Source organism: Saccopteryx leptura, chromosome 5, assembly GCF_036850995.1.
Source record: "Saccopteryx leptura isolate mSacLep1 chromosome 5, mSacLep1_pri_phased_curated, whole genome shotgun sequence".
Classification (NCBI taxonomy): domain Eukaryota; kingdom Metazoa; phylum Chordata; class Mammalia; order Chiroptera; family Emballonuridae; genus Saccopteryx; species Saccopteryx leptura.
Window position 1 is genome coordinate 49,671,757 of NC_089507.1, and position 72,089 is coordinate 49,743,845.

The 72,089-nt window shown below is 37.0% G+C and overlaps 1 pseudogene; it reads left to right on the plus strand.

Annotated features, from left to right (window-relative positions):
* Positions 1-28,705: 28,705 nt before the first annotated feature.
* LOC136406474 (protein farnesyltransferase/geranylgeranyltransferase type-1 subunit alpha pseudogene) lies at positions 28,706-39,910 on the plus strand (annotated as a pseudogene).
* The last annotated feature ends 32,179 nt before the right edge of the window (positions 39,911-72,089 follow it).

A 72,089-nucleotide genomic window follows, 5' to 3' on the forward strand; every position in this document is an offset into this window, starting at 1 on the left:
TGTTCCGTTAATTCTGACTTCTCTTTACATATATTTATATTTAGTTTAATATAAAATTACTTGTAATATAAAAGAAATGAGTTAACAGAGAAATTATTATTTTAGAGAACCTAAGGTTTTTTGAAGGAATTTAAAAATGTGAAGCCTAATTTTCATCAGCTTCAGCAGGGATTGCCAAACATTTTTCTGTAAAGAACCAGATAACAAATATTGGACTTTATATACTGTATGGTCTCTGTTGCAGCTACTCAATTCTTCTGTTACTACATGGAATCAGCTGTAGATAGCAGATAAATGAATGAGTATAGTTGTTTACCAAAAAGACTTTATTCATGGAAATTTTCATTTTATATAATTTTAAAATGTCATGAAATTTTCTCCCCCCCCCCCCAAACATTTAAACTGTAAAAACCATTCTGAACCCACTGGATTAAAAAAAGAAATCTGTCCATGCAAAGCCTATATCTGGCTAGCGAGCCAAATATATGAGATTTGCCATATTATTAAAAGGCACAATCATGATGACTGTGCAATCATTTGGCACTAAATATAGCAATAAGAAATTCAACTTGCAGGGGAAAAAAAGGTTACTCTGCTCTATTTAAATCTGGCCAGACATTTCATAAAGTTGTGTTCAGTTACTGGCATGGTGTTCTAAGAATAATATAGACACTGGACCATAATTGGATCAGCACAAAGCAAAACAGTTTTTGAGGATAGGGACATAAAGCCATAATTTAGGTCAATAAGGGAAATGGAAATGGTTATTTAAAAAAAAAAAAGACTTCAATGAAATAGGATAACCATCCAAACAGAGAACTCTCCTGTGCAATTGTCCTATTTAATCTGATTATCAAAAGATAGAGGAAGAGTCCAATGTAGAGACTGGATGCTACATGGAGATTGATTTCTGAACAACACAAGGAACAGTGATGACTAGACCTACTGAAATATGCACGTCTGCCTTTCTGCAACTGTATGATTTGGAATTGGAATGGATGACTGCTTGGAGGAAATGTCGGGGAGATTCAAATATCACTTTGATGATTGGAACAAAATACTTAAAAGAATTAGTCTAGCTTTAGTAGTCTATATTTTCATTTCTAAAAAGACCTTAAGATGGTCACTGTCTATGCTGTTGGTTTGTGAACTATTTTTACTCCTCAGATAATTCTCCAACCTAGGAATAGGAGCTTTGCAGGATCTAAAAAGTGAATTATAATATTTGATCAGCCTGAATAAAAATATAGAGATGAGTGAATTCCCCAAAATCAAAAATTTCAGTGACCATAATACAATAAATGTAGCACAAAATTTTAATACAGGGTCTTCCTAATCTGTGTCACATTATTTTTAACTTTTCTTTTTTTCCTGAAAAGAGAAGTCTTTTGCTGTGATACAGCTTGCTGATGAAGGTACTAGTTAATCTCTGAGTGGTATCTTTTGAAGCCATCTGTAAATGTGTAGGGAAATAAACACAACTCTTTCTAAGAGAACTACAACGGAGGAAGGCTATTGTGTGGTGTGTAACCCATTTCCAGTTTAGCCTCCAAGAGGACCTTCAACAGTCATAATTCATGAAGTGTTTAATATGAAGAATACATGTGAAACTGGAGTTCCTACACAGAAAAAAGCGAGTTGTCCCTAGTTAGAACAAGATGCTGACGTTCTGGGAACTTTAAACAATTAGTTCCTATTTCTCCACTGAGTAATTAATGGGTTGTGTTTGTAGTCATTGGCTTGTGGAGAAAAAAAGTTACCACAGATGCTGAATGTAAAACTGTGAGGAAGGGGTGGCATACTTTCTCTCCACTGTGTAGCAGATGAATCAGATTTTGCTAAATTTGGACACTACTGAGTATAAAATCTCTGCCGTAACAAGGATACTGGGATACTTTCTACTATTCCCAACTTTTTGCATCAAGTATTCTAATGTACACATTAAATTTTCAAGAGACAAGAAAAATGCAACTTAAGTGGCCTTATGCCTACAGCTTATCCCTCCTGGGCAGCATCCAACTACCTGCTATAATGTAATGTCTGCCTTTACTCACAAGACTCTAAAACCCTTGAAAGAAATAATCAGGCATCTTTGATCTTGGACAAAGCACTGTGCACAGCAGGTGTCCCAAACTGAAATTTAGAATGAATAAATAAATATAAAAACTCATAAATTTAAAAATACCTTAGATGGCAGAAACCATCTTTTTTATCTTTTCACACATTTAATCCATGCACATTGCCTTGAAACCATAAGGTTCTTTCCTGCACTGCTAATATAAAGGAAAAATTCCTCTTCCTAACAGGCAAATACCTTTGTATGGCTTTTTCCATTCACAAATGAGAGAAAATTATTTTGAACCTTCTGGCAAGAAGATATTTATTTTTTGAAAAATATTTACATTTGTACAATACAGAGAACTTTTTAGAAGAATGGGGCAAAATCATTAAATTAGAGAAAGGACTTATTGCCCCATTGTGTTTGGAACCCACACTCTGACAGCCAGTTCAGGCATTCCAGCTGTAACTCACTGTTGGGCATATAGTATCCCAGAACTTGCTAAGCCTTTCTGATTATGCTAAAGTCATGAGACAATCAAATGTCTAAATTTCCAGGTATAGATTTAATTGTATGCTAGACTGGTTGTGAATACTTTCCCTCCTCTACCTTTCAAAACAATGTGTTAACTTTGATAGAAACAATGAATGTTCAACCCTGGAACAATGTCCACTTTCTACTCCTTTCATGAGAGTTACTGGAATGAAAGAAAAGAGCGAGCCCAGGAGCCTTTGAGGCATCCTTATATTTCTCTGTCACATCATTAAAGGTTCAATGAATCTCCAATTAAGTCTCCCTGGCTGCTGTCATCAATGTGATTGATAGATGTCCTTGGCTCACCTTCCATAGGACATGCCAGTGCACCAGACCCCCACCTGCTACCATCAATTATCACTCTCTTGTCATCGGTGCCCTCGCTTGTCAATTTATTTGCCACAAATCCAGTGAAGTCCTTTAATCAGGGAGGAAAAAGAAAAGCCATTCTTCTTCACTTGTAATGGTGGGATAAAAAAAAAAAAAGTCTTAACAAACCACATCCTGTTCAATCTTAGTGGAAACTTTGCTTTAGGCTTTTCCATTTAATTTCTCCCACCATTCACCAAAGTGGCTCAGACAGTGGTGTCAGTGGGGCTGACTTGTGAATGTGTTAGCTAAAAGTAAGGGGAGATATTTTTAAAAATATACTTAGAACTTACATAAATACAGACTTCTGACCCTTTGTGTCCCAAGCCTTTGCTGAGGAGAAAAAAAAAAGAAATCTCTAAATTTTTTTTTAAACTAATAGTAGGAAACACAGATTAGAACTGATTAAAAAGAATAAATCAATTCTTTGTTGTTTGCAAACCTAGTAAACACAATAAATTTTTACTTGTCTCCTGCCCCACCTGTGTAATGTTTAAACGGGAACTGATTGTGGTGCTTGGTAATGGATCACCCGTCTAGGACACGGCAGTCTTCTATTGACAGAAAATAACCTCCCCTAGAGTGCCAATATCCGTCCCTGCCTCTGACCATGAACCACTCCACACAGACCCCAGGAGGCTCACGTGCACTTGGCAAGATCTATGAAGGAGTGATTGATTCCATTGGGATGCCTGTTAGATAATGACCTTTGACCTCTATACCCAAAGTGAAAACAAAAAATGCCAACTTTTATTAATCTTATGTCCCAGGAAAAACAATTTATTTTCCTAAAAACAGTTCAGAGAATTTTGTGTGTGTGCTTGTTTTTTTGTTTTGTTTTGTTTTGTTTTGTTTTTTTTACTTTTTATTGAAGAAGGAGAAGTAGAGGAGAGAAAAAAAGAGAGAGGACATTTCATGGGATGAGGAAAGATGCTGCTTCTTCATACAGAGGACACAGGAAGTCAGTTTCCTGGTTAAAGATCTCCTGGGGATGACTAGAGCAGTGATGGGCAATCTTTTGAGCTTGGTGTGTCAAAATTCTCCAAAAAACCGAGCATAATTTGGGTGGTGTGTCACTTCGAGAAAAAAACCATAATTTCATGATATTTATAGTTTAAATAACAAAAATGTATAATTGTAATATATATATCTGTATTTAATAAACCAAAAACTAATTATTTAACTTACCTGCTTAGTGACTTCTTTGATCATCTGTCAGTCAGTTTCTTTTGTTGGTCTTGATATTATTTAACTTGTGTGGGGTGCCGTGAACTAAGATAAGTGAGGGAGAGGGGGAATTCTTTAACTAACCTGCCTATTAGTGACTTTTTTGTTGCTGAATTTTATTGGCTAAATCTTCAATCGAAGGTTGGTATTTTGTACACTTCAAGCCCAAGCAAGCGCTACTAACTTCATCTGTCAATCTGTTTCTTTTGTTGGTTTTAATATTATTTAATGCTGAGAATAAGGTCTCACAAAAGTATGTAGAGGGAAAAATTGTGAGTAAAGCCATTGCTATATTTTTCAGGGTGCTAAAAGTATCTGGTAATCGGTTTGAGGCACTCCAAATTTCCTGTTCGTAGTGGCACTCCTCTTGATTCTCCAAGCAGCACCTTTCTAGATTCTCAAGCTTTGACCTCAAGTCGACAAACACCTGAGCCCAGATGCTGTCTTGAAATTCTGCAAGTTGCATCTTATGTAAATTAAGATGGCTGCCACTATTTCTAATGGCGGGAAACGGCACCCATAGCACAGGCCCTCGCCTCTCCCAGTCTTCCCCTCACTTATCTCAGTAATGATGGTCAATTAGAAATCCATGACACCCCAGAACAGTAGATTGGATGATGGTTGCGGTGGTTATGTGGTTGCTGGTAATGGTGATAACAGGGCCCCCAGAGATGTATCCCCCACGGCATTCCGCTGCTCCCTGCTCCACCAGCCGGAAGTGAGGTCAAAGATCCCCTAACAGCCTAACCAGAAGTCCCAGAACAAGACGTTCTGTGCCAGAGTTCTGTTGTTTTGGCCTACAGACCTCTGGCACAGAGTGTGTACACTACAGCAAATGTTTTATCCTCGGCTCCTGCACGTGGCCTTGCAGGAGCCGAGGATGAAACATCCTTCTCAGCTTGCGGCCCCATAATTCTCTGATTAAGTACATATTCTATCATTAAGTATATATTCTGAAAAGATGGATTTTTATTCTCTTAAAAAGGCATGAACTGAGCAAGGGAAGGGGGATTATCTCTTTATTCTCTAGTCTATATTTAAAATTGTTTCCTTCTGATGTGATCAAATCATAAAATACGAAGCAAGAATCTTATACTGTCTCAGTATTTGTGTTGTAGTGCTAAGCGCCTGCGTGAGTATATCGATACTGAACCAGTATTTATGGGCCTGTTGTCTGCCACTATTTGATAAACGAACCGTGCAGTGTCACAATCAGTTCTTCTAGGGTCAATCTTTCCCCCAAAAAGTGACAATGGCTAATTAGTTTTAATATTTGTTGCTTTTGTTCTTAATCTGCATTTTGTTTTACTTACTAATGACCTGTCTGTCTAGAGACTTACTTTTTAATGTTTTAAAACATTTGTCTTCTTAATGGCCCCTGTTAAAATGGCCTACTTTTAAGAAAAGGAATTCACTAAAAGGCAAAATTACCTGTACATAAAACCATATTAGAAGTTATTCTTAGATACTTATTGCTAAACTGTGCACAGTAGCCAATATTCCAATCCTACTTTTGAAGTCATGAAATTAGGTTGAGGACAGACGACCATGAAGTTGTTTGGGCTTCGTGATTACAGGCCTGATTTATAAAGCCATACTTCACTCAACCCATAGGCATATCTAGCACAATAGAGAGCAAATGATTAGTAATTCAGTCAAAGCCTAGTCCAGGTAATTTGGCTGCATGGTCACCAATAATGGCACTGCCCAGTTTAAACAACCTAAGCAGTTTGAAATTGAATAAAATTTCCATAATATGATACATTTAGTTTACTCCCAAATCGAAAGCCACTGATTTTCCAGTTCATATTTGAGTAATTCTAAGGAGTTCTACTTACCTTGGGGGACTCTGACACTTGATTTGTTCTTAGATCTGAATGCTAGCAGAGATATTTGTCTTCGGTGACAGAAATACTCTAAACAACATTATTCATTCTCATTATATATTATATTTCAAAACTTTTGTTTACTATTTGCCTACAAAGTCCTTTCTTTATAATAACAGGCAAAAAATATATATTTTAGCTCTCTTTTTATCAACATAAATTTAGTAATTCCATTACATATTTATTCTTTTCTTTGTACCAAGTTTTTAACCACACAGACACACTTATCATCTGTGACTTTATTTCATATTTAACCTGTATTACCTTCTGTACAGTCCATAGTAGTAAAGAAAATCTTTTATAAAAATTAAAAAATAATCATTTGAATGACTGTCCTTGTGATTCTGGGGAATCATTGTTGATTCCACTCAGGTATGTTTCTAATATAGAGTGAACGCTGCAATTTTAAACATCAACCATCTTAACATTCAAGGGTTTATTGTTTGTCCCTTAGTTTTTGCAAGGACCATCCACTTCTGATAAGCGCACTTTTCAATTTTTTTAACGAAAAGAGAAATCATCCTGTGTAAACAAAGAGTTCTGAGCTTATATTTAAGCTTCACTTTCTAGGAACTAGTTGTTTCTTAAAGCAAAGCTTCTGGAAATTAATGTGCACATCAATCACCAGGACATCTTGTTAAAATGCAGATTCTAATCCAGTAAATTGAAGGTGGGACTGAGACTCTATTTCTAATAAGCTCCCAGGTAATAGTGATGCTACTGGTCCATGGACCACACTATGAGATGCAAAATATTAGAACATGCCCAGTACACTTTTCTCACTGTTTTTCAAGATAACCAACACCCCCTACCTTATGTGATTGGTTTGTTAAATTTTCTCGATTAACCTAATCTCAACATTGAATACTCAGATCTCAGATACTTTTTTTTATTAATTTTAATTTATTGTGTTAACATGGATTCAAGTGTCCCACTTGAATATAACACCCTCACCCCCACCCCCATGTCCCCCATTACATCCCCTTTACCCCCTCCCCCTCACACCCCCTTCCCTGTGGGATTTGCTGTCCTGTTTTCTATATCTATGTGTTATTTATATATAATTCACTAATCCCTTCACCTTCTCTGATCCCATCCCCTCATCCCCCTTCCCTCTGACAGTTGTCCTTCTGGTCCCTGTGACCCCGCCTCTGCCTCTGTTCCGTTCCTCAGTTCACTTTGTTCATTAGATTCTACGTATAAGTGAGATCATATGATATTTGTCTTTTTCTGCCTGGCTTATTTCACTTAGCATAATAATCTTTAAGAATACCAAATCAGATACATTTTAACTCTAAACAACAAATAGTAAAATTACTTTTAATGAAGCATCTCAGGTTTACATTTTTAAACCAAATATTTATACTTTGAAATATTGTGTAAGTATCATAGTAGTTGTTAAATCACTGTAGACAAAATAAGTTTATTATCTTTTTTTCTTCCCCATAAAAGTACTTCTCAAATATCAGTATACATTAGACTCTCTTGAGAAATTTATTAACGGTGCCGATTACAGAGCCCTGATCTCTAAGACTGATGTGGTATGATGAGGGAGAGCCTGGGAACCTGGATTTTTTTTGTTGTTGTATTTTTCTGAAGCTGGAAACGGGGAGAGACAGTCAGACTCCCACATATGCCCGACCGGGATCCACCCGGCACGCCCACCAGGGGCGACGCTCTGCCCACCAGGGGGCGATGCTCTGCCCCTCTGGGGCGTCGCTCTGTTGTGACCAGAGCCACTCTAGCACCTGAGGCAGAGGCCAAGGAGCCATCCCCAGCGCTCAGGCCATCTTTGCTCCAATGGAGCCTTGGCTGCGGGAGGGGAAGAGAGAGACAGAGAGGAAGGAGAGGGGGAGGGGTGGAGAAGAAGATGGGCACTTCCCCTGTGTGCCCTGGCCGCGAATCGAACCCCGGACTTCTACACGCCAGGCCGACGCTCTACCACTGAGCCAACCGGCCAGGACCGGAACCTGGATTTTTAACAAGCACTTCCGTTTACTTGATCCTTGCACAGGTGGTGAGCAGACCACTCAGAAAAACTACCATCTCCTAATAAAACACATTTTGATCATCTCAAAGACATTTTAATTTGGGGTTTAAAAAAGAGTGTTATTTCATTTACTTTCAAGATTTGGGACTAAAACATCGTAAATATCCACTAAGTTAAGAAGAATCCTTTTGCTAGCATGGATGAAAGAAGCTATTCATGTGCATGTTACTATTGCAGACTGGAAATATATAATGCTCCTTTTTAAAGACAGCAGGGCTTCTTGAGGGTAGAATAAATACTTCATATGACCTTGTCACTAAATCTTAAATTTTAGTTATTCAACCTTAGATTTTGTTAAGGTATTACATTATAAAAGAAGCCCATAGAGCCAATGAGCTGAAGGCCTCATAGGACTTTTCTGGTAGTCTTGTCTTAATCAGAAAATGGCAGTCAAATATTTATATTATGCTAAAGGATAAATAGCATTTCCAGACTATTTTCAACTTGCAATTTCTTTTCATTTGATTTCAGGAAGCAGACACATATAAAAGAGAAACCATACACAGAATATAACACAATACCAGGGAAAAATATAGGGCATTCTTCACTTTGTTAGTTGAGCCTGGGAATAGGACAAATGAAGCCAATGACTATTTATTGTGCATGATAATCTAATAAAGGAACAAAAGAAAACACATATTTAGACTACACTTAAATCCTGGGGAAAATCTCAGAAATAAAGCCAGAAAAATTGTATGACAATTATATACTTCAAATATATGACATACAGCCAGGAACCCAGGCAAAATAAAATGAGGCCTTTGAGAAGTCAAAATAATTGGTAAAGGCTACAGAGTATTGTTCATACCTTGTATGTTGGAGTGGGGACCTTATATCCTCACTCAAAGCTTCTTTACTTGTATTTTGGAGAAAATCCTAACATCCTGCCTATCAGGTTTTCTCAAAGTCATAAATTAACATTTATCCATTGAAAATATGGTAATGTCTAATAAATTGAACATTCTAATATACCTAACTTACAATCACAAACCAAGAAAGAAAGATGCTTACTTAACAGAGATATGCATAGATAATGATATACACATACATGGTTATATATATATAATATTAAACTTGAGATCTTTTATCATTTGCATATTCTGAAAGAGTATGAGAATTAAGTAAATTAGAGATTTTAAAGAGCTAAGAATGTGGCATATGATCATCATCATTATTCTTATTACCTGATAATAAAGAGTTGGAGGTTTTGCTCATCGTCAACCAGGTTCACTTCCAGATTTCATGACTTACTAAATAAATATTTGACCTTGGACTTACTAAATAAATGTTTGACCTTGGGCCAGTTGCTTAACTCCCTAAATTCTTAGTTTTCTCCTCTTTGGAATTATAGCATTCATTTAAAAGGTTTGTGACAAGGATTAAGTATCATAATGCAAAGTTCTTAGCCCTGTGACTGGCACATAAGAAGTAATAGCTGATATTGTTGTTGGATTTGTGGTTGAAAGGAAGATATTAAAGTCTTATTTTACAGATGAAAAAACCAAAGCTCAAAGATATTAGTTGATATGCCCAAATTTACACAGATATTAAAAGAATAAATCACGAGTCAAAGGCAGATCTATCAGAGGTCAAAATTCACATTATTTTCACTCTAACAGGCTCCCTCTCATCAGTCCAAATTGCATTTCAAATGTGCATATTCATCAATTACCAGGTTTTTTTTCATCAATTACCAGCTTTTAATGTGTAGAATGCACTGAATAAATATTTGTGATTTGGTTTAAGTATGATCTATCAAATCATACTTAGAAGTCAGCAATAGAATGGTCTAATTTCCAAGCCCCAAAATTTCCTTTCTCCACAGATAAAATCAAAATTTAGCCCTGACCAGCTAGCTTGGTTGGGTAAAGCATTGTACCAATACTCATAGGTTGCTGATTCGATCCCCGGTCATGGCACATACAAAAAATAGATTGATGTTTCTGTCTCTCTCTTTCTCTCCCTTTCTCCCTCTGAAAAAATCAATAAAATTAAAATTTTTAAAAATCAAAATTCACCCTTCACCTGTACATTATTGCCTGACATTCCATAATTATTGATACTTTCCTTTGTATCTATAAAAATAGAAATATCCTCTATGAATCATTTGTACTTTAGTGTATAATGAGCTTATCATATTTGGTTTTTGCTCTGTTTGTGGCTATTATTGTTGTTGTTGAGTCATTGATATTTGTTGAATCTGACAGCAGATTTTAAGTAAAACACTTAGGATCTATTAGAAAGTGGAGAAAAGAGTAGCAGATTGAGCCTGACTCCTTAATATAATTTCCAAGACTTTACATAACCTAGCTCCTGCTTATTTCCAAAGCTTCATCTCTTGCTATTTCTTTCCTTTCACTCGTACAAGGTAGAATATATGATTGTTCCTAACTAGTCTCTGCACTGTTCTCCTTTTAAAAAAAAAAATTTAACAATCTGGCCCATTGCCATGTGACTTACAGTGCCCCAAAAGGGAGGGGAGGGAGGAGGAATACTTCCCTGCTCCATTCATTACCAGCTTGGCCATTTGCTTGCTTAACCAATGGAAAATGAGCCAAGGGGATTGTGATTCAATCATTCATATCTTTTCCCTTTGTCATGAGAATGTCATGTCCCAATTAGGAGTTGTTCCTCCAGGCTTGATACTGAATGGAGACTCAGTGAGTAGCACCACAACTCAATAGCCGATTACCTGCAACATTCATGAGAAATAAACCTTTGTTGTAATAGTCAACTGTGATTTTGGGGCTGTTTACCACAACAGTGAAAGCTAACTAATTCAATACTCTATCCACACTAAGCTATTTTTAATTCCCTAATTGTCTCTCTCTTTCCCCCACTTTTGGCATTTGTACTAACATTTCCTTTTGCTTAGATCATACTTGTTCTCCATTTTTGATGGTGTAACTTTTATTCAGCCTTTATGCCTCAGCTTGTAAACCTTCCCCAATCCCCCTAGACTGTGTTAAGTGCCTTCCTATATGCTCCCATAGCAACCAGGCCTTTCCTATCATAACACACACCATGCTGAATTGCAAATGCCTGTTTATTGGTCTATGTCCCTCTTGAGACTGCTAGCTTCATGAGAGAAGGGACAGCATCTGTTGTGTCTCTATTGTTCCCTCACTGCCAAGCCTAGTAGCTGGTCCATAATAAACTCATGGTATAATTCCCAGAATGAATAAAAGAATAAATAAGTAAGTAAAAAACTAATAATAATAATAATAATAATAATAATAATGAAACACAGTGAAAACATTAACATAGTCTTAATGTTTTTGAGTCTTTAGATGACCTGGAGTCAAACCCAGACTCTTTCACTTCTTAGCAGAACCAGCTACATAATTTGTGGGGCCCAATGCAAATGAAAATGTGAGATGCCTCGTTCAAAAGTGAGTAAGAATTTGAATATGGCAACAGCAGGCCATTAAGGCAAGCATCAGGCCCTTCTAAACAGGAACCCCGTACAACTGCATAGGTCACATGCCCATGAAGCACCCGTGAACTACTCTCTGTAGTTCTGTTTTCTTATGTGAGAAAATGAGATTAAAATTGGATTTCTGTGAGAATGAAGTAATTTAATATACAGAAAGCCTCTTCTAATGGTGAGTCCTATGTAAGCATGGATAGGAAAAATTATGACTATTAAAGAAAATTTTAATTATTTCACATTTTGCCTAAGGTTTCCTATAGGTTACAGGAGTTTGTCCACGCTCACCAATCTAGATCAGGGGTTCTTTAATGGAGGCAAATTTGCCCTCCAGGGAACATATTTCAACATACAGAGAGATTTTGGTTGCCACAACAGGGAGGTGCTCTGGCTTCTAGTAACTAGAGACAGGATGCGACTAAAATCCTACAAAGTATGGGACAGCCCCACAAGAAAGAATTATCTGGTCAAAAATGTCAAGAGGGCCACGGTTGAGAAACCCTGATCTAAAGATTGATTTCTGGGCTTCCAAGGAAAAATTGCTAAATTTTTCAGGCTCTCAGTTTCTCCATCCATAAACAATGGCCAATAACACCTAAGCCTACCCATGTTACAAGGATGTTATAAAGATAAATTTAAAAGCAGAGTCAAGTCCTCAGAAGGGAAAGGGTACTATTACAGCCCGAGGTGTTATTATCAAGCTGTGCAGCCACTTTCATTTTCAGGAAACCAAATGTTCTACTTGGAAATGATAATTTCCCTCCACTAAATGAGCATTTTACTTCCCAGAGGGAGTGATTTCATTCACCTTTTGCCATCATTGCCCATTACAGCTGTTTTTCTTCCCTTATTTGAAATTTCATAACACATAGAACAACAGAACCTCTCCTGAAGGAATGTACAGACCTGCAGTAACAAGCCACACGCATGTGTAAACAATCTGCTAACCAACCAGCCATGCATGTTTATAAACACTATCCTCATACGTAAATGTTTTCAATGAGACTATTCAGCAGAGAAAAGAAAAATAATGTTCTTTGGAATCATTATTCACACTAGCCACTCTCCCAAATCCCAATGTGAGTTAACAGATAAGTGGGATAGCACAATTCTGATTTTCTATTTATAATGTGAATGCTTTAGAGATGAATTGGAATGGCAATTGGTGGTAGGGAAGTAAAAGAACAAGAAAAAATTCAGACACAGAGAATAAAGGAAAAAATCCTTGGGAACCACAATTGCATTCTACCAATACTCTCCAATGCCTTCAATGTGTAATTAATCACTAGTTTGTGCATGAAGATTGCACTGTTTGCATGAAATCAGAATCACATTACACATTATAGCAATTAGAAGGTGTTAATGTTGGTGCATGAGCCCCCAGATGTTCAGATCAATCGTTTTCTAACAAAATCTGTGCTCACAAAACAATCCCAGGATAGAAAGTACTAGCTGGGGAAAGATTTATCTAATGTGAGTATTGGGTGAGCATCCCGCTTTATTCTCCCTTTTTGTCTGACAGCAGATTAGCAGAGCTGCCAAAGGCATGCTGTGGAGGATGTTGAAAGTGAAAACTGAGAGGGAGAGAGCTACTTGCTATAAAGAGAACTACAGAGCATGAATCAACTTATCAACTCCTGTCAGTGTCTGCACAGGGCAACCCATGGATATGAGAATATCTCTCTACGCTTCCTCTGTGAGCAGCAGAGGCAGAGTCGGCCAGCAGTAGCAGCGATGGCAGCAAGCACTACGGAAGGCACTGGGTACTCTGGAGTCAAGAAAAAGTCTTCCTTTCCACTTCTCAGGCTTCCTTTTATATGTTACGAGAAATGGCTACCGTGTAGTGAAATGAAAGTGGAAAGGGGGTGGGACTACAAGGTCCAATATCTAGCCTCCAAATTCTATCCCCTCTAGCTATTTGATCTAGACACTGAATATCTGAGCCTCAATTTCCTGCTTTATAAAATGAGGTTAGTAAGTTTTATATGACAGGACTATTGCAAAAATGAGAAGAGCTGGTAAATAGAACAACTTATATCATTTAACATGTAGTTGTCACTTGATGAAACTTATTCATTTATTGGAAAATTATTTTTTTCTACTTAGTATTGCCAGCCTTCCTATAAAACACTGTTTAAAATGTACTCCTTTCCCCAAACTATCCTTGACTGGATGGGCAGTATTCACAGCTCTCTTCTATGTAGCATTCCTTGACACTGTAGGTACTCAACTGGAGTCACTGTACTTCATTCCAGTTGGCGATATATCTGTGAAGTCCATCAGTTCTGTCATGGCATGTGTTCCATCTATACCACAGCCAATGCTGACTTTCTGTTGACTGTAACTGACCTTTACCTATCTGGAAATTGTAAATAGGAGAACATAAAGAAATGCTGTTACCTGGGTCAGCTTTTGCATGACCACAGTACTTGGTTTGGTCAAGGAACACCAAGGACTGAGTTGATTCTATCTCAGCTCAGGCCTCTCTCATGTAAACTGAATCTAGAGCCTGAGGCCATATTGGAGTAAGATTAGTATGAGGAGTGAAGAAATTGAGGGATTCTACCTGTGGAGGAGAGACTGTCCCATGATGTGGCTGCTGCCAGACTAGGCCCTAATCAGAACAAGAAGATTGCTCTCCTCAATCTAACCCAGGCACCGTTTGATAATAAGTAGATGTTTTCTTCTGGCATCAATCAACACCTCTTTACTACCTCACATCACATGCTGGTTCCTGGGACAAGCTTTAGTCCTGACCTGCTCAAGCTTGTAAAGTAATTTGCTAACCTGGTAGCATTCACGTATTAGTACTGGAACTGAACAACACAAATGTAGGTTTGGCTGCCTGCCACAACAAAAGTAAAAATCACAAGTGAGATGCTGGCGCAAAAGGGAAGGGACTTACCCAGGGGCCATTAGCTGGGAGAATGATAGTCTTGTCTCAAAGATCATCTCACTTTTTCTCTCAGGCAGATGGTTCTATTTTTATATATATATATTTCAGAGATAAGGAGGGAGGAGCAGGAAGCATCAACTCCCATATGTGCTTGACCAGGCAAGCCCAGGGTTTCAAACCAGTGACCTCAGCATTCCAGGTCAATGCTTTATCCACTATGCCACCACAAGTCACATGGGTTGTTCTTATAAGGATAGGGAAGGGAGGGTTTTCTCCCTATCCATTTATCTTCCTAGCTTTTTACAGTCACTGGGGCCTTGTCTATTCATATTCTAGCTTGTAGCACACTTGGTGTAACAACCCCCCCTGTGCCATCTTGGTCAAAAGCTGCTCCCTAACTGCTATTGATTATTCCCTCCTCCTCTTCATATCTGTATATAAAGCCAGTAGACACGGCCACCATCACAGCAGCCTGGCCCATGCAGGTTTTCATTGGATTCGGACAGACGGTAATGAAACAACAGAGCCACGAACTGGTGGGCCATTAGCTTTAATCCTAGCTTGCACCCAGCGGGCAAGTAAAAACACACACTGGGCTCCAAAACCCACTCATTCAGTGCTCACAAAGCTACTGACTTATCTGAGTTTCCTACAAAGGTTTCTAGCTCACCAGACTTATTTACCTCTGTTCCCCATCTCCTTCTCTCTGCACAAACTCTGCACAAACTGGCTTCTCCTTTAGCACTCCGCTATCTGGCTGCTTCTCCTCTCCTCCACGTGGTCTTTATCTGCTCTCCTTTCTAATGATAATCTCAGGAACCAAGAGAGAGCAAGCTCCTGGTCTGCCCCACTTTATAGTGTAGAAATCAAAACCTTTTAATCCAATATACAAAATAGGGAAGTCTCTAATACAAAGTCACTTTCTGAGGCATGATAGGATTGTACCATCCCACATCAAAAAAGGTGGGAAAGGCTTAGTCCTAAAACCAAGCCCCAGGCTACAAGGATCCTGCCTGCCCACAGCCCGCCCCCAACACACATTAATATCACCTGGGCAACAGGTTTCCACATGGGCAGTGCCATCTTTAAAAAAGTGAGCATAATAGTATATTTTATCTGCCCAACACTGTATAATTCTTTTGCACCTGTAAAATGGGAGGAAAGGATATCTACTTCATCTTGAAGCTACCAAAGGTGCACCTCATATGTAAGTTTCCCTTAATGAACTCTGTTACTTGCCCAACTAGAGTACCTTACTTCTTTCTCAGGTCTTTTCCTGCCCTCTGCTTGCCCTCTGCTTATGGAGCTAGATTTCAGTCCCTGGATCTGTGTGTATCAACACTATTGTATATCCTTTTTTACTACTTTTATTATAAATTAATGTTTTTAAAATCGACAGTGCCTTTTAGGTGCATTACCCTGAACACTGATTCAATTACAGTGATTCACTAATTAATGGCACTTTAATTTTGCATAAATTTTATTTCTCCTGCTCTTGATATACAAAGTCAAGTAAATAAATATACAATCCAAATGAGTGGAAACATTATTATTTTCCCAGATAACTAAGACTTATTACATCTGTCAAATTAAGTGAAACTACCAAGTGGCATTCAAAATTTAAATTGCTCATCACATGATACTGAATCCCCTACTTGTCAATGTGGCCTTTTTAAACACTAATGAGAACCAATTGCAGGGCCCTACTCTAGCCTTACTATCGTTTCCTTATAGTTCATATTTTCAGTGATTAGACTCATTTTTTATTAGCTTCAGGAATAATACTTAAATATTCCACCCAAAAGTGGCTATATCAACCTCCCTCACATGTTGACAACTGATTGTTGCTATTACTTTTACTATCTGATTCCATTTGGTAATTAAACCAGAATATTTAAAAATATATATAAAAGTAAAAGAACAAAAATTTTAGTCTTATATGTGCATCATGACAGCTGTTTTGTTGGAGTCTTACTTTTTTCTGGAGCCTCCCTATGTCTTTCTTCCCCTGTGTTCAGATGTAGCACTGGATATAACTGCACCAAAAGCAGCTCTATAATTAGCAGCAATTAACCCTGAGTGGAATTCAACAAAGGCAACACAATACTCAATTTTGCCCCCTATTCCCAACAATGTAGTCAGAAGTCTAACTCATTAATGCCGAGAGAGCTAAAACAAGGACTACCATCAAAACTGACATACAAAACATTAACAGAGCAAACTCAGATTTGATTCAAGGCATAAGCTGATTGTTATTTGGAAAATGCTTTTTCCATTGCTAATAAAAGCACTGCTTCAGTGACTTTCCTCGATCGGCTAATGACGGGATTAAAGTCAAAAACTGCAGAGTTATAAAAAGAATTGTTTTTGCTTTGTTTCTTTAATCTCTCCACAATGCCATTTTGGTCATAAATGACCAAGTCATCTGTGACTAATGCTGGACAACAATCGGTGCCAGGCATGTCCTGCTCTCAGCCAGCATCAGACGGAGTTCACCTGGCTCCCCCAAGAGATAAGGGCAGCCACAGATCTTCCAGCTGCTCCTTCCAGTTTCTACCTCTCTCACACTCACCACCAAAACAGTGAGGGTGCTAGAGCAGCGCCCATCCAAGCAACAGAGAGTCCAGGCCAGATGGTGAGTTTTGCTTCAGATGAAACTATTGGCCTCATGTGAGAGTGAGATCATCGTTCTGCCTTTCAGGTAGAGGAGACAATGCTATTGAATTAGCTTTGCAAAGGATCCTCTTTTAGCTTAATCAACATTTGTGGAAGGAGGAATTAGATTGTACAGTCTGTGAATGCAGCCGTCCACCTTCTGCAGTCAGATGTTGCTGCTTCTGATCACTACAGAGAATGTACTTTATTTGCATAACCAGGTCAGGTCTGAGTGCATGCTTATCAGCAGTAATGATGGATCATTTCAAACTCTTAGCATGTTCGCTTTGAGAAAAACAAGACAGGTAAAAAAAAAAAAATACCCAAAATTAAAACATGGCATTGCCTCCTAAGGGTCAACTCAGATAACTAGCTATAAGATTAATACAGTTCTTCCCTGGTTGACCTTGAAAATCTTGGTTGTTGAAATCTGTAAAATCTGTTAAAATTTGTGAAATGTGTTGCATTTGCTCCTTCCAGTCAAAACATCTTTTTAAAGTCTGAGATTGTTTAGCTCAGTTGGCTATAACACAGTATTAGTACCAGTCCTACAGAAACAAATGCCTTTGTTCCAGCTATTCCATGGTCATGAATTCCACTCCTGTACCTACACAGGGAAATTCCCACTGCTGTTCTTAAGTAGTTTAGATAAAACAGCTCAAACCTGTGGATACCTCTGGGAGAGAGAAAAAGAAAAGAAAAAGGCAATGCTAAATAACTGCTCTGCCATGGGTAGCCCCTTTGTGTGTTATGTAGAATGAAGCAAAGCATCTTACCAGACTAAAAAGAAAGCGCTGGATCCATTTGAGAACTCTGAAAGATTGATTTTTAAGTTGTCCTAAGTGAATTCTGATTTCCTCATGCAAATACCTGCACACAGTAAGTGTTTAATAAATGTGTACTGAGTAAATGAGTGGAAGAATTTATCAGCTTTGTTCAAAATAATGCAGAAAAAAAATAGAGGAGGCCTGTTTTGTTTAAATCTACCTACCATATAAATATAGCATGGTTGAAGCATATGGTATTAACTCCAGATATTTGCAACTATTTTGAGGGCACTCAGTCTTAAAAAGAAGTATAACAGTCTTCTCCACAGCAGAATTTATCTCCTTATAAAGCAGGATAATCAGTGATTGCTAACAGAAATGTTAAATCTGAGTCAAAATCACACTTTTATTTTCTCATTCCAATAGTTCTTCTCCACAAATTGCAGCCTAGGAAGCAGGAAAGGCTGCATCCCTGACCACATGGGGACCCAGTGAGCAGCATTCAGAACATTTCTTGTTCATCATCCTTCCTTCAGCTCTGTCCTACTCTGTTCTTCTACAACTTGTCTCAATGAATGGAGGGAAGTAGGCACTAATTCTTAAGCACATGTTGAAAAAATTAGAGAACAGGGATTCACTGGAATAGAGACTTAGAAAATTCCAAATCTGCCTGACCAATAGTAGCTAGAGTATTGACCTGGGACACTGAAGTCCCAGGTTCAAAACCCCAAGGTTGCTGGCCTGAGTTCAGGCTCACCCAACTTGAGTAAAGGCTTGCCAGCCTCGTCAAGGCACATATATATTACTAGAAAGCCCAGCGGTCATACGAAATGACCGCTGTTCTAGATATTATAAATTGTAATTAAAATGATTTGTGCAAAGGTGTCTGCTAATTCAAACTGAATTACCCAGGGCAGGCGGTGAGGATGCCCCTTTGCTTACTGCCCCACGGGGTTTCCCCCTTCTACTTGCTTAATTGCTTAAAGTAGAGGCAATGAAGGAAACCACTGGCGGTACATTTCTTAAGAGCCACCGCTAGCTCAATAAAAAAAGGTGATTTAAATAATAAAATGTTAATTCACATGTCAAAGATCTCTTTGTACACAACATTTCTTGTGTAGATCTTTCCATCATTTTTAAGCTTGCCTTGTAGAGGACCATCAATATATAACTAATTATTTTTAATTTTATGTCTGTTCTTTCACGAACTCTTGAACAGGCAACATAAAGTTGACCGTGTCCAAATGCAAGCTCAGGTAAAAAAATGCGCTTAAGCGTTTGGCCCTGAGACTTATTGATGGTCATAGCAAAGGCAAGTTTTACAGGAAATTGTCTACGTCTCAATTGAAAAGGTAACCCTGTTTGAGATGGAGCCAAATCAATTCTTGAAATGACATGTATTTCACCTTTACAGGAGCCAGTCAAAGACTTAACTATTATGACATTACTTTTCAATTGGAGAACCTCTAGTCTTGTACCATTGCAAAGACCCCTTCTGGTGTTAAGATTTCTTAACAGCATAATAATTGCTCCAATCTTTAACCTCAATTTGTGAGGTGGCATGCCAGAAGGCGGGACTATTTGAATGCCGTGGCAACTTCACCCCATTGGCTAGTACAGTTATGCAAGCAACCAATAAGCTATCGGTGACAAACAGACACTTAAGCCGCATATAATAAAGATGAGAAGCAATCAATGAACAACTAAAATGATGCAACTATGAGTTGATACTTCTCATCTCTCTCTTTCTCCCTCTCCCTGTCACAAAAAAAAGAGAGAGAGAAAATGAAAAAGAAAATTCCAAATCCCAGAAAGCATGAATTGTGTTAAATAGCAGTTAAAAGCCTTTTAACATGATGATAGAGTAAAATCTGTGGTTCCTAATTCCTTCTTAATCTCAGCAATATATAACTATAAATATTAGCAAGATATAATTTAGAAAATATTTGAACAAATTCACAAAGAATTCAAAACTAAGACTGAAACATAATTCACATTTTTAATAAAGAGTTATCTATTGAATGAAATGAAAATTAAAATAGAATGAGAATACTTTTCACATATAAGCACCTTTACTCAAATCAAAAGACTTCTTAAAAACATATTGTCTTATTTAAAAATTAAATTAGTACAAATTATAAAGTAGTTTAAATCATGATAGCATTAGAACCAAATTATTCACTTCGGGCTCTTATTTCAGATAAAACGATTATACAATTTTATTGAATAGATATATTTCTGATACTTTATTCATTAGTTAATCATCTTTCCTTATCATCTTTTATTATAATTGCAGGTACAGGAAAAATAGAAGTGTATCCTCATCATCATTGTCAACTTTATCATCATAAACATTAACCATTATCATCATAAAAGTCAATATTTATTGACAACTTTTAAGTGCTGAACACTATGCTTATAAAATCCTTATAAATTAGAGATTAGTTTTATTGTAAATGACCCAAAGTCACAGAGCTTGAATTTAAGCCACAGAATGAGAATTTAATGCAAGTCGCTTACTCCAAAGCTTATTCTTATGCTGATAATTAAAACATACAACATACTATAAATGCATGAAAATATGTTTGCATAAAATGCAGAGGGGAAATATATTCTTTATTTAAAACAGTAACAGAATAATAAAGCCAGCTATTCAGTGGGATACAATTGATTGTTTTCCCTATTTGTATGATACTAAAGAAGGACAAATGGAAATACTTTCTGTCATTTATTTCTAAATAAGTGAACTCCATTCCCCCTTAAGTGTTGATAATATTCAAAGAGTCTCTGATATGGTTCTTGTATTTTAAAAATATTCAAAATAACTGATTAGGGTTCCTGAGGGTTGGGGGTAGACTTGAGGGGTTACCACTTCCTTCCCATAGCCCAACATAGGTATGCCACATATATGAAAGAAAAGCATGAAATCTGAAAACCCAAAGATCCTGAAGAAAACTCTGGGAAGATAGAAAGGTGTTGTGACATGTGTGGACAGGAAAATGAGCCTGAGGCAGATGGGGGCTGGATGTCCCAGGGGAGGGATAGTTGCAATGATAGAAGAACAATAAACTGACCATACTCAACTGCGATCAAAGTAAATGTAAATGTAACACAAATATAAAAAATATAAAATAAGGACATTTTAAAAGAACTAAAAAAGAATAAGATCAACCTGAAGTAGGAGAAAACAAGTGTCCACCAGTGGATGAATGGATCAAGATGAGACACACACACATACGATGAAATACACTGCTCACAAAAATTAGGGGACATTGTATTGCTTCATATTCATTTTTAAATATCCCCTAATTTTTGTGAGCAATATATTATTCAGCTATGAGAAAGAAGGAAATCTTGCCATTTGTGAAAACAAGGTGGCCCTTAAGGGCATTATGATAAGTGAAATAAGCCAGCTAGAATGAGACAGAAACTACATGGTATCACTTATATGTTAAATATTTAAAACATAAAATAAAAATAAGGCCAAACTTTTAGAAACAGTGAAAAAGTGGTTGCCAGGGTCTGGAGGGTAAGACAAATAGAGATTTGATAAAAAGATTCAAACTTTAAGCTATGAGTAAGTTCTGAGAATCTACTGTAAAACATAGTGACTATAGTTGATAACACTATATTATGTCATTGAAATTGGCTGAGAGTAGAACTTAAATTTTCTTACCAAACAAACAAATAAAATGTGAGATGATGGATCTGTTAATTAACTAGATGGTAGGGATCCTTTCACAATCTATATACATATATCAAATCACAATGAGGTACACTTTAAATAGCTTCCTTTTTTTGTCAGTTAACCCTCAATAAACTCACAAAAAATGTTAATGTAGACAGCATTAAGATGACACACACAAAAAAAACTCACAGCAGAGCAAGGTACAATAACACCTGAAATTTCTGAAGTAATATTGTCAGAGTATTTCCAATTCAATTATTTCCCTTATTAAAAAGTTGTTGTTGCCTGACCAGGCGGTGGCGTAGTGGATAGAGCACTGGACTGGGATGCAGCGGACCCAGGTTCAAGACCCCGAGGTCACCAGATTGAGCGCAGGCTCATCTGGTTTGAGCAAAAAGCCCACCAGCTTGAACCCAAGGTTGCTGGCTCCAGCAAGGGGTTACTCTGTCTGCTGAGGGCCCGCGGTCAAGGCACATATGAGAGAGCAGTCAATGAACAACTAAGGTGTTGCAACACACAATGAAAAACTGATGATTGATGCTTCTCATCTCTCTCCGCTCCTGTCTGTCTGTCCCTGTCTATCACTCTCTCTCTCTCTGAAAGAAAAAAAAAAGTTGTTGTTAAGGGAGACAGACCATATGTAAACCCTTCAGGGATTGATATTTTTAAAAAGATCTTAAACTAGAGAAGAGTGAAAGAAACACCTTGTATTAAAATTTCTAAACCCTAACATCTACCACATCAGCAGAAAATCTGCTCATGCATTCAGTAGCATTTGTTGAGTACCTTTTGTGTGTTAAGTAATGAAGCTCAGGGGCCATGGCAGAGACAATTGTGATTCAGGGTGGTAAGTGTTAGGAGAGCAAAAAGCACAGAGCTCTTTGAAAACACCAAGGAGAGCACCTAATGTTGCCTGGCATTGATGGTTAAACTGCAGAAATAAGAATAGTCTTGAAAACAAGTGCAAGAAGGTTGTTCCAGGCAGATGAAATTGTAATTTCAAAGGCATGGAAATGAGAGGCAACATGGAATATTCAGAAAAGAAACAGTAGCTAAGTATGGCCTGGAAGTGAGTATGGTATGTGCACCTCTGATGTGAGGCAAGAAGCCACTTTTATTTAGAAGTCAGCATCGCTGAAAACAATTTTTTCACTACTTATAGTGCAACTGTACAACTGCTTGGTTTGATCTGTCTGCCCTAAAGCTCTAATTACCAAAGAAATAGAGATACTGAAGTGGGACTGGAGGCCAATTGAATGCACACAAATCACGCCTGCCTTTGGCTCCATACTTTTAGGCATTGCCAAATCATTCCTTGGAATGGTTGAGAACCAGGGATGAAATTTTAATGGCTTAATGAGTGGATTCAGCTCTAATACATATTGAAATTTCAGCAGCAAGATGGTAAAATAACTACTGAATATATGCTTTAGAATTGTGACTCTGCTAGGCATACTAAGTCTCACCCAAATAATTTTCAAGTACCTTCCCAAAGATGGGAAGGGGAAGAAAGTTACAAATAAATGAGGCTAAAATAAAACAATTGATATGCATGAAGACTTGGATTTTAAATGAAGCCCATTTTATAGTGTCCAAATTGTATAGTGAACTCAAGTTCAATATCTGCAAGAGTCTATACAATTCAGGGAATCCAATATAGTGGGTAGAAAACAGAGATGATTTTCAAGAAATGGCAATAGTTAGGCAGGTAATTCTTAATAGTATCTTCAGATGCTATTAAGAGATGGTGATAGATAAGAGGACCCAGGCATCATGGAAAGGGAAGAAGCAGTGGCAAGGGATATTGATACAGTGTCAGAGCCCCAAACTAGAGTAATGAAGTCCCACCAAGAAAGCCGAAGGAAATATAAGGAAATCTAATCAGAAACCTACTTGTATGAATTTGGAAAATAAATGGTCAGGAGGGGTTAAAAGCCTGCCGCTGAGGGATCATAGAGGCCCAGAGTTAACTGTAAACATCAGGCTTATGACAACATGGCAAATAAGAGCCCCTACCTGTGGCTGGCCATCGGTTTCCTAAAATACTGACTGCCATCCATGGTGGAGAGCCAACTAGGGAACTTGCAACACTAGTTCTATAGTCCAGAAACATTTGGAACTGCAAAGGCTAGGGAAGACAGAGCTAGACACCACTGGAAAACCATACCAATTGTACTCCTGAAAAGTTTTTGACTATCCAGATATTTCTTCTACCTGAATAAACTGGTAATGTTCAAGTCAAATGTTTCTAAATATGCATGGCATAAAGTTGACCAACAGCAGATGGTCTGAGTCTTCACTGTTGGTCTAGCCCAGAGGTTCTCAAACTTTTTGAAGTTGAGACACATTTAAAATCCTGCAAATAATTGTAGGCGCACTATATACAAATTTCTGAGGAATAGGTTATAATAATTAAGTCAAATATTAAAGAAAAAATATAAAGTACAAGCGTGCTTTTATGATTATTAAACAAAATTAATACGACAAAATTAAATTTATTCTGACATTAAAAAACATCTTTATGTTACATTTTTTGAGTTATGCTTTTTAGAATTTGTAAAAAAGAGGGTTTAAAAAATTTATAAAATGACAAAAAGTTATATATATATATATATATATATATATATATATATATATATATACATACACATACATATACATTCTTAGTAAGATTTAGTAAATTTGGCAAGTCCCAGTGCAAATGTGTTAAGTTTTTTCATTCTTGTGTTTATGAGAAATATGAGCCTCATGTGTCCTAGTGATTTCTTCAATGTTTGGGAAAACTCTCATTTCCTCATCAATACATTGAAGAATTCCTCTCTTTTTACTCTTAATTGTGTTAAGGGTAGAAAATCCTAATTCACATAAATAGGATGTTGAAAATTGTAGTAAAATGTTCAAAGCTTTTTTAGATACTGCCACATATTCTTCTTTTATAGAAATCAAAAAGGCTTCAAGAGACAATTCCTTATGTTTAATCATCAATCCAAAACCCCTACCATACATATCATCTTAACTTGACACCAAACAAAGGATAGAAGAAACTTCCCTCCAGTCTTTCCGGGGAACATGGAGGGCAGTGTAAACAATCCAGCACCACAGCTTAACAGCCTTTTGCAACCTAATCAGGCAAGTGAGGTGGGGGGTTGGGCAGACTGTCAGTTTACAATTCCCTACACCTCTGTCCCCAAAAATCTAAACTTCAAAAACTCTGTTGGTCTTTTGGTCCCCAACAGGCACATATTTCTCTAGAATATCATAGGGAACACCTGGAAATCTTCTAGGGCGCACCAGTGCACCCTGATGCACACTTTGAGAACCACTGGTCTAGACACTTTATACTATGGCAAAATAACTGCTGACTACGTGCCACACAATTGTGATTCTTCTACACATACTGTGTCACACCAAAATAACTTGCAACTGCCTTCACAAAGATGAATAACACTGTACGAAGGAAAGAATAAAACTGACTCACCATATTCATGTAAATTCATTTTCAATTATCTTATATTGTGTTAAAACATTATTTTTCTATTAATTTTCTAAAACTCAGAGTGAGCAAGTGAGCAACGGGATTATTTTTAAAGGTAAATATACAACCTATCAAAAGTCATTCTCATGTAAAAAACTTTGACTTTCTAGGAAAATGTTTTACCCATTTAAAATTTCTGATTCAAGTCTCATTTCCAACTCTCAACTCTACAGCAGGATATACACGATTTGGAAATGACAAAACCACCCAACAGAAACCTCTTTGAATACTTGTTCCACGGGTTGCTGTGGAACATTTCTTGCTCATTGAGCAAGAAAAGGGAAGCCCAGGACTATAATTACCTTGCCTTATAAAGAAGGCAATCCTGAGGACTTTGATCATGTACTAAGTTAGTTCATTGAATATAAGTGAATCTGTTTCTCTTTATCTTATCTTTTCAACAAAGAGACATTACTATTGTAAAAATAGGAATCATAGAAAAAATTTTGTGAGTGAGATAGGAAGAACACTATCTATTTTTTTCATAAATACAGTTTGGAAAACTATTTTTAAAACTTCAGCCACAAAGGAAATGAAATATGTGAATTGTATGTATTTCTGTCATCTCCTCATCCATCCATCCTATAATAGCCCTATGGCAACTAGTCATGGGGTGATGAATGCAGAAATGTCTGACAAAAAGGAACATAAAAGACTAGAGGGTTAAAAAAAAAACCCACACACACACCTAAAGAAGTGACTGCATGGTACTTTTGTTATTGTTTTGTTTCCAAAAGATGCCTAAGTGCAAGTTAATAGCCAGAATTCTATAAAGATAAAAGCAATCTACAAAAGGACCCTGATGTTTTCAGGGGCATTATAATACAGAAAAATAATGAATAAAGCTGTCACTGAAAGGTTCTCTCTCAAATAAAGCGCAAAATCCACACACTGAACACCTTTTATTTAAGAATCTCAGGTAATTATCCTACCATTTCCTATTATCAGTTCAAGGCTTAGAAAACTTGAGAGTTAAGTTAAGCAGGAACTTTCAAGACCTATTATGCAGAAATAGAGAGTCTAAGTTACTTAGTTGAGAGCCACAACCATAAATGAGAGAACCATTGTTGCTTCCTTCTGCTTTAACCATTCTCTCTTCTTCCCAAAGACTACCTACTGAAATGTGCCAGAGATAAGGAAACACTTCCTAAAGAGTCCCTTCTGTCACCAAATATGCATCATCTCCTCTACTATAAAATGTACTACTTAAACCAAATTGTATATAGAAGAATTTCTCACTGTTAAAAATAAAAGTCCTAAAAACCATTGTCAGTTTGTTTGTAAGGACTCTGCTTCTTCCAAATTTCTATTGATCTGTGATACAAATATTTAAATAGATTTTCTTCCCCAACTGTCCGCCTTATCATCACACATAAAAATTATCTTATGTAATAAAAATGAGACTATTTCATTATTTTCCGAGATGGCACCACAGTTCCTCTTAATATTAATATTTTCTCTTCACTGAGAGAGTGAGACACGGAAAGGGAGAGGGGAAAAGCAGAAATAAAATAGGCTAGTGACCACAGTATGTGGATGATAAACTGTCCATTCCAACAATCTCACTCCGCAAAATAACTCCACTCAAGTTGATTAAATTGTCTATTCTAGAATGCAAATTAAGGCACTTGTCATAAATCCCCTCCTCAGCACCCAGCTCTCCAGATGAAGAATCTGTGAAGAAGGGACATCCTGGGCAGAGGGAAGGAGGGAGGAAGAGGAGGAGATGGATTTAAAAAATGAAAGTGAGGTGATGTTTTCTTTTTATTGATAGGAAAAATATGTGAGACTATGGGTCTTAATTACTGGTAGAAAATAGGCAAATATAAAATATACCCTTTCCAATATAGGAGCCATAAAATAAATAAATAAAATTTTACTTCCACTTGAAAGTGAGAAAGGAAAAAAATCATAGAAAGTAGGAATACAAAATAAAGTGTTAGAAATAAGTCCTTAAATAATTACAATAAATGAATTGAGTTAAACTCACCCTTGATGAGACATAAACTCTCAAAATAATTTTTTTTAAATAAATCCAATAATACGTTATTTTAGAGGCCTAAATAACAAGAAATATACACAAAAAGCTAAAAAAAACAAAGGGATTAAAGTATGTGTTAAACAGTATGTATCAGCCAAAACCATAATTTAACATAAAAACACCTATAAAAGATGAGAATTGCACCCTGGAAAGAAAATAACATTGAAATAACATATAACAATCATCCCAATAATAGGATCTCAAAATACATGTCTAGTAAACATAGAATGTATATTCTTTTCACATACACAGAATATACTTAGAAACCCATTATAAATCAGATTAAAAAGATAATCTGTTAAGGCAGGATTACCCTAATACCAAAATCAGACAGACATTACAAGAAAACTACAGATCAATATTTCTTATAAGAAGAGATGCAAAAATTCTAGTTAATTGAATCCAAAATATGTAAAAAGAATTATACAATGCAACAAAGTGAGATATATCCCAAGTATGCAAAGGTGGTTTAATAGTTAAAATCAATTAATATAGCCTGACCAGCTGGTGGTGCAGTGAATAGAGCATCAACCTGGGATGCTGAAGACCCACATTTGAAACCCTGAGGTCGCCGGCTTGAGTGTGGGCTCATCTGGCTTGAGTGCAGGCTCACCGGCTTGAGTATGGGGTCACTGGCTTGAGTTGAGATCATAAACATCATCCCATGATCTCTAGCTTGAGCCCAAAGTTCAATGGCTCAAAACCCAAGGTTGCTGGCTTGAGCCCAAGGTCATTGGCTTGAGCCCAAGGTTGCTGGCTGACAACTAAAGTGCCACAACTACGAGTTGATACTTCTCATCTCTTTCCCTTTCTGTCCCACTCCTCACTTCTCCCTCTTTTTCTCTCTCTTTCTCTCTCTCTCTCTCTCTCTCTCTCTAAAAAACTAATGAAAAATAAAAAATAAAGTCAATTGATATAATCCATCATATCAACAGGTTAAAAAATATAGCATGATCCTATCAATAAATACATTAAAAACATTTGATAAAATTCAACACCTATTTATCATAAATACCTCAGTAAACTAGGAAGAGAGGGGAAATTTCCTCAACTTTAATACATTACAGCTAACATTATACTTAGTGGTGAGAAACTTGGAGCTTTTTCACTAAGGTCAGGAACAAGGAAGGAATGTCCTCTCTCCCCACTCCTATTCAACATCATACTGGAAGTACTAGTTAATAAGATAACAAAAAATGAAAAGTATACATATTAGAAAGAAAGAAATAAAACTGTCTTTGTTTGCATATGACATGATCATCCATGTAGAAAATCTGAAAGAATCAACAAAATACTGAGACTAATAAGTCATTATAGCAAGGATAAAAGATATAAAGATAGAAGGTATACAAATAGTAAATGCTCATATGAAAAGAAGCTCCACATCATATGTTATCAGAAAAATGCAAAATAAAATAAGATACTATTACACACATAATGGCCAAAATGTGCAATATGGACACCACCAAGTGCTGAAGAGAATGTAGAACAGACAGAATTCTCTTTCATTGCTGGTGGGAAGACAAAATGGTATAGTCACTGTATGGCCAGTAGTCGTGGCCCTCGCCATGGCCATGCAGGTGCAGGTTCCCATTAAATTCGGGCAGACGGTAAAGAAACTGTGGAGCCAAAAACTAGTGGACCATTCCTTTATCCTAGCCTTGCAACCAAGGGACAAGAAACACACAGTGAGAAAACACTTCCCTTTCCATTCAGGGCTCTGAAAGCCACTGGCTTTCTCCTGGTTTTCTTAGAATCAAAGGCCCCACAAATCTCAGTCACCTCTGGTTCCCCATCTGCTAACTTGGCTTCTCACTCTGCAAAACTGGCTTCTCCTTTAGCAACTTGCAATCTTGGCTTCTTTCTCTCCAGCACTCTTCCTCCTTGCTCTCACTCTCCAAAAAATGGCCTCTGTCTTTCTCTTTCTCTTTCTCTTCTTTTCTCTTAAAACTTTTTGGCACAAAAACCCTCCTCCAGTACACATTGGCATAACAATGGTCCTTCCCAAGCAGGAAGGCAGCCAGCAATCTCACAGACAAGCGCCATTTTTAACAATAAAAGTGAGCAAACCCAGAAAATACAGATTTTACTAACTTATTTGCCCAACAGTCACTTTGGAAGGCTATTTCTTACAAAACTAAATATATTCTTACCATATGATCTAGCAATTGTACTCCTTGGTATTTACCCAAAGGAGATGAAAATTTATGTCCGCACAGAAAACTGCTCAGGAATGCTTGTAGCAGTTTTATTCATAATTGCCAAAACTTAGAAATAATCAAGATGTTCTTCAGTAGAAGAATGAATAACTAAACTGTGATATATCCAGACAATGGAATATTATTTACTGCTAAAGGGAAATGAGCTATAAAACAATAAAAGCACATGGAGGAAACTTAAATATATATTACTAAGTGGGGAAAAAAAGCCAATATGAACAGGGTATATAATTTATGAATCCAACTATATGACATTTTCAGAAAAGGCAGAACCATGGACACTGTATAAAGATCAGTGGTTGCCCAGGGCTGAGGTCAGAAGACCAAATAGATGCAGCATGGAGGATTTGTAGGGTTGTGAAAATACTCTGTATGATTCTATAATGATAGACACCTGTACTATATATTTATATATTTGTCCAAACCCACAGAGTGTACAACACCAAGAGTGAACCTGAGTGTAAACTATTGGGATAAGGAGGTATCAATGTAGGTTCCTCAGTCGTAACACATGGATCGCTCTGGTGAACCCTGAGGACCCAGTCCCACATCACCAAGGTCCAAGGTGGCAACAACCTGAACACATGGCAGTTCCATTCTGAAATCAAAAAATAAGGTTTCTGAGGCTAGCAGAGGACAGGAATGGGAGCTCACCTGGGAACACCCAGTGCTGTCAGCTTTGGCCACCTTCCACTGCCAGTCTAGCCATGCTCCTCTTCCTCTTCCTGAAGACTTCAATAGTGCGCTCCAAACACCCATTTTGTCTACATTCACGCACTTCACAGATTTTAGAAGGAGGTACAGCTAGCAGAGGCCTTGGTTAGGTGGGTAGAGAGTGGAATTTCCCCCAAAGGCAAACAAACAGGAAGCAGTTGGAGCCTGCAGGCTGTGTTTTGTGATTCCAGGTGTATGAGGTGGAGTATAACAGTTCAGTTCCAGATAGGACAGCAGGGAGTAGGCCAGAATGTGCCCAAATATCACTGGCAGCTCTGAGAACAATGGAATTGCACCCAAGAAACTGCTGCTGTAATCACTCTCCCAGAAGGCAGCCCACTTTAGTGAGATTTACAGGAACAGCAAGGGAGGCCTAAATGAGAAACACCTGGATGCCACAGGTGCTGGAGACTTTCATCCAAGACCCATCCTTAAGAAATCTGACACCTGGCACCTACCAATCAAACCCCAATCCCCACTATCATCTTCCCTGACTCCCCAGTCAGAGTCACAGTAGAGCTGCACCTCACCCCAGAGTCCCAGCTTGACAGGGGACCACGCTCTGGCCCAAAAGCTGCACAGGGTCCAGACCAGCCAAGGTCAGGCAAGGAGTAAACTGTGTGTGCATGCTTGGGTTGCAAATCCGCTCTCCTTTCTGGAAGCTAAAGGCCACGGGGTAGGAACCGTTTCTGGCACAGGGCAGGAATCAGTGAAATAGAAAAAGTAACGAAGTATGGGCAAAACTAAATCTATTTCTAAAGGACAACTAACATAAGTAATCTCTAGTAAAATTCATTAAGAAATAAATAAAATAAGCAAAATTGAGAGTGAGAGATGGAAACCCACTACTCATCTAGCAGGTGTTTTGTTTTGTTTTTGTTTGTTTTTTGTTTTTTTATTGGAAATACATCTTTTGATTGCAAAAACTGGCCAGTAAGAAATAGAAACTGCAATATCTCAACAATCATTAAAAATAATAGAATGATAAAAACTTTTTTCCAAAAGAATTTACCACCCAGACAGTTTATTGAGGCAGTTTTTACCAACCATCCAAGGAGCACACAATAAACCACAGCTTCTATAATTTTCCCTAGAGAACGAAAATAAAGACAAATTTTATAATTTTTATAAGATCAGCATAATATATATGACAAAATTAAATAGACATTCAAAAAATTAACATTATAAATTATCCCCAATTGTGACCATATTTACAAAAATTCTATGTAAAAAATTCTATGTAAATGACTCTAACAGTATTTTGTAGAAAAACATCATGTTATATATATCAGTCACAATTGAGTATCTAGAAATTAACAAAAGCTTTACAAAGCCATTCTAGGAAACTTGCAAACATCATTAAATGACTTTTAGTAGGCATTCAAATAGTTGGAGAGATATCATACACATAAATGAATGAACAGGTAAGTAGAAAACTATTTATTCATTCAGCAAATTTTCATTGAGTTCCTGTTATGTAAGACTCTCATCTAGGTTATATTGTTATATCAGTGAAGAAAAGAAATAAAATTTGAACCTTATAGGGTATATATAAGTGTATAGTTACATAAGCCTATAATAGGATTATAAATATGTCAGTATTTGCCAAATTAGCCCGCACATTCAATGGCTAAAGCAGTCAAATATTTTAAGAGTTTAAGAGAATTTATCACAAAACCACTTTGCTACAGTTTATATTTTACATGAATGGTGCCGTTAGGACTTGTGCAATATGGCATCCCTACTTTGCAAATTTTAAAATTAATATATAATAAAATTCTAAAAGTAGCTACCTGAAAAATACCCTCACTTTAAAGATATAGAATCTAAAAAACAAAATAAACAAACTCATAGATACAGAGAACAAATTGATGGTTGTTGGATGGGAGGGGATTGGGGTGGGTGAAAAAGGTGAGGGGGGTAAAGAAGTATAAATTTCAAGTTATAAAATAGTCACAGAAATATAAAGTACAGCAGAAGGAATATAGTCAATAATATTGTAATAACTATGTATGATGTCAGGTGAATATTAGATTTATCAGCATGTTCAGTCTACAACTCATAGAAATGGCTAGTCACTATATACACCTGAATCTAATATATCAAATGTAATTGAAAAAAATTTTTTTAATTTAAGAGACCAAGCCTGACCAAGCGGTGGTACAGCGGTTAGAGCATTGAACTAGGATGCTGAGGACCCAGCTTCAAAACCCTGAGGCCCCCAGCTTGAGCACAGGCTCACCAGCTTGTGCGTGGGGTCACTGGCTTGAGCGTGGGATCATAGATGTGACTCCATGGTCACTGACTTGAGCCAAAGGTCACTGGCTTGAACAAGAAAAGAGTCACTCACTCTGCTTTACCACCCCACCCCCTGGTCAAGGCACACATGAGAGAGCAATCACTGAACAACTAAGGAGCCACAACAAAGACTTGATGCTTCTCATCTGTCCCCCTTCTTGTCTGTCCCTACCTTTCCCTCTCTCCGTCTCTGTCACACACACACACACACACAAAAAATTAAGAGACCAAAAGTTAAAACAAAAGATACTCTCAGTACCTTTGCCACTTAGGAAACCACACAGATTTTAGGAACTCTGGCCAGGAGCTGAATTAAAGACTAAATATGTTTCTTATTATAAATCACAAATTATAACTGGCATTAGACCATGACACTTACTTTGTTCCTTATCATGGCTTTGTAAAAATATTTGAGATGTGTAGGTACACCTAGTTCAGTGTTTCTAATTGTGTGATTTGCCATACTATGATCCACCACTGTACTTATTCACTCTCCTACTGACAGAATCCTACTTTGCCTTCATCTCCCCAGTACCACAAATATACCCCTAAACATGTTTCTTCTTAATGACCTGTGAACAAAGTTCCTGGCATAGATCTATGGGTTGGACAGGTCATAAGGCAGACATAGTCTTAATTTCACTAAGGACTGGCAATTTGCTTCCCAGAGGGAAAAAATATAACATTACCACTAGCAAAGCAAAATTTATAGTTTTTCCCATCCTAAAACCTTCCTGGTATGTCCTTTTCTAATTATGACTAATCTGATATCTGTAAAATAGTATTTCAGTGTGTTAATCTTCATGTGTTGTACTATTATTTTATATACTAACTGGCAAATCACACTTTCCTTTATCTATAATGTCAACTTATATCCTTTGCTTATTTTTTCATTTGGTTTTCTGCCTTTACCTTGTTCTTAAAGAATTCACTTTAGATTTTAGAAATTAATCCTTTATTGATTTTACAAAATTCAAATACTGTATCCCAAGGAGTCCTTCTTCAGGGCATCTGTTATTAGGCAAAAATGTTTCATTTCAGTGTAACCATATCTATACCATCTTAGAAAGTATGCTTTTGGAATCTCATGGGTTTTATTTTTAATTTTTATTGAACTGAATGTGGTGACATTAGTTCATAAAATTATATAGATTTCAGGTGTACAATTCTATAATACATCAGCTATATATTGTATTGTGTGTTCACCACCCCACGTCATCTCCTTCTATCACCATCTAGCTCCCCCACCCATTTTTCCCTCTGGTAATCACCATACTGTCATCTGTGTCCATGAGTTTTGCTTTGTTTATTACTTAATCCCTTCACCTTTTTCACCCAGCTCCCCAACACCCCTCCTTTCTGACAACTGGTACTCTGTTCTCTGTATCTAGGAGTCTGTTTCCATTTTGTTTGTTAATTTATTTTGATCATTAGATTCCATTTGTAAGTAAAGTCATATGGTACCTTTCTTTCTCTAACTGAATTATTTCACTTAGCATAATAGTCTACAGATTCATCCATGCTGTTGCAAAAAGTAAGACTTTCTTTTTTATGGTTGAGTAGCATTCCACTGTGTAAATGTATCAGAGCTAAGTTAACCACTCAGTTTCTGATGGGCATTTGGGTTTCTTCCAAATCTTGGCTATTATAAATAACACTGAAATGAACATCGGCATACATATATTCTTTTCAATTAGTGTTTTGGGTTTCTTCTAATATATCCTCAGAAGTTGAATCTTTGGGTCATACGGCAGTTCCATTTTTAATTTTTTAAGGAAACTCCATAATGTTTTTCACAGTGGTTGCACCAGTCTGCATTCCCACCAGCAGTGCACAAGGGTTCCCTTTCCTGTACATCCTCTCCAATATTTGTTGATTGCTGATTTATTGATGATAGCCATTCTGACAGGTGTGAAGTCATATCTCATTGCGATTTTGATTTGCAAGCACTCTATAGATTCAGTGAATGCCTATAAAGATACTAATACTGTATTTCACAAAACTAGAACAAATATTCCAAAAATTTATAGAGAACAGTGAACTCAAACAACCACAGCAATCTTGAGAAAGAACAAATTTGAAGGAATCATGCTACTTGATATCAAACTATATTACAAGGTCATAGTAATCAAATCAGCATGGTACTGGCATAAAAAAATGATATATAGATCAATGGAACAGAATAGAGAACCCTGAAATAAACCTATGCCTATATGGTCAATTAATATTTGATAAAGGAGGCAAACACATATGGGGTCAGGATAGTCTAATCTATTCTATAAACAGTGTTGAGAAAATTGAACAGATACATGCAAAAAGAAATGAAACTACACCACCTCCTTACACCATATATAAGTATAAACTCAAAATGAATTAAAGATTTAAATTTTATATTTGAAACCATAAAAATCCTAGAGGAAAACATAGGCAGTAAAATCTCAGACATTTCTCAGGGCAATATTTTTTCTGCTATATCACCTTGGGCAAGAAAAATAAAAGAAAAAGTAAATAAATGGGACTACATCAAACTAAAAAGTCTTTGCACATCAAAAGAAATCATCAACAAAATGAAAAGCACTGAGTGGAAGAGCATATTTACCAATGATACATCTGAAAGCATATATTGTATGTGTGTGTTTGTGTGTGTGTGAGAGAGAGAGAGACAGAGAGACAGAGAGATGGACAGATAGAAACAGAAACAGGAAGGGACAGAAATGAGAAGCATCAATTGTTTGTTGTGGCACCTTAGTTGTTCATTGATTGCTTTCTCTTATGTGCCTTTACCCAGGTGCTATAGCAGACTGAGTGATCCCTTGCTCAAACCAGCAACCTTAGGTCCAAGCTGGTGAACCTTGCTCAAACCAGATGAGCCTGCGCTCAAGCTGGAGACCTCGGGGTCTTGACCTGAGTCCTACTTATCCCAGTCTGATGCTCTATCCACTGCGCCACCGCCTGGTCACCAATGATACATCTGATAAGGGATTGATATCCAAAATCTTTAAGGAACTTATAAAAGTCACCACCAAAAAACAAACAATGTAATTAAAAAATGAGCAAAGGATCTAAACAGAAGCTTATACAAAGAGGACACATAAATGTTCAATAGACATATGAAACAATACTCCATATCATTTATCATATTAAAGTCTTTCTTCTCTCCTAAGTTATAAACTATTCCCTATCTTTCTTTAATTGGTGATATTTAACTTTTTATACCAAGGTCTTTAATGCATTGAGTGAACTGTTAGATTGATTAAAACGGAGATCAGCTTTATTACTGTACATATAGTAAGCCAAATTTTTCTAGTGCCATGCACTAACCTATCCTTTCCCCTTGCTTACTGGTCATTTTTATGCATCATATTCTGAGATCACAAACAGATTTCATGGGAGAGCATCATACTGGTAAAAGATATTCACCCAGATTCTAGCTCTGGTTTTTGAATCATATATATAGAAAATAATTTATCCTGTGTTCTCCTTTCATTGTTTGGGGCTCAAATTCTGCTTAAGTTTAAGAACTACATTTTATCATGTAATATTTAATCAGTAGCTACATGCTCCACTCTTCAAACTCACTTACCTTTTCAAACCTCCCAATGTCTTCTTTGTAAGTGTTTTCCCTTAAAAAAATCACTGGTCAGATGGAGCAAAGAGGGACAAATATATGGTGACAGAAAATGATTTGATTTTGGGTGATGGGTACACAACATAATCAACAGTTCAAATGCTATAGAAATGTTTACCTGAAACCTAAAAAAGATGTGGTACATATATACAAGGGAATACTACTCAGCCATAAGAAATGTCACAGTGCCATTCACGACAACATGGATGGACCTTGAGGACATTATATTGAGTGAAATAAGTATAAAACAGACTGATGGACACAGATAAAAGTGAAATGTTTATTGCCAGGGGAAAAGGGATGTGGTGGAGGGGGTGAGGGGAAGGGAGTAAGGGGGGACAAATATATGGTGATGGAAAATGATTTGACTTTGGGAGATGGGCACACAACATAATCAATAGTTCAAATGCTATAAAAATGTTTACATGTTTACCTGGAACCTATATTCTCCTATTAATCAATGTCACACTGTTAAATTTAATTTTCTAAATAAAATTTTTAAAAAAGAAGCCTATGTACTCTTTTTGATCAATGTCACCTCATTAAGTTTAATTTTCTAAATATAATTAAAACAAACAAACAAAAAACACTGGTCTGCCTAGTCTCTATTTCAGGGCTTCCTAAAACCCTATACATTTCGTGGCAGAGGTTGCCACTCATTTGCTCTGCCTATGCAAAACATTGGTCTTCCTGAGCTCAACAGTGAGACTCCTTTTTTAGAAGAGCTGCATGAAATAATAGTCAAAACTATTATGCATCATGCATAATAATATATGAGTAATCAAATCTTATGCTTCAAAAACTAAAGTAATTACTGCTGGATTTAGGAAGCAAAGCCTGCCTTTTCCATAAATAGTGTTGTCCAAATCACTGGAGGCTTTGTGTATAAATGTGTGTGTGTTTAAGTCTGAGTGTTTATGTGTGTTTGTGTGAGGCAGAGACAAATCATGTATATTAATAGAGTCCTTGGAGTGAGACCCTCTTATACTTCTGGTACCAGTAGAAGAAATCAGAGCCTAGAATATGAAGGACTATAGTCTATGTGGCATAATAAATCCCAGATTTTCACTGTTCATCTATGCCCTATCACTCGATAGAGAATAATCTCCTCTGAAGCAGTGCCCAGGTCAGAAATGTCAACCAGCATTCATAAAGGAGATTGCATCCGAAATACTTTTACAAAGCAGGTGTTTCTCCCTCTTGTGGTTTGGATACATTTGACAGGTTGGGAGCAAATCTAACATTTTCTACTATATCACCATTGAATAGAAAGTAAACCAAAACAAAAGTTTTTGCCGGGTTCTCCCCATAATGCAAACCTACTTCATATAATGCTAATTCAGCTATATACAAAAATCACAGAAGTACTCAACCTTTCTGGTTGAGTTATTATTTGAACTCAAATCCTAACACTGCCATTTACCATCACAACTTGGGATAGCAATAACCCACTCAGAAACAGAAATAAAAATTTTTACTTAATTTCAAAGTTTAACAAAGATCATATTTATCTAATAAAAGGCTATAGCACAACTTAAAATTTAAATGGGTTTTTTTTTGCTTTGGGATTATATTATATGAATATTAATGTACATCTTCCCACTGGACTATAAACTCCTTGAAGGCATTCACAATTTCAATGCCTGACATGCTCAGATAATCAATAAATAAAACTGTTATTCAGTTCTACTATTAATATTGATCAGGAGCTCTGGTTGGCAGGTTGATAAAATAATATGAGACTATAAATTAATGATTACTTTATAAAGACAATCTTTCTTTAGATAGAGTCAACAGAAGAGGAGGATTAATTGTTTTCAACTTGGAAACCATGCATTTATAGTAATCACTGTGTCTCCCTAACTTTGGATTTCTCTAACGTGAAAGATTATTGTTGAATGCCTCAAGAATGTAAAATGAATTTAAGAGTAAAATTTTAACAAACATAATTCCTTAAATATGTGGCCGTGTTTTTTGGACAATTCTCTTTTAATGTACTTATGAGTACTTGCATAGAAGTTGTGAGATAATAATGTAATAAGAAAATAATATGCAATCCTGAGGAGAACTAATTGCACACAGAAATATGTCACCAGGAATAAGACCTGTTTTCTATCATGGTCAATATGCTGCTAGACTTTCAAGTTGCTATTGAAGAGCCAGAGATATTCAGGGAAACATGAATGCACATGGCAACCCAGGCAAGATTGCAACAGGAAAGGAAGATGTTAGGGTCCATTTACAAATAAACTAATCCAGAAAGAAACACAGTATAGTATGTAATAGAAAAATCACTCCATTTCATGAGAGACAATCTTATAGATAGCAATCCAGGCTATGTAATAGCTAGCTAGCTAGTGTGAACTCATGCTCTATCTATCTATCTATCTGATTACATATATGTATATTATATATGTGATTGCATATATAAACACACATATATAATATATACATTATAAAACACATTCTTGAATCTTTTTTCTTATTCTCGATCTAAACTTCCAGCTCTGTCAAGGTTAAGAGAGCAGAATTCGTATGGAGGGAAAAATCAATATTAATTTGCTGATCTCAGCTGCCAGGCATTAAAAAATGTAAAAAAGCAACAATCAAATGTATAGAACATCTTATTTTGGAAGTAGTCCTTTTCACAAATTCTCCAAAAACAAGACACAGTAATTAACATATGTAACTAGGTCAAGAAAAGTTTATTAAAGATATAAGATCAAAGATGGCAAACTTCTCATCTGTTAGCAGTGTGTCCTCCTGTTACCTGGATTTGTGAAAATAACAACATACTGTTTGCCGCCACCTCCACTGTGGACCAATGCAAGATGACGACACTGACGGGGTCGGGAGGCTATACAGGGCAACAAGCCAGGTCAGCTGGAACCACCACAGCCCCAGCCATACCCCAGCTGCACCAGCAGAAACAAGAAGTGATGGCAGCCAAGGCTGGAGAAGCAGTGGCATACCCTTTGGACGACAGGTTCCTGAGCCTGGACTCACCTATCTATGTTCTGTACAGAGGCGGTGCAGAATAGGCTGATATAGATCCAGTGCCGCAGAAAGATTGCCCCAATCCAGTGGTCCACATCATTTATAATAAAAAATTTAGAGATGTTTATGATTATTTCTGGGCCATCTGCAGCTTGATCAAAGAACTGAATGAGCTTTTAAAGTAACCAGAGATGCTGTTGAGTTAAATGCAGCCAATTATGCAGTGTGGCATGTCTGTAGAGAAAATAAACTACATCTCTGCAATAATTGAAGAATAGCCCCAAACTATAAAGTTTGGCTCATAGGCCAGTGTTAGTGGAATGGCAAAAAGATGCATCTGAGGAGCTTGAATTTATTGTTGATATTATTAATTAGGATGCAAAGAATTATAACGCCTGGCAACATCAATATTGGGTTATTTGGGAATTTAAACTTCGGGATTCTGTAGATCAATTTCTTAAAGAGGACATGAGAAATAATTCTGTTTGGAACAAAACACTTCATAATTTCGAACGCCACTGGCTACAATGATCATGCTGTACTGGAAAGAGAAATCCAGTACACTGTGGAAATGATCAAACTAGTTTCACATAACAAAAGTGCATGGAATTATTTGAAAGGGATTTTTCAGGATCATGTTGTTTCCAAATACCCCAATCTATTAAATCAACTTCTTGAATTGCAACCAAGTCACATTTTCCCCTACCTAATTGCCTTTCTTGTGAATATTCATAAAGATAGGCTGGAAAACCAATGTGACAACAAGGAAGACACTCTTAATAAAGCATTAGAGTTAATATGAAATCCTAGCTAAAGAAAAAGACACAAGAAGGAAGAAATATTAGAGCTACATTGGAAGATCCCTACAAAGTAAACATTGCACAGAAAGTCACCCACCAACAAATGTACAACAATAACACCATCTATGTCATGCTTACAATCTTTATAGTTAAGGTATTATTAAAGTGTACTCAGCAAACATTTTAAGGTCAATATAAAAAAAAAATTAAAAGAGAGTAGTCACATCCTGGAACTCCTACGGGTCTACCATATCATGCTTTTTACTTAAAAAAAATTTTACATTTCTTTTGAATGCTGATGAACAGGAGACACCAAATCTTTTTTGCCTGCAAACTACTACCTTCTTTATTAGATCCAGCTAATAACACTGTTTTGTCTTTTTCCAAATAGCTCCAGATATATGGAAAAGATTTATATAGGCAGATGGGGATCCTCAAACCCCTCAGCGAGATCTTCTGAGCATGGCTTTTAAGATACCTAGAGGCAGAAAAAGCCCAATAGAGATCAGGGGAACTACCAGCTTTTAGGATACACCCTTAAAGGCTCCAACTCCCCAAAGGGGGATCATAGGATGCCATCTGGGGCCTGCTTCAATAGTGGAAAGGAAGGTCATTGAGCTAAAGCCTGCCAGGCTTACATGCCTCTGCTGTGAGGAAACAGGGACACTGGAAGGTAGGCTTCCCTCTCGCTCCTCTAAGGGAGGGTTCAGTCTCTTCCAGCCCTGTTCCAGCCACCTATGACCTAACCTTGCCCAGAATGCTGGGGCTTGCCACTGAAGGCTGAAGGTGCCCAGGGCCATCGGCCCCATCTACGACACTGTGGATGAGCCTAGGGTATTTCTTCCAAGAAGCAGGTAAACTGATCTCATTTGCACAAGGGCCACTTAACTGTTTTGCCTGAATAGTCAGGTTTTTTATTCTTCCCTCAAAGATCTCTGTTGTGGGTGTTGATAGTCCTATTTTCTGCTGCTTTGCTTAATATATAGTGTTTCCTTTATCCCTCCTACCTCAATGCCCCACTCATATTTCAGGCTGGGACCTACTCCTAATTTAGAGCTCTCTTTCCCTCTTTTGCCAACTTCTATTATGAATCTACCTGGATACAGCTTAGTGTATCCCAAGGTTCTCTCTACCATGCCACAGTCGCAGAGCTCCAGGGAAGAGCAACCTGGTCTCATCTCTCCAGGCAGAGGAGAACAGAAGCTCCATATCCACGCATGCTGCAAATGGCTTTTCCAGTCTACCTGAATCATTACCAGCTAGAAGCAGCAGTCATTGGGACTTGGACATGAGCTGCAAAGTATAGAATGGTGACAACAATTCCAGTGCCATGAGGACTTTTCCTGGATGTGGGCTTTTCTGGACTCCTGCTCCCTGTGACAGCTCCTAACAGACTGAACTGTGGTTGGGTTGCATTTTTCAGAGATTTGGCATGGTGATGGGGCCAACTTGGACTTGGTGAACATGTTAAGGACACTACTCTTTTATGGATTCTTGCTGTATTGGCCAAGAGTTTGCTTAAAGGCTTTTAATCACTGTAAAAAAAAATAGAAGACTGGATAAAGAAGATGGGGCACATATATACCATGGTATACTATTCAGCTAGAAGAAATGATGACATCGGATCACTTACAGCAGAATGGTGGAATCTTGATAACAGTATGCAGAGTGAAATAAGTGAATCAGGAAAAAACAAGAACTGCAGGATTCCATATATTGGTGGGACATAAAAACGAGACTAAGAGACATGGACAGGAGTGGGGTGGTTACGGGGGAGTGGGGGGAGGAAAGGAGGGAGAGGGGGAGGGGGAGGGGGAGGGGTACAAAGAAAACTGGATAGAGGGTGACGGAGGACGATCTCTCTTTGGGTGATGGGTATGCAACAGAACTAAATGACAAGATAACCTGGAAATGTTTTCTTTGAATATATGTACCCTGATTTATTGATGTCACCCCATTATAATAAAAATTTATTTATAAAAATAAATAAATAAATAACACCATCTAGAAGAACTTGATAAAATGCTTTTATTTTTTTAAAGACTCTAATGCAGGAGTTGAAAACGAGAGCTATCATTCCCTTTGCCTGTGGTGTAAAACACGCAATGCACGGGTATTGCCTTTTAACAAGAAGCGAGTATGCTGTCCCTTGGGTGCCACTGCTATTCAGACTAGCGCGAAGTAATCTGATTCTTTGAAAGCAAAGTAATGGGGGGGGGACATAGTCCCCAAAAGAAACTTTTGCAGTCTTATCAACATTTACTCTAACCCCTTAGCATCAACTCCTCCCTAAATGGTATATGCATTAGGATTTGCAGCATTAATGTTTGAGATAATTTGTAGGTAATGGATATGAGGTAACAAATTTTGGTGCAGGAAGTAAGAAATGCAATTGTTACATTAAAGCTGCTATGCCACACTCACAATAGCTTGCTATAACTGTAACTAACTAATGCCAAAAGGATGGTTTTATAATAAAATTATATATAATATTATATATTACTTATATATAATAAAAACAAAATAAAAATAATATATTGTATGCCAAGTAGAGAACTAAATGAGGTGGAAGACATATATGAGTAAGAGAATTGAGGTCTTTGTCCCCAAACCATGACTGATCTCTATCTATGCTCTCCTACCTTCGCTCAGCAAATGCCTTCTAGAAAAAAATTTCCTCTAGGCGCAGACTTCCTGATAATTAGACATTATCAGATAAATAATTTTCTCTCTCTAGGTGTCAGATTTAAAATCTGATCAAATGAGGAGTAATGAATATGATTATTTATTACTAGACTTTGCATACAAAAATACAGGAAAACGCTATATATGCATTTTTAAATTCTTTACACTTTGTAAAAAAATATATAACTATAATAGCATTCAAGCTCCCTTACAATTTTCTTACTAGTATTTTTTTAAAATCATCTTTGAGGTGACTGTGTTAAGATATAGAGAGTTAAGATACGGACTATTCAGCTCACATCTTGATCTTTTTAGTCTAGGAACTCAAGTCTGACTCCATGACCAAGAAAGGAAAAAGAGTCTTCACAGATATTCAGTATTTACAGAGTTAACTATTAGAAAGGTAGAAAATTAGGTCAAACCAGCATGCAGCAATTTAAAGGTGTAATGGAAGATAGTGCTATGAAAAACTTATTCTTATGCTGATGAAAACATACTAGCTAAAATAAAGCTTTCACAACTGACAAGTGTGTGGATTTACGTAAGTTTGCAAACACATGACTTACACAGGCATAGAGACCATATTTTTCTTATAAACCAGAATAAACCTGACTCAGGAATTTTGTAGTTTCCTGATGGGACAGGCAGTACAGCAAATGCTATTTGGATACATAGGACATTTCAATGACTTGTAAAACTGCACACAGAAATTGGGACAGTTCTTGAAAGTCTGGGATATATGATCTCTATCACTATGGAAATTACAAAATTATAATGCAAGGAGAAGCAAAAGAAAAAATTTAGGAGTCACACTACCTAGGAAAATGATATTGTCTTAAACAGAAAGCTTTAGAATATCAAGATTTTGATAGAAAGTCTTATAATGTACTACACATATGTTACCTATGAAACCTGCAATTACCAATTACTGAAATATCACCTGTGCCACAAATGGGCAGAGGGACTTTCATCTGGGAACACTAACATAGTTTTATGGGTGAAGCGTTTGCCTAACTAATCCACTAAAGCAAGGCTGTGTCACCTGGAGAAGAAAAGGAGAAATGACAGTAAAAAAGAAAAGCTAATGACAAACCTAAGTGACCTAAAATGAGGCTTAAAATGGAATTTGCACATTCCCAAACCAAATACAACTTTTCTCCTGGCTCTTTCTTCCTTGCAAAAATAAATAAATAAAAATAAACAAATAGAAAAATAAATTATTTAAGAAAGCATCCTAGCAGGCTTGCTTGTATACGAGCAGCCTGAGAGCTATTGACATCAAAGTCATTTCAATCATTTCTCCAATATATGCTTTCCCTACCTCACACTGATTGGGAGGGTTTTCTAATTTCAGTAGCTGGTTAGTCTGCTCATTCAGGCATCCTCCTTCTATAGCAAATTCTTCCTTACTACAAGGTCACTTTCACCTTACATCTCTGCCTTCTATTTAGACGTGAAATTTCCAGGTGTTCTGGATTATTAAAACACACACACAGCTTACCCTACTTGAGAAAGATTATATTCATTTTTCATGGGATTTTACATCTCATAATAAACTACTTGTGTGATGAACCATTTTCATTTCTAATTATGATGTCCTTTGAATTCCCTTTCTGTTCCCACAGACAAAAAAAAAATAATCAGGAAATATCTTTGTGAGTTCAGAAACAATTAAAATGCAATTCTTGCAGGGGTGTTATCGAATCAAGAGAATCTGGAATTAGTTGCATGGTGTTATCGTAATCAAAGCCAAACTCTCATTCTAAATGTAAAGCATGTCTGATAAGCCTTATTACATAAAGTTAAAAACTTGTGGTTTTAGGGGGAAAAAATGCATCCAGAAATCTGGTTACGGGTATCTGGTATCAACTTAACAGGGTGTCTATTATTGAGGAGTGATTAGGATAAGTGCTATCTTGGAAGGGAGCAAATCCTGAGAAGTAATTGGATTTGCTAAATTCAGACTTGCTTTGGCTTTGGTTCTGGCACCTGCAATGAAAAAGGACAGCTGTTCCGGGCACCCACCAAGTAAATACTACTAAGCTCATTAACACAAACCTTGGCTGTGATCAAGTGAAATATCAGTTTAATCCATTAGGTGTCTTCTGTCAAGGGACTTACCAGGTCTTGCCCTGCTACTTAGAGAGGTTGTAGGGTAGGATTTGGCAAGCCAATCAAATCTTTTTTTGTTTTTATCAGGTATGAGTTTTATTTATGATCCAAGTGACATGGCATGATAATGGTAATGATAATAATATCTCGGATGGATAAACACCTCAATACTAAGGAGCTCAGAGGGCTCTGCTGATATTTATCTAATTAATCTACACCACATGCTTTGTGAGTAGGCTTGTGGCATTGTCTCTGGTTAACAAATGAGAAAAATGGGGCAAAAGTGACTAGCTTGGGATCACTAAGTACGGTACTTTGGAGAAAGTAATATAGCCAAGTCTTATCTCTCAGTGCAATCCAGTGATTAAAATAGCAATTGTTAAAAATGTTAAGATTTCTGGTAAGAACCATATAGTGTGCAACTGTGAAATATTACTACTTGGTAATTGCATGAGATTGCTCAGGGAGCATTAATCAAGTGGAGTCAATTAATAGACACAATAATGGGAAATGTGAATGAATTATATACTTTATCCATATAGGTGGGCCATTGTTTTTAGACCTAATTCCAACTGCTTTTTAAGGGAGAAATGGTCAATAATTTAGACTATCTTTTGAGAATTATTTCAAAAGAATTGAGAGATAACAAATCTATCCATTCTTTATTTGTTTCATGGAGGGTTTTGTTTTTTTTAAGCCACAGGATTTTACCACTTTAAACTACATGGAGTAAAACAAGAATTTTTGTCCATATTACTAAAACATTATCATAAATAAAACAACCTGGCAGATGCTGTGTCTAAGATTGTTCTTTAAATCTCAAAGAAAAGTGACCATATAGAGTGAGCTCTGAAAATCAGACACATAAAATATCAAGGCATCCATTCAATGAACTAACCTTTCCTCATCCTTATAAGGTCAACTGAGCAGTTGGTAACAGCCATTGGAGCTAATCAACTGAACACTCAACATGATGCTGACAGCCTTGTCAACAACTGAAATTTGACCAAGAAACCTATGCACATTATTCTGCAGCTGTTTGTTCTTTCATTTTTGCAGCAATGAGTCTATTTCAGTTTTGATCTTCTTACAGCCAGCATATCTAACAATACCATAAAATGAGCAGAAACAGCAGAATTGGATTGAAGTTCAGAAAGAAGGTTTTGTTCATAGTGCAAAAGCCAGATGGAACACAATTTACCTATACTGGGGTCCTCTGTTCCTGAATAAGATACAGTAAAGAAAAAAAAAAAAAAAAAAGAACAGAAATAGACACATGTCTGTAACAGAAAATATAGTATCTAGCAAAAGACTAGTAGCTGATTCATCTTCTGGAAGAGTATTTTTAGTCTTGATACTCAGAATTCCTGGAAGTCTTGCACTATCCACTGTGGGGTACATTTAAATTCTAAAATAAGGCCTGACCTGTGGTGGCGCAGTGGATAAAGCGTCGACCTGGGAACACTGAGGTCGCCGGTTCAAAATCCTGGGCTTGCCTGGTCAAGGCACATATGGGAGTTGATGCTTCCTGCTCCTCCTCCCTTCTCTCTCTCTCTCTCTCTCTCTTTCTCTCTCTCCTCTCTAAAAATTAATTTAAAAAATTAAATAAAGAAATAAATAAATTCTAGAATAAGACTTTTAATAAGATAGTTATTAATTAAGTGTTGATTATTTTTGTATGCCAACATTATGTAAATAAATGTCACTTTTCATATTCCAGGCACTGCATCAGGCACTTTCAACTTCCTGAGTTATTTAATCCTCCCAACAAACCTCTTTTTCTCATAGGTGAATTGGTAAACATCTCACAAATACTCGTAGAATGAAAGAATAAAAGAGAGATGTTATCCCATTTTGAAGATAAAGATTCATAACAATAAACCGATTTGCCTGATGCCATATTGCTACTAAATGCTAGGCCAGTGTTCAAATCCTGACTGTTACAATGACTGCAGGATCTCTTCAATCAGTATATGATTGCAGAATCCCAATTATGCAATTATCTTCCCAAATGGGCAAATAATTTTTAATGCCTTTATTTAAGATAAGTCTGAGACTAGTTGGGATGCTATGTGATATGTCATTTCAAGCTTCTAACAATTATAAGTGGGAGACAAGTGATATGATATCTCATAAAAATATAACTAAGCCCGCAAAAGAGGATTTCCATGAGTAACTTAATTCCTGTCTACCTTATTCCTTTTAAAATAGAAATCTTTTTCAAATGTGTGTGGTCTTAAGAGAAAAGAAGATGACAACACTTATTCTCATAATTTTCATGGCCATTAAAATACTACTGAGCTCCTCGTGCCCCTACTCCTGTCCCTAGTAACTTCCCAGAAAATGTTAAGTGCTTCCTACAAAGTCACTGCAATGAATGAATAGAAAAGGACCTTTGATGAAGGAAGGAGAAAGAAGACCTAAGAAAGTAAATAACACTACTGGTGTTTTGTTTTAAACCACATCATAACTCTTTCCACAAACAATCTTTGAAAAACTAAAGACAAGAATATTTGAATGGCAGACTGTGGGAGATCTATATCTAAACTCAACACACAGAATGTTCAAGGTTTGGGGTGCATGCTTATCTTATCAATACAATACATGCAAGCAATTTCTGAAGCAAACTTCAAAGCAGTTGGCATTTTATTAATAAAAATACTTGGAAAATATACAAATTTTATAATCACATTGAACTTAGATAATATTGCTTTAAATAGAAGTATGAACTACTTTGACATAGTTATAGAACTACTATATAAAACCATTATCATTATAATTCATACAGAAATATTGACAACTGAAGAAATCTTATGTTCAATCAGTCATATTCACACATTCAATTTATGCTCTAATATCACTGATATCATCTAAACCTAATTATCTCTCAAAGGCCCTGTCTCCAAATACCATCATATTGAAGGTTAGATATGAATGTGGATAAGGACATAATTTAGTATATAGCAAAGATCTGAATGATATCACTGAGTGAAGATCAAGTGGAAGAAATATTCCAGGTAGAGGGCATGGTAAGTGCAAATGTTTTGAGGCAAGAACCAGCTTGGAGTGTCTGAGAAACGAGAAGGCCAGTACAGGTAAAACAGAATGAGCAAGTGAGAGAATAGTACAGATGAATTTACAGAGACAGACAGGAGCCAGGTCACATAAGATATTGCAAGAACAATGAGAAATTTAGAAATGATTCTGAATATAATGACATAGAAAGGTTTTAAGGAAGAGAATCATTTGATCTAATTTACGTTTACAAGAAAATCACTCTGTCTGCTATGTGGAGATTTGACTGAAGGGACAAAAGTGAAAGCATTCTAGGTTGGAGGCTCTTCGAAAAGATTAAATGAAAAATAATGGTCTTAGTTTAATAGCGGTAGAAATAGTAAAAGGTGATGGGGCTCAGTATATTATTTAAAGGTAGAGCCAGCAGAACTTGCTGATAGATTCGATGTCTAACATAAAAAGAAAAAGAAGAGAAATAAAGATTTTCTCCTAAGTCCTGGACTCAGAAACTACATGAATAGGGGTATCATTTACAGAGATTGATTAGACAGGAAAAAAGAGAAGTGATGGGGTGGGGGGGAGGGGTAAGAGTTCAATTTAGCATATAAAGTTTGAGATGCCTATTAGACATCTCAAGTACAGGCTGCATGTTGAGAAGGTCAAAGGGAGAGTTGAGGATAAATACCTAATTTAGAATTCATCAATAGAAAGTTGGTATTTAAAGCCATAAAACTGAATGAGGTCACCTAGGAGAGAGTCTAGGAAAAAAAGAGACCAATACTTGAACTCTGGCACTGCCCATTTAGAGCCTGGTAACAGGGAGAAAATTCAAAACAAACAGAGAAACAAAGAAAAACTCCTGGAGAGTATGGTTTCAACTAGTATTTAATAGAAGAAACTAGTTGACTGTGTCATATTCTGCTGAGACTTTCATAGGAAGACAACAGAGAACTGAGCTTGACAAGATGGAGGTCAATAGTTACATCCATTTTTAGAGGAGTTTCAATGGAGACAAAAGACTGATTGTAATGGAGTAAAAAGATAACTGGAAATTAGGAAATGAAAAAAGCAAGTAGAGACAATTCTTTCAAGGGCTTTCACTTTAAAAGAGATTAAAGAAGACCTGACCTATGGTGGCACAGTGGATAAAGCATTGATCTGGAATGCTCAGGTCACTGGTTCAAAACCCCAGGATTGCCCAGTCAAGGCACATACAAGAAACAATAAATGAGCAACTAAAGTGAAGCAACTATGAGTTGATACTTCTTGCTCCATACCCTCTTTCTCTCTCTGTAAAATCAATAAAATTTTTTTTTTTTTTTAAAAAAAAAAGGAAATTAAGGCCCTGGCCGGTTGGCTCAGTGGTAGAGCGTCAGCCTGGCGTGCAGGAGTCCTGGGTTCGATTCCCAGCCAGGGCACACAGAAGAAGTGCCCGTCTGCTTCTCCACCCTTCCCCCTCTCCTTCCTCTCTGTTTCTCTCTTCCCCTCCGGCAGCCAAGGCTCCACTGGAGCAAAGTTTGCCCGGGCGCTGAGGATGGCTCTGTGACCTTTGCCTCAGGTGCTAGAATGGCTCTGATTGCGGCAGAGTGATGCCCTGGATGGGCAGAGCATCGCCCCCTGGTGGGCATGCCGGGTGGATCCCAGTTGGGCGCATGCAGAAGTCTGTCTGACTGCCTCCCCATTTCCAACTTCGGAAAATAAATAAATAAATAAAAATAAAAAAATTTAAAAAAGGAAATTAAAGAAGTATGGCAGCAACTGAAGGAGGACAATGGGTCAAGGGAGAATTTTCTTAATTGGAGAAATAGCAATTCTGCATGCTGATGAGAATTACTCAGGAGAGGAGACATTAATTAAGGCAGGACGAAGGGAGAATAACACCAGAGCAAAGACCTGGAGGCAAAGCGATGAAACCCTGCGCCTAAGGAGGGAGGCTGGCCACATGCAATAACAGAGAGAACTCATTGAGGTCAATATGAGGAAAATCAAGACTTGGGTTCATATCTGGGTATGTTTTGGAAATTTTGTGGAGAATATATGGGGTAGTTCTCTTATGAGTAAAACAAAAATGAATGGAATTTGAAGTTTTAAGAAACAGCGAGTATAAGGTAATTCACAGTGGATGAAAAAATAAAAGTTTACTTTATGATATAATAAAAGTGAGTTTTTCATAGATCTTAATTCCCATTAGCAATATTGTTTGTATGGATAATTATTTCAAATAATATAATTTATAATAAAGTCCACATTTTCAGGAAATATAAACCTGGTGTTATTTAAATAAGTGGAATATTCTCTTCTCACAAAACTAATAATACTACAGTAATGAAATTTTGTTAACAAAGCCTATGAAGTTGCTCATTACCTCCTTTTAAGAAAGATATTCTATCTAATACTTTTTTATTAAGGAACTAAAACTGAACCCTATTAAACCATGTTTAGTTTCTATTTTGAATGAAGAAATTTTTGATTTTTCATATGAAGCAATTCTTTCACAGAAAATAAGTTGGCAATAAAAGATCTCAAAAAAGGTGAAAGAGGCCCTGGCCGGTTGGCTCAGCGGTAGAGCGTCGGCCTGGCGTGCGGGGGACCCGGGTTCGATTCCTGGCCAGGGCACATAGGAGAAGCACCCATTTGCTTCTGGACCCCCACCCCCTCCTTCCTCTCTGTCTCTCTCTTCCCCTCCTGCAGCCAAGGCTCCATTGGAGCAAAGATGGCCCGGGCGCTGGGGATGGCTCCTTGACCTCTGCCCCAGGCGCTAGAGTGGCTCTGGTCGTGGCAGAGCGACACCCCGGAGGGGCAGAGCATCGCCCCCTGGTGGGCAGAGCGTCGCCCCTGGTGGGCGTGCCGGGTGGATCCCGGTCGGGCGCATGCGGGAGTCTGTCTGACTGTCTCTCCCCGTTTCCAGCTTCAGAAAAATACAAAAAAAAAAAAAAAAGGTGAAAGACAACTTCTTACTGTCTTAATATGGCAGAGAAAGAGGGAGGGCCCTCTGATGTGTCTTATCACTATAGATTCTGGAAAACAGTTTCAACATGAATATTAGGAAACAAAATACCCTGAACAGATTTCCCTGGAAATGTTAATAAAAGATTTAGATATACACATAGAGAGCTTAACTTATGTTTAGAAAGTTACTACTTCTTTTTTGTTATAAGACTACTAATAAGACTATTAATAAACACAAAATAAATTTAATATAGAATATTTCATAAATAGATGTAAATGTTCTATGAAGAATATTATGTTATGGTGGGAAATGTCTAGTCAACTCTCTAAATTATATGCACACTCAGAATGTGCAAAATTTAAGAGAATACACTCATTCAATTAGAATTCAGAAGCGTAAACAGTTGCTACATTCAGGTTTCCTCAGTAGTGAACTCTGAGATAGGGTTTAACCTGAAGGAAACTTGCAAAGGAGTGCTTCAGCTGGTAAGATCTGGAAGGGAAAGGAAGAAAGTAGAATTGGGCAGAGGGAGAGGTTGGGTTGCAATATATTCTCCAAAAAAAGACCTCAGCTGAATTGGCCAGGTAGCTCAGTCAGTCAGGGCATCATGCAGATACACCAAATTTGTGGGTTTAATAACTGGTGAGGGCACATACAAGAATCAACCAATGAAAGCATAAATAAATGGAACAGCCTGACCAGGCGGTGGCACAGTGGATAGAGCGTCAGACTGGGATGCGGAAGACCCAGGTTCGAGACCCCGAGGTTGCCAGTTTGAGCGCGGGCTCATCTGGCTTGAGAAAAAAAAAAAAAGGGTCGCCAGCTTGGACCCAAGGTCACTGGCTTCAGCAAGGGGTTATTCGGTCTGCTGAAGGCCCACGGTCAAGGCACATATGAGAAAGCAATCAATGAACAACTAAGGTGTCACAATGCGCAATGAAAAACTAATGATTGATGCTTCTCATCTCTCCGTCTCTGTCTATCCCTCACTCTGACTCTCTCTCTCTGTCTCTGTAAAAAAAAATAATAATAATAATAATAATAAAGGAACCTTGCTTAAAAAAATAAATTAAATAAATGGAACAACAAATCAATCTCTCTCTCTCTCTCTCTCTCTCTCTCTTTCTTTCTCTTCTCTTTCTATCTTTCTCTCTGTGTTGAATCAATAAATGAAAAAAAAATATTTTAAAGAAGATCTCAGCTGAAACCACAAGAACTCTGAAGCTAGATCTCACATTAAGTATAAATTGCCCCTGGGAAGGAGACATAATTTGAGCAAGGCAGATGCTGGAAGTGCTGCTTTGAGGGAATGGTGCTCACCCTGCACTGCAAGCCAGCAGTACTCCTAGCCCCTGAAAGAAAAGTCTTCCAGCCCCAAAGATAATCCTATTCCCATTGTAAAACTGAGAATCTATAGTTATAAATGACAGTTTCAAGGATTGTCTTTGAAGACACACAAATTAGTTTTCCCTGCAGCTACAATATGCTCTGTGGGAATGGGTATGAGCAGATAATTTCTTCAGCCTGAATATGGGCTGACCTCAGAAATTCCAGCAAGGTCCTGAGAACTCCATATGCACAAGTTTCCCTATGATTACATGAAAGAACTTGGATAGAATGTGACAAGTATCACCTTTATCTTTGAGGACAAGCATTTAAAGGCCAGTGCAGCAACCTGCTGAATAAAAAGAGGTATTTGCAAATGACACATCAATAAAGTGTTAATATTCAAAATATATAAAGAACTCATACACCTTACCACCAAAAATAAAAAAATAAAAATCTAATTTAAAAATGGGCAGAAGACCTGAATAGATATTTCTCCAAAGAGGACATACAGACGGCCAACAGATATAAGAAAAGATGTTCAAGATCACTAATTATCAAAGATATGCCAATTAAATCTTCAAGAGAGATCACTTCACATCTGTCAGAATGTCTATCATCAATAAATTAACAAATAACAAGTGCTGGCGAGGATGTGGAGAAAAGGGAACCCTCCTGCACTGCTGGTGGGAATGCAGACTGGTTGCAGCCACTGTGGAAAACGGTATGGAGATTCCTCAAAAAATTAAAAATGGAACTGCCTTTTGACTCAGCTATCCCACTTCTGGGAATATATCCTTAGAATCTTGAAACACTAATTCAAAAGAATATATGCACCCTTTATTCATTGCAGCATTATTTACAATAGCCAAGATCTGGAAACAGCCCAAGTGCCCTTCAGTAGATGAGTGGATTAAAAAGCTATGATACATTTACACAATGGAATAGTATGTGAAATAGAAAAGAAGGAAATCTTACCTTTTGTGCAGCATGGTTGGACCTGGAGATTATTATGTTTAGTGAAATAAACCAGGCAGAGAAAGACAAGTACCATATAATCTCACCTATATGTGAAGTCTAATGAACAAATTAAACTAACAAACAAAATAGAAACATAGACACAGATACATGGAACAGACTGACAGCTGTCAGAGTGGAGGGGATGGGAGGACTAGGTGATAGAAATTGAAGGGATTAAGCAAAAGAAAAACACACACACACATATATATATGTATGTGTGGGATATATATATAACACACATAGACAGACAATAGTATGGCGAGGATGTGGAGAAAAGGGAACCCTCCTGCACTGCTGGTGGGAATGCAGACTGGTGTAGCCACTGTGGAAAACAGTATGGAGTTTTCTCAAAAAATTAAAAATCAAACTACCTTTTGACCCAGCCATCCCACTTTTAGGAATATACCTCAAGAACATCATAGCACTGTTTCAAAAGGAGAAATACACCCCCATGTTTATGGCAGCATTGTTCACAATAGCAAAGATCTGGAAACAGCCCAAGTGTCTGTTGGTGGACGAGTAGATTAAACAGCTATGGTACATATATATAAGAACTACCAGAAAGTTCTGTCCATTTTTGGAATAAAACAAAATACAAATTTTTCTTACCATCAATAAACTTTATTAAATAATATAATTGCCATTATTATTAATGATTTCTTGCCAGCATGAGGGCAATTTGTATATCCCATTTTTGAAAAATGTTTTATCTTTTGATGCAAAAAATTGAACCAGTGCTTGTTTGATATCTTCTTCATTATTTTAATTTCTTGCCCTTCAAAAAATTTTGTAAGGACAAAAACAAGTGACAGTCAGAGGGTGCTAAGTCCAGGGAATATGGTGGATGCAACAGACATGCTTCTGTAGCATTTCTTCCTTGTTGAAATTCATAAAAATTACAGTGGCATAAATGAACTTTATCAGTAGCCATGGGTACACTATGGCTTCACGCATAAGACTAACGTGAATCAACTTTGTTTTAGTTAATTTGCTACAGCAATATGTATACATTAAGTGGTAAAAATGGAGAGGAACACATGCGCCAAATAAACGTGCTTACGTGTCGAAACTTGTTGTGATAGAAATGGACAGAACTTTCCGGTAGATCTTATACAATGGAATTCTATGGGGCCATGGAAAAGAAGGAAATCTTACCTTTTGCGACAACATGGATGGACCTGGAAACTATTATGTTAAGTGAAATAAGCCAGGCAGAAAAAGAAAAATATCATATGACCTCACTCATTTGAGGAATCCAATGAACAATGGAAACTTCAGAACGAAATTGAGACAGAGGAGAGATCAAAGGGACCAGAGGAAAAGAGAACAGAAGGAAGAGGAATGATAGGATGGGATAAACTTGAAGGGAAGGGGGGAGGGCGCTATGAGGAGAGGGGCAAGGGAAATGTTGAAGGGAATACGGGGGAGGGAGGGATGCATTCGGGGCAACACTAGAATCTATGTAAACACAATAAATTAAAATCAATAAAAAAAAACATAAACAGACCCACAGATACAGAGAACAAGCTGATAATTGCCAAAATGAAAGGGTAGTGGTGGTATGAAAATGAATAAATAAATGATTGTCAATGATGGGAATCAACTATAAGTTAAGGAGTGCCAAGCTAACGTACTTTCTGAGTGCAGCAAGTCGATAACCTGGTGCTTCTCCCCCCCCCCAGAAACAGAGAACATTGACAGTTATCAGAGTTGCCCTCCTCTAAAGAGGCTCTAGGAATGTGACCCCAATAGCAGTAGTGATAGTGACCAGAGTCTTTCCAGTAGTTATGTAGTAAAGGTAGCCAAACCACTTGTCAAGTAATAAATACTTTCCTTAATTCAATTACAAAAAATCATTTTCAAGCCTCCTGCTAATAAAAAGCAGCACCTAGAATAGGAGACTTTTCTAACTCTAAAGTATTCCTTTTTCTAGAAATTAGGAGTAGGACTTGACAACCAGATTGTTGCCCTTTGAGTTAAAACAATCAGGCTGAGGAGATCCTGGAGCAGCTGCCATTTGGAAACTTCACTGAGCAACCTGACATAAGGGGACTGCCTGGGCTCTGACCCAAGATGAACACCAGCTGGTCATAGCTAACTTGCACGGTAGTTAGAAGGTTAGAAACAAATGTGTGTGACGCTTCTTGAATGGAGCTTGAACACAGGCTAGCACTTGGACAGACTTCAGTAAGTGGTGTAATACAGGGCACATGGCAGAGAAGACAGAAAACCATCCTGAGCAGGAACAGAGGGACAAAGATATGTCTGCTGACTCATACCTCAAGACCTGAAATAATCACTTCAGATGAGAGACAGATACATTTCAAGTCAGAAAGATGATCTTAATCATTCTGTTTACATTATGAGGACACTAGGATTTCAGTTTAATATGGGGCTTGAGAAAGTTGGAAAAAATTTAGACACCAATGGCCCACTTTGCATATTGCTAACATTGCCAAGGAATAGTCTAAATCAAATAATTCCTTTTAATAACCACATCTGGTAAATCAAAGAGTACATGAATCACTGAGAAACACCTCATCATTTTTAAGAAGCTCTACCTCTGAAAGACATCCTGACATGTAAAGGAAACAGCCCTATACTGAAAATGAAGATACCTGAATTTTAGTCCTACTGACCATTCACTAATCATGTGACCTTAAGCAACTAGCTTTATCTATTGATCCTCAGTATCTTTTTCTGTAAAACTGGAGACAATTATACCCACTTGCCTTTCTCACAAGTTATTAACAAGGATTTTGTTAAATAATAAATTTAAACATCTTAGGAAACTATCCTGTACCAGTAGGTCGTTCTAACAGTATTGTTCCTAAAAAAATCAATTTTCTTTGATACTGTCACTCATAAGCCATACATTCAAGGACTGTCCATCGTCTAAAGAAGGAAAGCATCCTGGGTAGCTCAATCATGATTCACTTCTGAATTCTCCATACTAGCAAACAAATCTGATATGGTTCTAACCTGCTGCCTTTACTCAATCTATACTCTGACTCCAGACAAAATTTTTTTTATCAGTGCTCAACTCAAGTGTGCCTGTCTTCTCAGATGAACTCATTTCATATGATCTCTTTACAAGTGAACCCCAAGCCCCCTTATCTTGAGATTATTAATTTAGTAAGTAACAGTTTTATAGGTCTTTTTTAAGTCATTTTTCTAATGCTGTTGTATACTTTTGTCTCATATACAATTAATATATTCCTCTGTTTATGTCTTATCTCCCCAAGTAGACTACCCTTCAATGAAGAATAGCATATTTGACATATTTGCATGTCCTTCATCACTGGGAGGTAGTGGCTCTCTTAACTAAATCTATTTCATTGCTACTATTGTGATCACTGCACTGCTGTAAATCTGTCCTGCATTGCAACGACTCCCAACTTCAGTCACCACCCACGGCAGCTGAGCTTGGCCTCCCAAATGAAAAAGAAAAAAAAATTAATCAGAATAAAATTCTGATGGGTGTAATCCAGGATTTACCTCATCGTGGCTCTGAGTGCATTTTAGCTCTCTGCACACAGTTAGGAATGTAGAGTTACATGCAATCACTGAGCTGGGCTTCCTCGCATCACTAATGGCCCTGCTTCTACCCTCCAGAAAGGAGCTATCAAGGCAGAAAGTCTGAAATGAGTGACAAATATTACCATAATATTTGACTTTTCTTGCCATCTCTTCCCACATTTGGTTGATCCAGATGGTTATCAAGAAGCAAGCCCTATTGCCCATTCTTTTCTGCTCTATGAGTCGGAAAAGTAGAGCAGAGACAAGTTGGCAGCTAAGGTTTTTAATGAGAGTAAGCAGGTGAGGGTTGATGTCCATAGTCTGGGCACTGCCTTACGTACCATTTTCCTAGCCCTCAGATGTCAATACCACTGCCCATTAGTCACAGGTAGCTTGGACTTCAAACCTGAACTCTTAATTTTATTTAATTTTAATTCATTATATTTAAAAACTGAAGCAAGGTAAATAGTTTTTTGTTAAACACAGCTATTGTTTTGTCAGGACTAGTTTCACTCTATCCATTGAAAATTTAGCATTCAAACTGAGGTGTGCTGTAAGTAACAATACACACTGAATTTTGAAAATTTAGCAATGAGGGAAAAATATAAAATAGCTCTTTAGTAATTTTCATATCAATTACATGTTTAAATAATATTTGGACACAGTGAAGTACATAAAATATATTATTAAAATTAGTTTTATCTATTTGTTTTACTTTCTTAATGTGGCTACTGGGAATTTTGTTTTAGGTAAGAGGAGGGGAGATAGTGAGGCAGACTCCCATGTGTACCCAACCAGGATCCACCCAGCAACTGTCTGGGGCCGATGCTCAAGTACTGAGCTATTTTTAGCACCTGAGGCTAATGTGCTCCAACAGAGCCATCCATAGTACCCAGGGCACACTTGAACCAATTAAGCCACCGGCTGCAGAAGAGGAAGAAGAAGAGAAGGGGGACAGGAAGGGGGGCAGATGGTCATCTCTCCTGTGTGCCCTCACTCAAACCCAGAACATCCATACACCAGGCTGATGCTCTATCCACTGAACCACCAGCCAGTGTCAGAAAAATTTTTAATTAGTTATGTGGCTTGAATTATATTCTATTGAACCAAGCTGTTCTAGCCTATCATCTAGTACAGTGGTTCTCACCCTTTCTAATGCTCTGACCCCGCAATACAGTTCCTCATGTTGCGGTGACCTCAAACCAAAAAAATAACTTTGGTGGCTACTTCATAACTGTAATTTTGCTACAGTTATGATTTGGAATGTAAATACCTGATATGCATTATGTATTTTCTGATGGCTTTAGGCGACCCCACCAGGGTCACGACCCACAGGTTGAGAATCGCTGATCTAGTACGATGTAAAATGTTAAATAATAGCTAATATTATATATAGTATTTCAATTCATGCTTACCACAAATTCTTAAGGTATTATCACTGTTTTTAGATAATGACACTGAGTTGTAGTAAGATTAAAGGACTAGTCCAATATCCACAACTAGTGAATGATAAGAGTTGGGATTCATACTTAGGTCTAACATGCACACACATTAAATAATTGATTAATTGGGATACCTACCTACCTTGAATTATAAAAGTATTTATCAACTATTCTCAGAAATGTATTTTTTAAAACATCCTAAATCACCTGACCAATTACAAACATTGAAAAAAGTTGGGCAGAAGTTGGGCAAAATCCAGTCTTTGTCATTTCAAAAACAGAACACGGATTGGGCAAGCCAAGGGTTTGATAATTGCAAAACAATGAGAGACAAGTGACTGGGTCACAGAACAACCCAAATTCAAATTAGGCACAGGCTTAAATATTTCCCAAAGCACTATCATAAACATGCATCAAAACAATGAATAGAAATTATTCATTTGTCAAAGTTTCGTTATTTTATTCCTGAAGAAATTTTTCCAAGCAGTTCAGAGTCTTGGTCAGTTGGCCTTCATCAAAATAGCAGGGAGAGTGCTGGAATATTTCTGGAAGGTGTAGAACTGCTCTATAGGAAGCTAATTATTTGAAACTTGAATTTACACTCACTGCACATTAATTCCTGCACCTTACCAGACTCTCAAACTGCTTTCCAAAAATAATAAAAATAACAGTGACAGTGAAATCCAACCAGATTTCCTGATGCTGGCTTCAGAGACACTGTAGCATCTAGAAATGGAATATGATTCTGTCATCCATTTTGGAAATCTAAATGTTTTTTTCTATAACTATTAAAAGGTCAGAATAAGAATAAGGCTGATAAATGAAGCTGCCTATACAGTTCATCATGTCATCGGAGGTGCTCATTCTCCAGGTTAGTTTCCTGAGTAAACATATAAATAATAGCATCGGAAACTGTATAAGTGAGCTCTTTGAATTATTTGCACAACGCTAAACAAGCTCAGAGAAAACCCTTTGAACCTAACTTTTTTCCCAACTACAAATTCATACACACACACACATTTTTATGTACATTTTTGCATATATGTATACCTTTGCTTGTATGGGTTGCACTTTACATTAGGACAAATATTCTATGGAAGGTATACCATTTGAAATCAGGTTACATGTTATTTCACATAGTTAACACTAGATGATAACAGATTCTTTTTGTTAATGCCAGCTCTACCCAGAACTGTAAAATAGAAGAAAGGAGCTGCTTCTAACTCTTTTGAGTGAATTGAAATCAATTTTCCTTCTGAAGTCTGGAGTGTACCTAACCAGCTATCTACAGTCTCCGTCCCTTTCCAAAATTAATCGTGTCAAAGTGTAAGTCAAACATATACTATAGTTAAGGTGCATTCCCTTACAAGAGTTATTTACGTTTTGATAAGAAATTCTTGAAGCCTGAAAAGATTCATGACACCTGGGAATGAATATTTAACAGTATAAATTTCAGAGACAGGTGTTGGGGAGAAAAGAAGGAAACATTTATTTCCTCAAATGTTGCCATTTTGCCTGCCGCCTACTCACTCACAGTGCCAGTCTGGTTCATAGGATTACCACTTAGTTGGAAATTTACATATAAGTTTCACCATCCAATCAATTTTTCCTCCCACTTTCCTTCCTTCAACAAATATTCATGGAGAATGCCAAGCACTTATTACCTAGGCCAGACCCATGGAGATAACATGTCTTTTAGATGTGGGTTTAGGTGGTGTGTATAAGCATAACGAACAGTCAGAGTCGGCTTTCAGCGCTTTGAAAATAATGGCAGAGAAAGAAACATAGATGCCCAAACCCTCTTCTCTCTGAGAGTTTCCCAAATATCAGTGACCTAAAGCTGGAATCTTTGAGCTGTCTTTGAAGCCACTGCTGCTTGTTTTGCACCTGGAGGTTTCTCCAGCTGCTGTCACATCTGTCTGAGATCACAGCTAGCTCGGCTGCTTTTATACCTTGGTATCTGTTATGTTAACTCCTGCCGGAATCTGGCACCTGAGTTCTTCCCTCATCCCTGATCATCGCCATTACCGGCGGGCTGACCTCAGCCCCAGCCAGTGGCTGTCACATGACTCCCCGTTAGAGGCACGCGGCAGGCGGCAGCAGTCACAAACTGCTCCCGACGGCTGTGCAAGGAGGCGATGAGCTGCTGCGCTCAGTCATATTTCATGAAAGCCTTCGATCTCTGGTTTGATCTGTGCCAGGCTCTGTGACACAAACAGGTCTCTGCTCACATAGCAACTGGTGCTTACTAACTCAGCTCCCCTTTTCACTTGGAGCCTCCTGCTGCCTCTCTATTAATGCTGTCTAACAAAATCAAAGGTCAAAGTAAAAATAGGCACTTTGTAATAAAGAACATTTTTCCACTCACCCTACTGACTCATTCCAGAGCCCCACAGTTTTGCAGGGCTTTATTTGTACCTGTCTGGAGGTCATCATTAGATCATTTTCTCTTCATTCCTTTTGGTCTTGCTATAGCAATTTTTTTGTTGTTGTTTTTATTTGTTTTTGTTTTTTTTTGGGGGGGGGAGGCAGAAAAAATATTTATGGCATAATTTTCCTGTTTATCAAAGTCATATCCAAACCAAGGGAGTGGAATCGCAAGGTTTTAAAGGCACTACGAGGTAAAACAACCATAAACAGGTTGAATATTAAATACTTAATATGTTAAACATACATCACGAGTAACTGAATTATACTTCAGCAAGAAATGTCAAAAAAGTAGTCTTGTTTTCTTGTATTTTTAATGGCTGTTAAAAAGAATGGGTCTGATTAAAGAAAATTTGAAACAACTGTCAGCAAGAGAATTCTGAAAACCTAGAAAGAGTGAAAGTCTAATAGGTTGAATGATATAAGAAAAACAAAATCATTCAGAGCTTGAAGACCTGACATGGGCAAGAATTGTGAACTCGGTTCTATAGGAAATGAGGGTCCATGTGGGATTTGAGAGTAAGAATGGAAATGCCAGAACTTCCGAGGGAACCATTTGAACAGTGGCAGTCAGCAGAAATGGAACAGATGGACTGCTTACAGGCAAAGTGTTTCAATGAAGAGAGTAGTCATTCAGGTAAATACGAGGGCAGCAGTGGTGGGAGAGAAAAAGCTGCAAATACAAAGTGAAGCAGCAAGATTTGGCAATCGATGCAACTAGTAAAGGGCAGAGATATATAAAGCTCTCGCTGTGGTTTGGGGTTTGCATGTCAGAGAGAAAGACTGAAACTCGAAGCTGCTGCCTCCTGTGAGATACTATTAAGGAGATAATTACAGTGGGAAGGACACAAACAAGAAAAATAATAATAACATCTTATCGTGGTTCCAAACATCACCGGACTGACCATCACCCGACCTTAATGGGCACATTAAACATAGCCCAGAAGGCTTTCCAAATTAAAGAAGTGTACAGTTTCGAATACATGAAAAAAATATGACCAAAGAATGATCAAAACTAAATTAAACAGGTATATCAGGCAATGTCATTAGATAGAAGCTAAAGTTAAAAATTTAGCCACTGATTGATCCAGCTTTTCACTTTTTATTTTGAAGTAAAATAGGAGCCGTAAATAAGAATAAGGAAAAAGATAAGCAGCATGGCTTTATATTTATACATACAGGACTTGTCCAGGAGTTTGTTCACCTGCACCCCCTGCTTCCTTGGTATTACCTTGCCTGGTTTTCTCTCTGCTTAGTGCTGTTGCTTCCAATCTTCACTCCTAGCTATTCCTCAGCTCAACTTCCTCATGTTGGAGTGTCCCAGGACTTAGCCTTCCATCCTTTCTCTATCTGTTCTCCTTCCTTATGAGATCTATCTTGTTCCATGGCTTCAAATACCATCAATATGCAGACGATTCTCAAATTTTTATCTCTAGCACTCACCTCCTCATTCAGATCCCGACTCATAATCCACCAGTCCACTAGCCCAATGGGCATCTCTAGCATCTCATAATTCATGCATTCAAAACAGAAGTCTTGATTTCTTCCCCAACTCACCTATTCTTTCCCCTGCATACCCATCTCAACATACATAACAGCATTACCATCAACTGAGATAATGAAGCAAAAAGCTAGGCAGCAATCTAGTTCCTTTCTTTGTCAAACCCTTGATATTCAAATTATATCTTATCATTTTCCTCTTCTCTTAAATTCACATCTACCACCATATCTTCACCTTTTAGTTGATTGTAATAGCCCAAGTGATCTGCTTTCTGCCATAATGATCTTTCAAAAATATATATCAGATCTTAACATTCTCGTGTCACGTATATGTGTACATGTACATGCTACCTATAATATGCAATAAGTGTAAATATAAACATATTTCCACAAAACTTAGAATAAAAACCAAACTACTCACCAAGACCTAAAAACCTTCTGTGATTTGGCCCCTCCTACTTTTTCAACCTCATCTAGTTACTCACGACACTCCAGAGACGCAGGCCTTATTTCTGTTTTTCCTGCATGGCAAACCTTACCCTTGCTGTTCTGATTAACATGTTCTGCCTCGTATCTTTGTCAGCCTGGCTTCGCATTTACATTTGGGCCACAGTTTAAGTTCTCCAGGGGACTTCCTTAAACACCAACTCTAAAGTGGCCCACCCCCAACCACAGTCACTTTATCAGATCCAATTGTCTCATCTTCTTGGCTCTCAAAACATCTGAGATGTTATTCTCTCTCTCTCTCTCTCTCTCTCTCTCTCTCTCTCTCTCTCTCTCTCTCTGCTCTTGAATGTATGCTCCAGAGAGGAGGATTATTACAGTTTACATGTTCAGCACTCTATCTTCAGCATCTAGAAAACTTCTTAGCCCATAGTGGATGCCTAATAAATATTTGTTGTTTTATCGGTCTGGGTCTCAGTTTCTTAATTTCTAAAATAAAAATGCTTACTTAGGTGACCTTCAAATTTTTCTCCATCTTTATATTTAGTTTAAATAAAATTGAGTATATAATAGAAAAAGTTTAATAGACAAATTTTCAGGTTAACACACATAAACATTGAATAAGTGTTTGCTAAGTAAATAAAATGATTTCCAAGCTGTTTCTTTGTACTTGAGTAACGGATGAAGTCACCAGAGTCTCTGACATACTGCTCCTCTGAGTGAAAAAAGGAAGCTTAATTCGCCTCCCACTAATCTAATCTCTTCTAATTCTCCAGAGAAAATGCCACCTCAGGCAAAAATCTCACAGACACCAGACAATGAGAATTGACATCCTGTTGGAATGTACCAGTATTGCCATATTCATTGTTTATAGATAGCAATGAATATGGTTGTTGAATATTTTGATGCTTACATGTCTTACTGTTCGCTGATCCAAGGTTTTACTTAGGCATGTAAATTGCCAGCATTTTCAAACAAGGTTCTTAGTTAAGGACTCTCAGTTAATATTATATTAAGCAACAATGGACACTAGCCTATTTACTAGACTAAATCAAGGACCAGAAAGAGTGTGTGCACAATATTGGTCACATTTGTTCATAAGCACACTCAACAATAAAATTGGCATATAATCTTTCCCAAAAGTTATTGTTAGATTCCTCATTGATTGAGTTGGAGTTTGTGGGTTTCATTTTTCTTTTGTTTTGTATTTTTCTGAGTTGACTCTTGATGAGCCTGTTCTGCCCCTGGAAGTTCTTTCCCCAGTGATTAGTCAGTGGTAGAACAGGTATCCTTTGAAGCTGCAACAGCGCTCGCTGCGCTTAAGAAAGTGATTTGGAGATGTTATTGCTGCCATTTGTTTATGGGTTTTCTGAGGAAAGCCTGGTGTCATATGGGTTTCTGCCATATCAAGAATTGCTCGGCCCTGGCCCGTTGGCTCAGCGGTAGAGTGTCAGCCTGGCGTGCGGGGGACCCGGGTTCGATTCCCGGCCAGGGCACATAGGAGAAGCGCCCATTTGCTTCTCCACCCCCCCCTTCCTCTCCTCCTTGGCCTCTGCCCCAGGCGTTAGAGTGGCTCTGGTCATGGCAGAGCGACGCCTGGGAGGGGCAGAGCATCGTCCCATGGTGGGCAGAGCATCGCCCCGTGGTGGGCAGAGCATCACCCCTGGTGGACGTGCCGGGCGCATGCGGGAGTCTGTCTGACTGTCTCTCCCCGTTTCCAGCTTCAGAAAAATACAAAAAAAAAAAAAAAAAAAAGAATTGCTCTATCTTTAAAAAGTTCAAATGAATTAGTTACATAATGGACCATTTTTGTGTGATCTTTCCTCAGTCTCCTCGAGAGATAATGGAAATAAATAAGATCTAATTAGAACAAAAGGACCAAGCAATACTTAGGCTCAGCTTTTCAGTACAGCAATGAGTCAGCTTCTTAATTATTTTAAACTTTTAGAACAATTTGTCTTTGTTTTATTACAACAATTTAACCATTAATTAGTGTTCATTGGCCACTATCCACTATTCTAAAATCTTATTATTAAGTAAAAATTATGTTTCATAATAAAATTTCTACTTAAATATCTGGATTTACTTAAATAAAACAGAGAGTAAATTTTTAATAATATAATAGAAGCTGCTTAAATTTTCAAATGAAGCTTAAATTTTTTTGTTTTTGTGGGGTTTTTTAAATCAAAAGCAAGGTTTATTTTTCTACTAAATCTCCAAATAGACTTTTGGTAAAAAACAATTAGAACTTTCTACAAACAGAACAAACAAACAAAAACAAAGTTTTGCTCTGTTTTTCAAAATCTCTAGGCATTTGGGAGCAGATAAAAATTTTTACATATTGAATGATCTGTGATGAAGCATAAAGTTTTCTCTTTTTAAAGTCAACTATTTTTTATTTATTAATTTTAGAGAGGAAAGAGAAAGAGAGAGAGACAGAGAGATAAAGAAAGAGAATGAAGGGGGGGAGGAGCAGGAACCATAAACTCCCCTATGTGCCTTGACCAGGCAAACCCAGGGTTTCATACCTGTGACCTCAGCATTCCAGGTCGACATTTTGTCCACTGTACCATCACAGGCCAAGCTTACATTCTCAATACTGTCTATTCAAGTCCAGAGAACTTTTAAAAATATTTTCAAAATCACTCATAATTCCTGGTTTCTTTTCCATCTTATTTTCTGGTGAACAACACAAATATAAGATATCACCTGCCATTGTAATGAACTGTCTATATCTCAGCACACTTGGTAGGTTGTGAGTTTTGGGGGAAAAGGACTTGGGCTCTGTGTCCCTGATAGAGCGAAGTAACTTGCACATGATAAGAATTCAGTTTGAATGAAAGCATGAAGTTCTCAATACTCTTCTTTTGCCTGAGTAAATAAAAATCAATGAGACTGATTGAATTAGTTATTTTTCCAGCTATGACATGCAAGAGACTTTGGCTAAACAAACCCACTTCCTTATCAGGTATTCATATTTGTATTTCTTGAATTGCTGCTGTTATAGGCAGCAATAACTTCAGAAACATCAGAACAAATCACAGCAAGGCCAAAAACTCAGATGCAATTTAGACCCATTAGTCTACAGTTTGGTCTGAGAAAGACTTTTTTTAGTTTAAAATAGCCTATCAGGAAACCTCCAAATTGGCAAATTTTCCCAAGTAGTTTAAGTTAACATCTAACTAGACTTCTCAGAATCTCACCAGACAAGTGCCGACTCCCTAGCTCAGTAACAGACCCAATGAGTTCCTCTATTATGAAATATCAATGAAAGGTATACAAAGTGCTTATTTTATAATGATAAGTAAATAAAGCAGGATACATTCTAAATAGAATATATAATATGACTGCAATTTGTAAAAAAATAAATAAACAAGTGAGTGTGCATTTATATACTTAAAGGACAAACCAGAGAGATATATACCAATACGCTAATAATAGTTATCTCAAGGTGAAAAAATATTAGTGATTTTTATTTTCTTCTTATATGTTTTATTATATGTATCCAAATATATCTGTAAAATTAATAGATTTATAGATTACTTGTGAATAGGTGTATATGCTTTTTTGTAAAAATTAAAATGTATGCACAAATTATCTGTAATGTAATATCCAAATTAAAAAATAAAGGTGGAGATATGTGTGCATATTTGCATAGTATATAAATTTGAAGAAAATAATCCAAACAAATTAAACCATGTTCTGAGATATTTTCCAAGCACTTTAACATAAATCTCAGCTCACACAATTATATATATTCAGCCTACTTTAGAACTTTCCAGGTAGACAATTATTAACCTGTATATGCATAAGAAAACTGACAATCTTGTCCAAGTTCATATCACATTTTAGTAGCAAAATCCATCTGGAATTCTCTCAAAATCCTTCCCTGCCTTCTTTCTAGTGCCACTTGTCCCTTACACTGTTGGGTATCCGTTAGTGGAATGGAAGATAGACCCACAATCAGTTTCAAAAAGAAGTTTCTCCTGCTTCTTATTTTAATTTAACATTTTTGCTCGTGTCTTTTTTACAGGCTTTACCTCAAGGATTATGACCTTTCTGATTTACTCCTTACTACTCTACACCTCTAAAATTTCAACTACAGCATAACCTACACAACCAACAAGTTAGGGAACATTTATTTAGTAAAAGTAAGTTTAAATAAAAGTAATTTATTGTAATAAGAATTGTGAATTCAGTTGAATTATTAACTTGAATTTCTTATGAGTTAACAAAATAACATTTACACATTTATCCCAATTCCACTTCTTTTTTTTTTTTTTTTTTTTTATATAATTTTATTTTTTTAATGGGGTGACATCAATAAATCAGGATACATATATTCAAAGATAACAAGTCCAGGTTATCTTGTCGTTCAATTATGTTGCATACCCACCACCCAAAGTCAGATTGTCCTCTGTCACCTTCTATCTTGTTTTCTTTGTGCCCCTCCCCACCCCCTATCCCTCTCCCATTCCCCCCTCCCCCCCGTAACCACCACACTCTTATAAATGTCTCTTAGTTTCACTATTATGTCCCACCTACGTATGGAATAATACAGTTCCTGTTTTTTTCTGATTTACTTATTTCGCTTCGTATCATGTTATCAAGATCCCACCATTTTGCTGTAAATGTTCCGATGTCATCATTTCTTATGGCTGAGTAGTATTCCATAGTGTATATGTGCCACATCTTCTTTATCCAGTCGTCTATTGATGGGCTTTTTGGTTGTTTCCATGTCCTGGCCACTGTGAACAATGCTGCAATAAACATGGGGCTGCATGTGTCTTTACGTATCAATGTTTCTGAGTTTTTGGGATATATACCCAGTAGAGGGATTGCTGGGTCATAAGGTAGTTCTATTTTCAGTTTTTTGAGGAACCACCATACTTTCTTCCATAATGGTTGTACTACTTTACATTCCCACCAACAGTGTATGAGGGTTCCTTTTTCTCCACAGCCTCTCCAACATTTGCTGTTACCTGACTTGCTAATAACAGCTAATCGAACAGGTGTGAGGTGGTATCTCATTGCCGTTTTGATTTGCATTTCTCTAATAGCTAAAGAAGATGAGCATCTTTTCATATATCTGTTGGCCATTTGTATTTCTTCCTGGGAGAAGTGTCTATTCATATCCTCTTCCCATTTTTTTATTGGATTGTTTGTTTGTTTGTTGTTGAGTTTTATGAGTTCTTTGTATATTTTGGATATTAGACCCTTATCTGAGCTGTCGTTTGAAAAAATCATTTCCCATTTAGTTGGCTTTCTGTTTATTTTGTTATCAGTTTCTCTTGCTGAGCAAAAACTTCTTAGTCTGATGTAGTCCCATTCATTAATTTTTGCCTTCACTTCTCTTGCCATTGGAGTCAAATTCATAAAATGCTCTTTAAAACCCAGGTCCCTGAGTTGAGTACCTATGTCTTCTTCTATGTACTTAATTGTTTCAGGTCTTATGTTTAGATCTTTGATCCATTTTGAGTTAATTTTTGTACAGGGGGAGAGACTGTAGTCCAGTTTCATTCTTTTGCATGTGGCTTTCCAGTTTTCCCAGCACCATTTATTGAAGAGGCTTTCTTTTCTCCATTGTGTGTTGTTGGCCCCTTTATCAAAAATTATTTGACTATATATATGTGGTTTTATTTCTGGACTTTCTATTCTGTTCCATTGGTCTGAGTGTCTATTTTTCTGCCAATACCATGCTGTTTTGATTGTCATGGTCCTATAATAGAGTTTGAAGTCAGGTATTGAAATGCCCCCAGCTTCATTCTTTTTCTTTAGGATTGCTTTGGCTATTCGGGGTTTTTTATAGTTCCATATAAATCTGATGATTTTTTGCTCTATTTCTTTAAAAAATGTCATTGGAAGTTTGGTGGGAATTGCATTAAATTTGTATATTGCTTTGGGTAATATAGCCATCTTGATTATATTTATTCTTCCTAGCCAAGAACAAGGTATATTCTTCCATCTCATTATATCTTTTTCGATTTCCCTTAACAATGGTTTATAGTTTTCATTATATAAGTCCTTTACATTCTTTGTTATGTTTATTCCTAAGTATTTTATTTTTTTTGTTGCAATCGTGAAGGGGATTATTCTTTTGAGTTCCTTCTCAGTTGTTTCATTGTTGGCATATAGAAAGGCTATTGACTTCTGTATGTTAATTTTGTATCCTGCGACCTTACTGTATTGGCTTATTGTTTCTAGTAGTCTTTTTGTGGATTCTTTGGGGTTTTCGATGTATAGTATCATATCATCTGCAAAAAGTGATACCTTTACTTCTTCTTTTCCGATATGGATGCCTTTTATTTCTTTGTCTTGTCTGATTGCTCTGGCTAGAACCTCTAGTACCACATTAAATAAGAGTGGAGAGAGTGGACAACCCTGTCTTGTTCCTGATTTAAGGGGGAAAGCCTTCAGTTTAGTGCCATTTAATATGATGTTAGCTGATGGTTTATCATATATGGCCTTTATCATGTTGAGATATTTTCCTTCTATACCCATTTTGTTGAGAGTCTTAAACATAAAATTGTGTTGTATTTTATCGAAAGCCTTTTCTGCGTCTATTGATAAGATCATGTGGTTTTTGTTCTTTGTTTTGTTGATATGGTGTATTACATTAACCGTTTTACGTATGTTGAACCATCCTTGAGATTCTGGGATGAATCCCACTTGATCATGATGTATTATTTTTTTAATATGTTGTTGTATTCGATTTGCTAGTATTTTGTTTAGTATTTTAGCATCTGTATTCATTAGAGATATTGGTCTGTAGTTTTCTTTTTTTGTGCCATCCTTGCCTAGTTTTGGTATGAGGGTTATGTTGGCTTCGTAAAATGTGTTTGGAAGTATTGCTTCTTCTTCAATTTTTTGGAAGACTTTGAGTAGAATAGGAACCAAGTCTTCTTTGAATGTTTGATAAAATTCGCTGGTATAGCCGTCAGGGCCTGGACTTTTATTTTTGGGGAGGTTTTTAATGGTTTTTTCTATTTCTTCTCTACTGATAGGTCTGTTTAGGCTTTCTGCTTCTTCTTGACTCAGTCTAGGAAGGTTGTATTTTTCTAGGAATTTATCCATTTCTTCTAGGTTGTTGAATTTAGTAGCATAAAGTTTTTCATAGTATTCTACAATAATTCTTTGTATATCTATGGTGTCCGTGGTGATTTCTCCTCTTTCATTTTGGATTTTGTTTATATGAGTTCTTTCTCTTTTTTCCTTGGTAAGTCTTGCCAAGGGTTTGTCAATTTTGTTGATCTTTTTAAAGAACCAGCTCCTTGTTCTATTAATTTTTTCTATAGTTTTTCTGTTCTCTAATTCATTTATTTCTGCTCTGATTTTTATTATCTCCTTTCTTCGGCTGGTTTTGGGTTGTCTTTGTTCTTCTTTTTCTAGTTCCTTAAGGTGGGAAGTTAAGTGGTTCACTTGGGCTCTCTCTTGTTTGTTCATATATGCCTGAAGTGATATGAACTTCCCTCTTATCACTGCTTTTGCTGCATCCCATAGATTCTGATATGTCGTATTGTCATTTTCATTAGTCTGTATATATCTTTTGATCTCTGCACTTATTTCTTCTTTGACCCATTCATTTTTTAAAAGTATGTTGTTTAGTTTCCACATTTTTGTGGGATTTTTTTCCTCTTTTTTGCAGTTGAATTCTAGTTTCAAGGCTTTATGATCAGAAAATATGCTTGGTACAACTTCAATTTTTCTGAATTTGCTAATGTTGTTTTTGTGGCCCAACATATGGTCAATTCTTGAGAATGATCCATGTACACTGGAGAAAAATGTATACTCAGTCACTTTGGGATGAAATGTCCTGTAGATGTCTATCATATCCAGGTGCTCTAGTGTTTTGTTTAAGGCCACTATGTCTTTGTTGATTCTCTGTTTGGATGACCGATCTAGAGCCGTCAGCGGTGTATTGAGGTCTCCAAGTATGATTGTATTTTTGTCAGTTTTTGTTTTAAGATCAATAAGTAGCTGTCTTATATATTTTGGTGCTCCTTGGTTTGGTGCATATATATTAAGAATTGTTATGTCTTCTTGATTCAGTGTCCCCTTAGCCATTATGAAATGGCCATTTTTGTCTCTGAGTACTTTTCCTGTCTTGTAGTCAGCATTATCCGATATGAGTATTGCTACACCTGCTTTTTTTTGGATGTTATTTGCTTGGAGTATTGTTTTCCAGCCTTTCACTTTGAATTTGTTTTTATCCTTGTTACTTAGATGAGTTTCCTGTAGGCAGCATACAGTTGGATTTTCTTTTTTAATCCATTCTGCTACTCTGTGCCTTTTTATTGGTGAGTTTAATCCGTTTACATTTAGTGTAATTATTGATACTTGTGGGTTCCCTATTGCCATTTTATATCTTGCTTTCTGTTAGTTTTGTGTCTTGTTTGATCCTTCTCTTTTGTTTTTCTATCTTTTGTTTTTATTTGGTTGTATTCCATACATCTTTCCACTGTTGCTATCTTTTTTATCTCATGTGCTTCTGTGGTGGTTTTTTCAATGGTGGTTACCTTTGAATAATGAAAAGGGTCCCTACCCTGTTCATTGTAGCAAACTATTTTGTGAGTACTTTTGCACTCCATCATCCTTTGCTACTGTTAATCTCCATCTTCTCCCCCTCTTTCTTTTTGTTGTTGTCACAGTTTAAATTTGGTTTTATTGTGTTCTTCTTGGAGCTTTTACTTGTGGCTCTGTTTTTTTTTGTTCTTTGTATCTGATTGGAGAACCCCCTTTAGTAATTCCTGGAGTGGGGGTTTTCTGATGATAAATTCCCTCATCTTTTCTGTATCTGTGAATGTTTTTATTTCTCCTTCATATTTGAAGGATAGCTTTGATGGGTATAGTATTCGTGGCTGAAAGTTCCTCTCTTTCATGACTTTAAATATTGGGGTCCATTCTCTTCTAGCTTGTAGAGTTTCTGTTGAGAAATCTGATGATAATCTAATGGGCCTTCCTTTATATGTTGTATTCTTCTTTTCCCTGGCTGCCTTGAGAATTTTTTCTTTGCTGTTGGTTTGTGTCAATTTCATTATGATATGCCTTGGAGTAGGTTTGTTGGGGTTAAGAAAACTTGGAGTTCTGTTTGCTTCTTGAACTTGAGGCTTTATTTCTTTCCACAGGCTTGGGAAGTTCTCATCTATTATTTGTTTGAGTATGTTCTCCATTCCATTTTCTCTCTCTTCTCCCTCTGATATACCTATTATTCTTATGTTATTCTTTTTGATGGAGTCAGATAATTCTTGTAGGGCTATCTCTTTTTTTTTTTTTTAATTTTGAGTCTCTTTCTTCTTCTCTCTGTTGTGCCTCAAGTTGCTTGTCTTCTATTTCACTAATCCTCTCTTCTATCTGACCTGTTCTATTAGCTAAGCTTGTTACTTTGTTTTTCAGCTCGTGAATTGAGTTTTTCATCTCTGTTTGATTTGTTTTTATAGTTTCAATTTCCTTGGACATATATTCTTTGTGTTCATTGAGTTGTTTTCTGAGCTCCCTAAATTGCCTTTCTGTGTTTTCTTGTATATCTCGGAGGATTTTTAGGATTTCTATCTTGAATTCTCTGTCATTTAGCTCCAAGGTTTCCAATATATTAAATTTTTTCTTCATAGATTTTTCCTCATCTAGCTGTGTTACCTCTCTTTCTTTTGTATCCATGATATTCGATTTTCTCTTCCTTAATGGCATCTGAGGGTGGTTTTGTTGATAGTATTAATGAGATTTAATAAAGAATAAAAAGTTTAAAAAAATAATAAAAAAAAAATCGAAAAAAGTTGTTTTTTTTTTAAAAAAAATTAATAATGAAATAAAGAAAAATAAAATAAAATTAAAATTAAAAAAAAAAAAAAAGGAAATTATT